General features: G+C 33.8%; 7 protein-coding genes across 23 annotated transcripts in view; 4 read left to right on the top strand and 3 right to left on the bottom strand.

Annotated features, from left to right (window-relative positions):
- Positions 1-11,944: 11,944 nt before the first annotated feature.
- Positions 11,945-16,441, top strand: LOC112294753 (uncharacterized). Of its 3 annotated transcripts, none has more exons than XM_024545545.3 (7): positions 11,945-12,523; positions 12,756-13,138; positions 14,164-14,352; positions 14,537-14,644; positions 14,783-14,892; positions 15,061-15,366; positions 15,505-16,441. In XM_024545545.3, the coding sequence occupies exons 2-7, from the start codon at positions 13,025-13,027 to the stop codon at positions 15,656-15,658; spliced, it is 981 nt and encodes a 326-aa protein (XP_024401313.1). In that variant the 5' UTR covers positions 11,945-12,523; positions 12,756-13,024; the 3' UTR covers positions 15,659-16,441. The 3 variants fall into 3 exon arrangements, with proteins under 3 accessions (XP_024401313.1, XP_024401315.1, XP_073396591.1); XM_024545547.3 differs by having other exon boundaries at positions 12,029-12,523; positions 14,792-14,892; XM_073540490.2 differs by having other exon boundaries at positions 12,045-12,523; positions 15,494-16,441.
- Positions 16,442-18,259: 1,818 nt separating this feature from the next.
- On the top strand, positions 18,260-23,549 carry LOC112294382 (uncharacterized). Of its 2 annotated transcripts, XM_024544712.3 has the most exons (10): positions 18,276-19,706; positions 19,931-20,020; positions 20,933-20,968; positions 21,282-21,378; positions 21,508-21,578; positions 21,816-21,977; positions 22,139-22,240; positions 22,463-22,606; positions 22,730-22,942; positions 23,257-23,549. In XM_024544712.3, exons 1-10 carry the CDS (start codon positions 19,431-19,433, stop codon positions 23,413-23,415), a joined length of 1,350 nt encoding a protein of 449 aa, XP_024400480.1. In that variant the 5' UTR covers positions 18,276-19,430; the 3' UTR covers positions 23,416-23,549. The 2 variants fall into 2 exon arrangements, with proteins under 2 accessions (XP_073396071.1, XP_024400480.1); XM_073539970.2 differs by lacking the exons at positions 22,730-22,942; positions 23,257-23,549 and having other exon boundaries at positions 18,260-19,706; positions 22,458-22,597.
- Positions 23,550-24,763: 1,214 nt separating this feature from the next.
- On the bottom strand, positions 24,764-27,309 carry LOC112294234 (uncharacterized). 4 transcript variants are annotated; one of them, XM_090243963.1, is made up of 5 exons: positions 27,172-27,309; positions 26,494-26,900; positions 25,793-25,840; positions 25,468-25,607; positions 24,764-25,260 (listed from the first exon to the last, which is right to left on the bottom strand). In XM_090243963.1, the coding sequence occupies exons 2-5, from the start codon at positions 26,654-26,656 to the stop codon at positions 25,087-25,089; spliced, it is 525 nt and encodes a 174-aa protein (XP_090100089.1). In that variant the 5' UTR covers positions 26,657-26,900; positions 27,172-27,309; the 3' UTR covers positions 24,764-25,086. The 4 variants fall into 4 exon arrangements, with proteins under 4 accessions (XP_090100089.1, XP_090100087.1, XP_090100088.1 ...); XM_090243961.1 differs by having other exon boundaries at positions 27,042-27,269; XM_090243962.1 differs by having other exon boundaries at positions 27,067-27,269.
- Positions 27,310-27,463: 154 nt separating this feature from the next.
- Positions 27,464-33,693, top strand: LOC112294233 (uncharacterized). The gene is made up of 11 exons (XM_073539969.2): positions 27,464-28,438; positions 28,613-29,037; positions 29,161-29,420; positions 29,679-30,104; positions 30,235-30,654; positions 30,794-31,042; positions 31,277-31,542; positions 31,886-32,250; positions 32,434-32,831; positions 33,069-33,417; positions 33,613-33,693. The coding sequence occupies exons 1-10, from the start codon at positions 27,607-27,609 to the stop codon at positions 33,349-33,351; spliced, it is 3,924 nt and encodes a 1,307-aa protein (XP_073396070.1). The 5' UTR covers positions 27,464-27,606; the 3' UTR covers positions 33,352-33,417; positions 33,613-33,693.
- A 1,749-nt stretch (positions 33,694-35,442) lies between these two features.
- On the bottom strand, positions 35,443-39,248 carry LOC112294341 (uncharacterized). 3 transcript variants are annotated; one of them, XR_016498069.1, is made up of 7 exons: positions 38,583-39,248; positions 38,280-38,399; positions 37,631-37,975; positions 37,354-37,478; positions 37,087-37,213; positions 36,036-36,298; positions 35,443-35,825 (listed from the first exon to the last, which is right to left on the bottom strand). XR_016498069.1 is itself a non-coding variant. In XM_024544653.3 (7 exons), exons 1-7 carry the CDS (start codon positions 38,646-38,648, stop codon positions 35,554-35,556), a joined length of 1,272 nt encoding a protein of 423 aa, XP_024400421.1. In that variant the 5' UTR covers positions 38,649-39,243; the 3' UTR covers positions 35,443-35,553. The 3 variants fall into 3 exon arrangements, 1 of the variants encoding a protein (XP_024400421.1); XM_024544653.3 differs by having other exon boundaries at positions 36,036-36,252; positions 38,583-39,243; XR_002973306.3 differs by lacking the exon at positions 37,087-37,213 and having other exon boundaries at positions 38,583-39,245.
- Positions 39,249-45,236: 5,988 nt separating this feature from the next.
- LOC112294443 (uncharacterized) lies at positions 45,237-52,106 on the bottom strand. 9 transcript variants are annotated; one of them, XM_090243959.1, is made up of 8 exons: positions 51,726-51,925; positions 50,401-50,551; positions 49,086-49,907; positions 47,744-48,631; positions 47,370-47,582; positions 47,123-47,203; positions 45,990-46,772; positions 45,237-45,615 (listed from the first exon to the last, which is right to left on the bottom strand). In XM_090243959.1, the coding sequence occupies exons 3-8, from the start codon at positions 49,593-49,595 to the stop codon at positions 45,559-45,561; spliced, it is 2,532 nt and encodes an 843-aa protein (XP_090100085.1). In that variant the 5' UTR covers positions 49,596-49,907; positions 50,401-50,551; positions 51,726-51,925; the 3' UTR covers positions 45,237-45,558. The 9 variants fall into 9 exon arrangements, with proteins under 9 accessions (XP_090100085.1, XP_090100084.1, XP_024400625.1 ...); XM_090243958.1 differs by lacking the exon at positions 50,401-50,551 and adding an exon at positions 51,081-51,216 and having other exon boundaries at positions 51,585-51,863; XM_024544857.3 differs by lacking the exon at positions 50,401-50,551 and having other exon boundaries at positions 51,726-52,106.
- Positions 52,107-70,734: 18,628 nt separating this feature from the next.
- The window catches only part of LOC149987501 (uncharacterized), a 2,792-nt gene continuing 2,718 nt past the window's right edge, over positions 70,735-70,808 (top strand). The window contains exon 1 of the mRNA XM_090243942.1: positions 70,735-70,808. This exon is cut by the window's right edge and continues 951 nt beyond it. The gene's annotated coding sequence lies outside the window, so the exon portion shown is untranslated.

The raw sequence follows: 70,808 nt of genomic DNA, 5'->3' as shown, positions 1-70,808 counted from the left end.
ATGTACTTAGGTTCTCTACAATGTAAATACAATCCTTCTTAACGGCAATAAGTTTTTTCTTGCTAGTAAGATGTTTAAAATGTATTGCATCAATTTACATATCCTTTACTTCTGAATGTATGTGTTGAAAAGGCATAGTAATATTGATGCTTACTTATCCAACTCTTAGATTAAAATTCAAAAAGTCAATTGTGACTCTTCATAGCAAAGTCAATTGCATGACTCAATGTTTGAGGATCAAGTAAGTTAAGCATCAATTTGTTTACCTTATATTATAATCTATAGAAAAATTGGCTAATAAATGCAACATCATTTCACTTGATATCAGTTGCAAGTTGTCAAAATTTTGAAGTACATAATATTATGGATCAATTGTCTTATCACAAAATATAGATCTTATTGGTTGTCACATGAGTTGCATCATGTTTTTTATACATGGATGAAAATTCTACCAAAAAAGCCTACAAATTATCAAATATTAGATCTTATTGTTCAAGAAAAGATGAAAACCACGATAATGTTGAATCCGAAAGAAGTGTATCAATGAATCTAACTTGTGATATTGGAATTAGATAACTTTGGAGTTAAAGTTTAATTATAAGTTATACTTAATTAATAAATCTTTAAAACTTGGATTTTATACCATCAAATTTCTCAAGCAAGGCAGCTCTTGGCTCTCTAGTAATGGAAAGATATTCCACCATAGGAAAAAGGACATGATGTAGTGCAGATGTTGAAGCAGCTCCCATCATATCTATATCTTCACTTTCTACCATTTTTGTTGCTTTTTGTAGTCTTAAACTGAATTAATCTATCGCAAGCATTAACTCCCTCAATTGCTCTTGCATTTATGCCATTGCACCTTTCATTTCAACAAGCTTTGCCATGATAATATTTAGAAGAAAGAAAATTAATATTACTTAAGACAAGCAGAAGAGAGGACTTGAGAACAAAAAAGATAGTAACAACAATATTAGTTTAGAAGAGGGTAATCTGCAACTTCTAATGTGCTTATGTCTTATCAAAAGAAATAGATAATCTATTCTTAATCAAGAAAAGACAGAGCTCTAATATTGTAAGTATATTCTTGTCAATCTATCAAGAACATGAATTAGAAATGATTCATAAACTTAGGAAATCTATGTAAAAAAAAAAAAAAAAAAAAAAAAAAATAGAAATAAAGTAGTATGTGTATTAAAAGAAAATTAGAATAGCTATTTCCAAAAGATAAGAAAACAAAAGACTCTTAAATCTAGAATTTAAGTAAGAAAAGAATTGATAAGACTGAAGATGGCTACACTCTTGCTCTTATATATTATGTAACTAGGAGCTACCTAGTGATATTTGGTATAACCTCTAATATATATATTGATTTTGTAAGACACATGCTTTAGCTTATAAAACAAGTTTTCTATGTATGTGTCTCATAATTGGCTTTTTCTTCAAGCTACCAACATGTGTGGTATATGGCTAATTTGTACGGATTTTTTAGGTTAGAAACGTAGCTAATTTCTAGGGAGTTTCATTAGAAGATATTATGGAACTAACCTATTTTTACATACTTTTATCTTTTATATAGGTAATTATTGGTTTATATGTATATATTCGTGACATGGGCATCAAATAGTAGTAAGATTGTAGTTTATAGTTGCTAAATCAAAAACTGACTATTCTTAAAGAATTATTGATAAAAATAATATATATATAGATATATACCTAAAAATAGATCTATTTATATTTATTTATTTTTATTTATAAATAGAATATATATTTACTTTAATAATTTTAATAATTTAATTAATTATTTTTTTGACAAAAAATCACTTTTTACATGCTTCTTTTGACTGCTACATATGATTATGATTTTTATAATTATTATTATTATCAATATTTTTATTATTATATGAGAAAATTTATTTTGTAAAACCAATCTTGTTTCTACAAAAAATTAATTGTATTAAATTTCAATACATGATTACATATAATTTTTAGTTTTTTTTAAACACACACATACAAATATATATATATATATATATATATATATATATATGTTCATTTTTCTATATATATGATAAATTCTTTTGTAAAACTTATCAATATTTAAAAGTGGTTTTAGATATGTTTTTGGGAATCCTTGATTTTATTGTTGAAGTAAAAAGCCATACAATTAAACGAATTTAAAAGTATATTTTTAATTTTATATTTATCAAAATAACTTTTCTTAAAAGAAATCACAATAAAAAAAATATTTTTTATGATTAAATAAAATTACATAATATTAAGAGCATTTCCATAATTTTTTAAGGTAAATAATATGCCCATATTTTTTTATTAATAAAATATTAAAATGTAATGTACTTATTTATTTTTTGTAATTATAATTTTCAAAAATATTATAGTAAAGAAAGCAAGCTTGAAGTGTATTAAAAATTACATATTACATTTTTAACATTAAAATTTTAAATTACTTTTATTTAAAAACTAACATTATTTTAATAAGATACATGCAAGTTTGTTTTATTTTTCAAAATTAATCCATGTGCTTATAGATACAAATAAAAATCAAAATAAAAATCATTTTGGTAAAGTTTGAAAGATGATTTAAAGTAGGAATTGTAACTTTTTAAAGAAAGTCAATATAATTTATATAAGTAATTTAATAAATTACTATATATATTCAAATCCATTATTAGAAAATTTTATTAATTTTATTCATAAGATTATAAAGATGCTTTTAATTTAACTAAGTTTCTTATAGAAAAAATAAATAAACAATCCAAATTAAAAATCCATTTTTTGATAGAATGATTTTAAATTATAACAAAAAGAGTTTATAACAACAATAATGTGTATATATAGATATATATATATATATATATATATATAGTATCAAGAATTTTTTTATATATGTGAAATTATGTGATTTTATAATATTCATCAACTTCTTGTATAAAATTTTATAAATTTATTGCTTTGAAATTAGTTACTAGGAGAAGTGGAAAGAAAACAATAAAAAACTTGATATAAATTGATTACTATTCAAAAATAAATATATTCATTGAACAAAATCAACAACTGCCAATTATTGTAAAGAATCAGCATGATCTTTGCCAATCCTCATGTTATTTAGAAACAACATGTTGCAAAAAATATATAAATTTAATATTTTTTAAAAATTATTACTATTATTACTAGATAGAAACTTGTACCATTGAGCAAAAAGAACAATAATATTTTTACCTTTTTGACTCAATAAACAACAACTATTAAAGAAGCATCAACTAAAAAATAAAATAAATTAATTTATAAATAAACTCAAATAATACTAAAACCTTTTACATTGTCATACTATGCATTTTCTTGTTTGAGAATGCACCGTGCACATGGTTGTGGAAGTTAAGTTGTATTTGTAATAAACAAGAATCTAACAATCTTAGTAAACTATTAAAAAAAATTTAATTAAATCTTAACAATTATAGTCAAATATTAATCAAATTCTAAAAAATCTAAAAGAAATCCTAAATGAATCATTTGATAATTCATAAAAAATATCAAAGAAATCATAAAAGAACTCTAAAAAGAATATTAAAGAAATTATAAAGAAATCCTAAAAAAATCCTAAATATATCTTTATAATATCCTAATCTAAGTAAATCTTAACCAAATCCAAAATAAAGCTAAATAATCCTAAAAGAACAATTAATAAATCCTAAATAAATTCTAACTAAATTCTAATGAAATCCTAAATAAACCTAAAATAATTCTTAATGAAATCCTAACCAACCATAATCAGTTCTAAGGCATTTTGAAAATTTTAATTATTATTGATTTAATAGTTGATCCTATTAATTTTTATATAAATATTACAATTTGATGGTTAACAATAAAGCACAAAAAATTAAAAAAGGATCTAATTTATCAATTAAGAAAAAAGACTTCTAATTTTCTGTATGGTGTTCTTTTTTCTCAACCTTAGTATTGATCGTCCAACAACAACAACATCCTATTGAACCTTTTACTTGCTCTTTAAATTAACAAAATTGTTGGAATTTGTTCCTTAGAATTTGTTCTTAAGAATTTGCTCCAATCCAATGAGCAGATATCCTCAAGCTCATGGAAACTCTCATTGCCTCTTAAAATCCAATTTTGTAGATCCTTATCCACAATATTTATTTTGTAGGATTTGATACAATTGAATTTTGTAGGAATTTATTGAATATTATATTTAATTTATATTTAGAATGTACCTTTTTAGATTAAATTATATTTTTTTAAATAAGAAAAAATTAAGAGATGTTTCTATAATTTCTTTATTAGGGATAACAAAATAAAATATTATATTATAATCTTTCAATTATACTTATAGATCATTCAATCATATCTTAAAATTATAATCAAGTATAAAGTGAATTTATTATTGATTATTTTAAAATTTTAATTAAATTTAAATCATAATAAAAAATAGTTGAGATTCTTCTTATTTGTATTGAGGTTTAAAAATTATATACATAATTTATTACATGTATAGTCATACATTTGCATTTGTATATTTGACTTTTTATGAATACCATTAATTATTTATTTCTAATAATAGAAACAAATATCTTTTAATGTATGTTTCCTTAGTGCAACGGCAATTTTTCAAGAGGTGATTCTGTTAGGTTAACTTATAATAAGAATCTAAAGCAATTGTGGCTGCCATAACAAAGGGTTGAATAATTCTAATGCTACGTTTATACTGTTTGATTGTAGAGATCAATGTTTTATTTTTTAACAAAGCAATTTAGGTCCTATAATATAGTTTGATTCGGCTTATGTAATATTTTTAAATGAACAGATTATTCCAACATCAAGTTCTAAAAATTTTCTGTGATTTGATTGGTACAGAACTTTTGAAGCTAATTTTTTAAAAACTTCTACGAAGTAAATAATTATTTTTAACTTAATTTTCTTTTTTTAATCTTGATTCATTATATCAAGAAGAATTTTATTCACAAATTGGGTAAAGTTGATCTGCGATCTTCTATCTTAAGTACAAACACATCCTCTTCCATTTGTTTCTCTTTTTGTGGCAAATGAAGTCAATGAGAGTCAATTTTCGTACACCAATTTTACTGATTGTAACGATTTTGTAGATCTCGCTCATTGTACTTCAACCAAACTTGAATTAAATGGCCTCAATCCACCAAACATCTCACTTCATATATCAGTTTAATAATACGAAACAAATTTAAAATTTTTTTAAAAAATCAAAAGTTGAAGTTATGAAAACTTTATACCAGAAATCTCACACATCTCAATTTGCGAACTTCAATGGAGACCCGAATCACGTATCACCAATGGATTCCGTAACGTGAATTAGCAACTGGAATATGAGACTTGGATCACGTCCTTAATTTTGGTTACGTCGTAGAGGACCCGGTCAGAGGATCTCACCCCAAGGTCCAGACCTCTCTGATGGAGAGAGGCCTCTCATCGCAATGTCGACAGGAATGGAATGGAATGGAATGTAAAAAGGGTCCATCTCACTCAATCCTGCCGGTGTAATCGGAATGTTGAGTTTGAGTACGTAAAAACCGATGATTCTCGCCTCCATTATTCTGCACCATTATTTGTTACTGCGAAGTTCGTATTATTAAACTGACAGGCTTCACCTTCGCTATGATGGCACACACAGCACACTCGTACCTGAATCGCCTTTCGAATCAATCTAGACTTGACTACAATGAACCCCACCTTGATGCAATCCTTTTGTACATCCACGGAGTGAACAGGTATACTCATCAGTTGAGTCAGTGGATAGAAAAAAGCCACAGCATGGCAAAAGCCTCCTCCTTTTTAAAAATTTCTGTCTCTTCCGTCTGCACACAGTCTGGCCTCACGCTCACACTGGATCCTCTTCTCGTTGACGTCAGGTTCTATCCAATGGTCCACTAGAGGGCCATGACGTTATTCACATCGGTTGGTTGGCGCTTTGGAACTTGACGCTGGTGCAACCCTCACAGCACCCCATCATGGACACGAACTGTGGACGCCACTCGATGGTCTAGTAACCATGCGAATCTCGTTTTGAACACACGAAACAGTAAAATTCTACTGAGCGGCGGCAATAAATCCTAGCCTACTGGTTGTTCAAGTAAATTTAGATCCAGGCACAACCCGAGCTGCAATGCCAGCCAGGTTACTCCAAATCAGATAAGCTACGTGATTGCACCCGGAACTTCACTCACTTCCAGTCACTCGAAATGATGGCACTGTTTACAACAACAACAACCGCAATTAGCGAGTGGAGAGGAATTCCGTGATGAGGAGGAGGACATGTTGCATCTGCAGAACTGAGCAACATGTTTATGAGATGACGGTGGTGGGATCCAGACGCTTCCACTACTACACGGCACCCTCGGCCAGATCCCACCCGATGATGCCGCACTGGACGTGTGCCTCCACGCAATAACTGCTCTGACAAGTAGCGGCGACCTCTTTCTGTAGACGCTGCAGGGCTTCGATCGCGGCGTAGAACTGGAGCAGCAAAACAGCTGGAAGCAGCAGCATCGATGAACGCGGTTAAGCACATCACTATCAACACGGCCTCCGCTGCTCTGATTCTAAGCTAAGCAGGGGGTCATGGAGAGAATATTAAGAGAATAATAAAACTTAAACAGTTGATCCGTATTTCATCACAATGACCAATATAATGTCATTTTTTATATTTTTTATATTTATTTGTATCCATAGCTAGATACCATGGGTGCAGGATGTTAATGAACTTTTGTGATCTTTCATAAAGTGTTGTGAATTATTTTGAACCTGTATTTTACTTGTGAGTATCTTGGATTTAGGGCTGGGTGTATTCTCAAAGTACTGAATTAAAATGTGCATGTGCATGTGTTTGATTTGTAACCTTGGATGAGGAATTGGGGCTAGTGGATACAAATTGCCAAAAGCATGCTGGTAAGAAGAACGGTGATAAAGTGAGGACATTTACCAATATATATATATATATATATATATATATACATATTATTTTACACATCATATTATAATGTGTAAAATATGATGTTTACACAAGAGCATAAGAGAACAAAATTTCTAATTACAGTACTGTGTCAAAAGTTTACGGTCTGATGTATATCTATGGTATTTTGAAGATGATCGAAGATTTGAATTATAGACATTATCCATCAAAACTGAATTTTATAGTATTACGCTTTTTAAAATGTTTATCATGGATTTGTTACTTTGATAATAAAGAAAAATAGCCATGTTATTGATAAAGTTTTAATTGAATCACCATAATATATTGCAGCTACTATGTTAATTTATGTAAGATATTTTAAAACTGTAAAATACAAATTTAAAAACTGTGTATTTGTAATTGTTACAGTTGTCTAAGTTCTACTGACTGTTTTTTTTTTCAACAATGAGACACTAAATTTATCTTCTCTTATAATAGATTGTATTTTGATGTTATATATATATGTGTGTGTGTGTATATACATGTGTATATACATATATCTATATATATATATATATATATATACACATATAACTATTCTGAAATTTATCATTAATTCTCTGAAGATGTAATTATTTCACATAAAATTATGATCTTTACAAATATTTAATAATAAATAAATAAATAAATAATAAAAGTTATATACAAGGCATAGTTATAAATTTGCAAAAACGAGACTACAACATTGTATTTATGTAATGTGAAGCTTTTCATCTATGTTTTGGAACATCAAAATATATTTTAAATAAACTAAATGTGCATTGAACATGAAAATCATGTACATGAGAGAGAAAACTTGTTTTTGAAAAATCTTTGAAACTGTCCATGTTAAAATAGGGGTTCCTTTCAATTGGAATTTAATTTGTTTCCTTTGTATTTCTTTAATCTTACAAAATTTAAAATTACACATATACACATATAATTGACCATGAAAGTTTTTTACTTTACATCTACTGGGTCTGTTTTCAGAAGGAAAAATAATAATAATAATAATAATTTAATTTAAAAAATCAAAATTACACTATTTTTGTGAATTTGTGAAATTCATTTTTACTGTGATTTTCTGATTTGTGTTCACTAAATTTTTTTTCTGCAGAATAATTTTTGTTAGAAGCATGTTGATGGATTTGATCCATTATTTTTCAAGAAACTTAAACTGTTCAATAATTTACACAATATTGAATTTTTACATTAGATTTGAGTAGATCAAGGAGAGATTTGAATGATATGATAGTGTTAGTCCTTGGTTGTGCAGACCAGAAACACAACACCACACACCAAGAACTGTTTCAGAGGCTTATTAATGCATCTAGGGAGGTATACACCACCTTTGAAGTAGTGCGGGACACTTCAAAAAAACAAAATGGCACCAAGTTTATACAAATCTCCTATGTGATCAACAACTCTTTTATTCCTTTAATAGCCACTGTCTACAATCATGTATATAATTTGAGTTCTTCTAAGGCTCTGTAAAACTAATGGTACTATGATACCATTGCACAAACTTCCTATCAGTGGCAAAAGACACAGCATCAAGATCTTTTTGATTATGTTTAAGTACCTAAAAAATTTCCTAAGCACCGCTCAATGTCTTTTTTTTTTTGTTACAAAGCCACTACTTGTTACTACACTAACTTCTACTAGCACAACTTTAGTTGGTAAAGCCACTAATGTCACCAATGGCATTGACAGTTAGGCTTTAAATGTAAATTATTTTTACTCTTTTTTTAAGGTTTATATGATTATTATTTGACAACTATCATTTTTAATGAAGAAAATAACAATAAAATATAGTACAATCATGTGTGTGTGTGTGTATATATATATATATATATATATGTATATTATTGGAAAAAAAAAAAACCATTATCAATCTATTGTTGTTTTTTGATTCATGAGATATGTCATTAAGTCTTCTAATTTAGTTACCATGGTACAGTTTATTTGATTTCTTCTTGTATTTCTTGTACCGTTTGACACCTTTCCAATTTAACATTTTAGCAAAGAAAATTACTTGACTTAGTACTAAATCTATTCTTAATTTAAAACTCATCTTAAACATTAGTATTATAAACTATTCACAATATACTATTGGCATAATCATATTGATGAAAAAAACATGATAAATGATATTTTAGAAAATAAAATGAGAATTTGAAAAAATAACAATTAAATAGTAAATTCAATTATCAATAATAAAAATATTTATGCAACTTGGATTGCCATTATATATATATATATATATATATATATATATTTGTAAGATAAAAAGGTTTTAATTTATAAACAACAAGATTGGAGATTCCTTTGATTTTGCTTAAACTTATTCTTATTTTTACAAGATTGTAATGTTACTTCCTATCAGTTGCATATTTTTTGATAGAATGGTAGTTTAATATTCCGGATAATTATTTTTGCATAACCTTCTAATAATTTATGTTTATTCTTATGTTTATGTTTAATTTTAGTTTATGTTTAGAAGTTTAACTTTTTTAATCAATTAAAAAATATCTTAAGATCTTTTTTTGATCTTTCAATATTTTAATAGTTTTTGTGGTTTTATTATGAATATATATATATATATATATATCAATGTATATGTCAAATTCTAAAAACATGTATTGTATCAATTTAAGAATCACAAATTTGAGTATATTAATAATATTTTCTATTAAAAAATGATATCAAAATTTTTGTTTTATGAATAAAAAATTAAGTACGAAAAATTCTTCTAATTTAATTTTAGATTATCAAAATTATAATATTATTTAAATAAAATATCTATAATTACTAACTTTTCAGAAATAATTACTTGAAAAAAGTGTAAAATTTAATTTATATATAATTCAAAAATAAACATAATTAATTATTAAACAAATTATGTTTCTTTTTTCTTTTTTCAGGAACATGAATGTGAATTTGTGAATTCACATATCATCTACAATCATTAAATGGAATAAAAAATCAAAGACAAAAAAATGTAATAAAGGTACATTACATTTAAATACCTGAAATGGAATAAGAATGAGAAATTAAAGATTAAAAATGGCTCGTAGATGATATATAAAAATATAATGTTAATTTTTTTTGTTTAAAAAATAATAATAATATAATAGAAAATCAGTATATTCAATTGAGTGGTTGAATGTGGAATTATTTTTGTTTTTATTAATTTGGTTATGTATGTATGTATGTATGAATATATAAATAAATAAATATATATATATATATAATATTATGGTAAAAATCATTGCCATTTTCCACAAAAAAATTATAAAAATTAATTATTCAAATATATTAATTAAATATTAAATAAATAAAATTTAAATTATAATAATATTTTATAATAAATATTATTTTATTTAAATTTAGTAATATTATTCAATAATATTATTTTAAAATAATAAATTTAATTAATAAATATTTAAAATAATATTATTAAATTATCAGATATATATAATTTAATAAAAAATTAAAATTTAAAATTTTAATTATTCTTAATAGTTAGATAAACAATCTAATGCTCATGTCTGAGATATTTCCCACACTCTTCACTCTAGGCTCCTCTTTTGTATGTACTGCCATCCTAAACTATCTTGATAGATAACAACTTTGAACATAATAGTATTGCACAAAGACTCACAACATTCTAAAGCGTCCCATGTTTCCTATTTAAACCTCAATTGACACTATTTTCCTCAACAAAAAATGAAATAATATCTATGTTTAAATCTCAATTGGAAAATTGAGGTTGGATAAGCAGCGTCTATGAAGCTTTTAAGAATCTTTTCTAAAAAATATTATGAAATAAATCTACTTTTACCTACTTCTACTTAATCATATAGATGAATATTATTGTAAGTATATATGTTTGTGACAATATTTAAATAAAAAAAATATGATTTGATATTAGTAATTTAAGCTTTTGATTAAATTGGTCATATGTAGAAGAGTTCCAACTTTAGACTTAGATTGAATTATATCAAGAATTTCCATCAATTGAGCCTTGCCATAATACAATATGAATCCACTTTATAAACATGCCACCTAATACATAGCAAATTTACCAAGCAAAAATAAATATATAAAAACATTTAAACAACAAAACGATGCTAATCACACAAATATTTCACATTGTTTATAATAATAGCCAAGTTTAAACAGATCAAGTTACATTGAAAGAATTAAAACATCAATGCTAACTTGAAGAAAGTTAAGAGTTGATGGAGGGAGTTGCTTGATGATTGTTGACTAACTCAAAGGGAATTGCCCAATGGCTGTTAACTAATTCAAAGAGAGTAAAGAGTGAAATCCAATTTTGAATTACTTTTGATGATTTTTTTTTGATAAAAACTATGAGGCATGCAATGAATAAGAAAGCTGATTTGTCCCATGTATTTGTCCCCTTGAGCTGTTTTTATATAAGAGAGATGTGTGTGTCTGTGTGTGTTCTAGGGTGGATAACATGTGGGGGAGTAAGAATAGAAGGTGGGGGGAGAGAGAGAGAGGGGAGGAGCAGAGAAGAGAGACAATTTATGGGGGCATGGCTCTCATTCTGAAGTACACTGCACTGCACTCGCTTTTAGGGAAAGAGAGATTGAGAGAGCTAGAGTTATACATGTGTGCATTGTTCCCTCCCTCTCTCCCCCTCCGTCCGTATCTGGTGGTGTGATGCTTTGCAGAATGGAGGATGTTTGAATGAAACTCGTTGATGTGGATCAAAATCTTAACCCTTATAGACAGACAGATAGATGAATAAATGAATGAATGAATGAATGAGAAGTTGGATTCCTGGGGAATTTCCGTGGAGGGAGGGAGGGACATTTTTGCGGGCTGCCCGGGCGGGACAGGACACGACAGGACAGGACGGGGGCGGGGCGAGCGGGTATGACACGGGGACCAGGGGGGTAGGGAAGGAGGGGAGGTTTTTGACCGGCCATGGCCAGAGAGGCAGCAGCAGCAGCGATGACACAAAGGGAGAGGAGGAGAAGAGAGGAGAGCGAAGAGAAGGGAAGAGAGTGGGGAGTGAAGGCGAAGACAAAGGAGAAAGAGAAAGAGAGACAGAGGAGGAAGTCGAGCTCGAGGGAGGGAGAGAGGGTGTCGTCGCCCTTTCGTCGCTTGCCTTGCACTCTCTGCTCAACTGCCACCGCGACTAAGCGTCTGGTTTCGGCTTTGTTTCAGTTTCGACTCTATTTCCCTCAATAATGCAGCGCGCTCATGAAGTTTCTCCCCTCCCCCGCTGCAAAATTTCTCCGGTCCTTTTGTTCACCAGATTGTGAGGAAGAAGTTCTTGTGACTCCCTAACTGTAGCCGAGTCGTAGTTGCGTTTAGTGCAGGATTCCATTACCCGAGGGTTACTTTTTCCTCGGAGATAGCTGGCGAGAGAGAGAGAGCGAGCGTGAGAGCGAGAGGTGTAGCGGTAGGTGGATAGAGACTGTGTCGCGCAGATGAGTCGGGAATTTGGGGAACGTCAACTGGTGGTTCGGTTTTTGTGACTTAACCGCGGGGGTGAGTGACGACGTAGAACTCTGACTTTCAGTCAGCGTGTGACGCTTCCTGTCTTGCAGAGGTCGAGCTATTTTGGTGCTTTTGTACTGTGGCCTTGTGAGATGTCACTAGCACTTGAAAGGATTTGGACAAGTTGGTCTCCTTCTCCCAAATTATCTGAGACCACTTTAGAGAGAGTTCCTTTGGGAGAGTTCTGTTGACGCTTTTGTGGCGTTGTGATTACTTATTGCAGCGTTCGATGAACTGCGCTGTTTGATATACGAGGGCTTTTAATGTTAGCTGCGGTCGACAGCATTTAGTGATTACCGCTGCCAAGGAATGCTGCGAGTGACTGCACGCAAAGCCATGTTGACCTCAGCAACCTGTCCTGACGCTCTCCTTCAGTGGGAGAATGCGATTGTTGGGTTGTCTTTGCTTCCGCCGTCGCATTAATATGCAGAATACAACTCGTAGGGTTTTTTTGTGTTACATACGACGTCGTATAGCATCTAAAAGCCGGACATGATGAATGTCACTCAAAATGAGATGGACACAGGAGCCATTGCAATTAAAGAATATCTCGAAGATGGCAGAATTGAGAAGGTTATTCAGGAGCAACGAGTCGTCGCTATTCAGGTTAGTTTCCAGTGTACTCAAACTACCATGGCAGACTTGAAGTCCTGGCTAGGAAATTGGTTGAACCTTTTGGGGTTCGTACGCATACTTAAATGGTGTCAGAGGCAAACATGTGAAGGCTTGAAGTGAAATGAGCAATTGCACCCGTCAAGAGTTTTCGACCCTTCACCAATCCGAGGGCAAGATAAATAGATTTCATAGACGACTTGTGTCGCTGTTCGGTTGGTCCATGCGTGTCTGACATTCTATGATCTAGTTTGACTTATGGCGACAATTATAGCTTCTGTGTCTCGCCTGGTTTCCCATTTTTACGCTTAGTGACAAACTGAAGTCCTTTGAAGTGTCTCTTTATTTTGGACATTATTGTATATTTCTGAGCAGGTAAATGTTTCATTGATTTTCGCTTACGAGCGAATCGTACTTGAAAGGATACTAGAAATAGATCTGAAAGCAATACCAAGATAGCTGCTCTGTTCTTCATCTGTTTAACACCAACGATAAACATAATTCTCATCGTGTTCCGGTGACGCATCCGATTCATTGTGCGAGGTTATTACTGCACCGTGGCAGACTCTAAGCCTCATAGTTTGCAAACTTACTACTGGAGGGGGAGGGGGGGTATATCTATTCTTCCGGAAAGCAGTGTAATCGTTTAATCAAAACTCTGACGACATTCTTGTGAAAGGTAGTCTAGTTGTAATGCTTTTTTCCACAACCAGCTTGTTCCAATCATGCAATACCACCGCGTTTCGCGACATTGATTCTCAGTCCAGTTACGTATGTCCATACTTAGATATCTATTGACCCAATACAGTTCTGCTCGTTAGCATTTCACCGGACTTCGTATCTCTTCTTGTCTTTTCTTTACTTCACCCCCTATTGGTTTTCAAGTTTTGTTACAATTTCTCTAGTTCATGCTGGACACCAGCCTGGGAGTCTTTTTTTTTAATTCCGGAGTGAACTACTCCCAGTATGAAAGTCAAAATGTGTAAGAATGCCTCGTGGTTCTGGAAAATCATGCGCAGGAAAAGAGACTAGATGCGGCTATTGAAGAACTGTTGAAGTTGGAAACCGAACTGCGAAGTACCTCTGATGCTCGAAGGATCCAAAGAGTGGTGGTTTCTATTCTTCAACTGTGTTACGAGGCACAGGCTTGGAAGACGCTTATTAAACAGATTCGGTTTTTTTCTCAGTGTCCGGACCAATTAAAGCAGGTGAGGATGATGATTTCACGTCCCTGCAATGGGCAACTAATGTATTTGCATTTTTAAGTGTTTTGGATTCAATCGTTCTTTGCATGGACCGCATTCCTACGACTAAATCTCAGCGATGTTACACGTAATGGTACGGGGATGACGAGTTGTTTGACGAGTTGTTTAACTGTCTGGATTTTATCAGGCTGTTATCGCCATGGTCAATCAAGCAGTGTCATACTTAAACGATATACATGATCCCGAAATCAGGATCGAGCTCGAAGAGACTCTCAACCATGTCTCGTCTAGCAAAGTACATGTTTCCACAATCTTCATTCCTTTTTGGTTTAGTTTGAAATTGCAAGATTGCGCATGTTAGCCCTACATATTCTATTTTGTTGATCAATTTACTTTTTAGATAACAACTCTTCTCATCGTGGGTATCATGCAGGGTCTGCAGAATTTGTGTCGGTATTCGCTATCGACTCCGCTCGAGGGTTTGGCTGGTGATCGTAAGTCTCGACTGGCAGACTTGAATATGTCGGCGCTTAAGTTGTCTTGGTACGAGCTGCCCTTCCCTCCTCGGTTACCCGATTGTCTTCAGTGGGCCAGAATGATGTGTGTGTTGGCCATTTTCTGTACTGAAAAGCATTGTTTCAAAGGGTAGCAAGATTTCACGATCTATTCCGCAGATTTCCATACTGATTTTTCACCTATCCTAAAATACAGTGAGAGCCGTGAGGAGCGGGGCCAAGCCAAGGTTGAGGAGCGGGGCCAAGCCAAGGTTGAGGAACGAGGTCAGGAGCTTACAACTCCTGATCATGAAAGTCTACCAACCACCCCACCTCACAAGCATATCAAAGAAAAGGACTCCGCCCCGTCATTATGCAGAGCTCCCCGTAAGAAAAAAACCTACCTTGTAAGGAAGCCCGTAGGTGCAGTGCGTCGACGCTTGTTTGGTCAAGTACCCCCCGCTGATGTAGAGGATTTCCTATCTGAGTTGGAGCAAAGCACCCAACAGCGATTTATAGACAGGTTAGAAATCATCGCTTCTCCACTGTGTATTGGCAAAAATTACCGACATAGCTTGTGAGAACTAATAAATAGTCTGTATACATGTGAACAGTCATGTAAATGGGCAGACTTCAACTCATAAACGAAGGTTGCATGCAGGTACAACTTCGACCCTGTGAAAGAGAAACCTCTTCCTGGTCGGTTTGAGTGGTCCCCTTTACGGCTACGGGAGCCACATTATACGAGACCCACAAGCAAGGATTCCAGTACTGACATACAGAGGTCAGAGTTGGCCCCTTTATTGTCAGCATAATTAGTAGATGGGGCTATCTACCGGGTACCGTTATAGCTGTACTACCTAACCTTTCCATTCCTGTACTGGCTTTTCGTCGATACAAGCATAACAGGTTGTCATGCAAGTACAATATGCAAATCACCACCCGGTAGTATTCCCTGCAACGGTTTACTGCAGCAAAGAGTGCATGACCTTTGTGCAGTGGACAGGGAAACGTTTACTGCTTGTGCGTAGATAAAGTGGTTGGATGCTGCTATCGATAGTTTCTCCGATTAACTTGCTGTACCTAAAGCATAGTAAGTGTACAAATCTATAGGAGGATCTGGGAGTAGGAACTGATGTGGCTGCGAATTGCCGTCCCTCTAGCTCTCTCCGTCTCATTCCTTGTAACAATAGCAGACATTGCGAATTACTTAAATTTGTGGCAACAGTAATAAGTTGAAGTAGCGCACGACACTTCAGTGGGTGCGCATTCAGCGGAGGTAATGGAGATCGCGGGGACTCGCGTGTTACACTACCGAGCTCTCGTAAAGCAAGGACCACATTCTTTTACACAGATACTATAATCTTTGTAAATCTTTGTAAGTAGTTTTAGAGTTTAGGCTCAGATTAGATTTGTACAGCACTAAGACTAGTTACCATTCTCTTCATTTGGATATCAATCAAACCATTTACACTCTCGGTGAACATGGTAGTACTCAGCAACCTGATAGTTTATTCAAATAATGTGCTCATTACTGCACGAACTCTTTAGCAGGGGTTGTTCTTCTGAGGTAATCAACGACGCTAGCTTCAATATCATATCATTGTGTCTTTTCTTTGTTCTTCTGTGCTGAGTATACTGCTCGTCGTCTGGTCCCTCGTCTACCGTTCTGTGTTCTGTTTCTGTGCAGCTAGCGCGTACTTCCACGTTTTTACTATTTCCTTCAATTTTGTTGTTGCCTCCATTGTGCTGTAGTCAGCCTATTCTGCCGAAATCCCCACTCAGATTTTGCGTTTTCCACACTTCATACCGTGCTGCGCCACTCATGTTTTAGTGTCTAGCTTTGGGACGCTCACGGAGTAGTTAAGTAAATTGACGAATTTAGGAACGCTCCAAGAAAGAACACGAGGAAAGAAGGGACGGCTAATCAATAGCGACGCGCATGGGGGGTTACAACCGGCAACAAGATGGATGTGCCCAACCACCTATGGTGTGCCGTTTCCTATGGGGGGGGGGGGGGTGGGTGTCGCCTCGATTTTCGCTGCATACAGGAGGCAATGGGAGCGAAGAGCACAAGGGGGTGGGTGGGTGAGTGAAGAGAGTACAGACACAGCTGGCGAGGAAACAAACAGGGGAATATGTGGGAAGGGGGGGGGGGAGGAGGAGAAAATCAGCGCAGAGGAGGAGGAGGAGGACGAGGAGGGAAGCAAGCAAGCAAGGAAGGAAGTCAACTGCAGACAGCTGCAAGACACACAGAGAGAGAAAGCGAAAGCGTCTGAGGAAACGAGGTCCTGGTTCAGCCTGGATGACATGGCATGGCATGGGTGGTTTGTGGAGTCCTCCCTCCCCCCCGCCCCCGTTAGGCACCACAACGCAGGGCAAGCCCGTGATGTACGCGCGGGGGGGGGGGTGTGGGATCATGGCAAGAACGGGGATTGCGTTCCACCAAGAACGGAGCCGGCGCGGACAACGGGCGGGGCGGGGAGGGGGGGAATGAACCCCTCCTGCCCCCACGTTCCCTTTCACACTCCCCTACCCCCAAACGCGTGCTGGTTCCGAGGGGAATATGCTCCCTCGACGACGATGACGACAAACGCAAACTTCTTCCATTTATCATAATTAATTCATCCATTTATTATAATGCATGCATCCATCATCATCATCGTCATCATCCATCACATGGGCTGGGTGGGGGCTGGGTCGCAGGTGAGGGGGGGTGGAGATGGGGGGATTGTGGGGCCTGGTTGATCTTTGGCGAAGTTTCTTTCTTGCTCTGCAGGATTTGGAATTGGATGGATGTAATATGAGGATGAAATGAATGGATGGATGTGTTTGGTTGATTGATTGGCTGGTTGGTTGGTGGGGTTAGAATGTCTTACAACTTACTAGTAAGTAGTACAGAGTTCTTCATTGCAATAAGTAATCCCCCCCCCTCCACACATAAACCTGATTCCAGTTCCTTTGAGTACGTACGTACGTACGTACGTATTTTCTCTGTCTTGTGTGTGTGTGTGTGTGTGTGGTGGGGCCATCTTCAAATCTTGATGTGTGTACTTGTGTAACTGGGAAATTACATGTTCACACTGAATTTTTTTGAGATTGTTCAAACTAAGAATCTTTGTGTTGTAAAGATTTTATCAACAGTTATTTTGAAGCATGGTACAGTGAATGCAAATCTATCCATGCGAGAAAAGAAATAATGCCAAGACAACACACCAAACCTTTGATATTACGATATGCATAAATAACTTTTTAAATCTCACAATCTCTGATTAGTGTTACTGAAATCCTTATGACTTTTGAATTTTAATGTAAAATGAATTAGAATTTCAAAATTCTCAATAAAGTTCTTACATTATCTTCGTATTTAAATTTTTCAATACAACTTTTTGTAAAATGAGATTAAAACGTAAAATGTATATACATACATACATACACCCAGACAAACACATACATGCACAGATTTATTATTTATTCCTTGAGTAATTAATTATCTACTGTATAAGTGGGTTTTATGATTTCCTGTTGCACAAACATGCCCATTGTAAATTAATCTTGTGTATCAGTTCTCAAAAAAATAATTAATGAATTGATATTTAAACTACATGAATGCCCATTTTGTGTTGAAAAACTTAATGAAACAGTTTGGTGTTAAGATAAAATTCTTGAGTTGATTTGCTACAATTTGTACAAGCATATCAACATAAAATATTATGCTAAATAAAAGGAAAATCTTGGATCTATTAGAAGAAGAAGAAGAAGATATTTAGAATTCTTACATGAAATTTCTATCAGAATATGTCTTAAAATAAGATTTTTAAATGGTTGAATTGTTTGGTATTTTTTTCAATGTTTTAATAAATTCGGAATATGTTTTAAGAATTGATCGCATTCTTGTGAGATGATTGAATTCATCATGAAATCGATTAGAATTTTTTCTAAAAAATAATTTGATTTACGATTTGTGATTTTGAAATAAAAATAGAAACAGAGTAGGTTCACAGAAGAAAAAAAAAAAGTAAAATTCCAAGTTTTAACATTTGAATGGATATGTCATTAAATTACTTATATACTTCATTTATGCACTACGAAGTGGATACCTTAATAGTTCAATCATTACTTCTCAAGGCATGTTTTTTGTCATTGTAAAAGTGAAAATAAAATATCTTGTACTGGCAATGAATCATTTATAGTCACAACACACATGTGGTCGCATTAAGTTATATCTTCAGATTTGAACAGCACTTTTCAAACCACTAACAAACACACAGACTTTGGATGTATGTGGCACATGACCCATGCAAAGGAATGTGCTGTTAGAATGCCATCCCAGAGAGAGAGAGTTGTTGATTTTCCACAGGAGGCAGAGAGGCAGCACCTGTTGGATGAGTTGCCAAAGGATCCATTGAATGGTGTGGTAGCAATGCAGCAGCAGCAGAGAGAGTGAAGAGGCAGGAAGGCAGTACTTCCCAACATATACATATTCGTACAGCACACAGACAGTGCAAATTGGTGGAAGCAAAGTGGTGCAGAATTGGGGCTGGGTTGGGTTGAAGAAGAGATTAAAAAGGGCATGAAATTGAGATAATGGCAAAGAAAAAGAATCTGAAGAAGGGTAGTGGTGGTGATGGTGGTAGTGGTGGTGATGGTGATGGTGGTAGTGGTGGTGATGGTGATGGTGGTAGTGGTAGTGGTGGTGGTAGTGGTAATAGGGGTAGTTTTGCAGATGCAGAATTGGGCACTGAGATGGGGAGCTCCTGCTACTTTAAGGAGCCCAGTGCACGCCTCACTGTGGTGGAGGCCCAGGGAATGCAGCTCCACCAGGAAGGCAACCTTCAGCAAGCCCTGCTCCTGGCCATGCAGGCAAGGCACAACCCTAAATTCTAACCTGTTTCTGATTTGCTTTACCACCCATGCTTGAAAATAATACAATAACAACAAGAAGAAGAAGCTGTGGAATTAGAACTGGAGTTTGTTTTATAGGGAGTGGCAGGCTAAGTGGAAGCGAACAGACAGTGTGTGTATATCTAAGTGAGTGGTTCAGAGAGCTGACAATTTCCTCCTGACCTGGAATAAATAATCAGCAGCAATTGGCACTTGCCAAGCTGTGCTGTGAAGACCGGGAGCTTGCGCTGGCCAAGGCCCGTCTCCACCTCAGCAATGTCTATTATGACATGGTACCCTGCTCCCACAAAACCCCCCACTAATCAAAAAGACTTGGTTAATGAAAACATAAGTTAGTCAAAAAAAAGTCATTTCAATTTTATCTTTGACTTGACATGAAAAATATCTAGATTTGGTCCCAAACATAGTGTTCTTATAAACTACTTTGAATTGTTCTGAACCTGTTCTGTATTTGTGTTAGTTTTTCTAGTTTTTTTGATTTTGTTATTTTTATTATTTCAATGGAGGCCACCTTCTCAACATAATAATACTTTTAGCTGAGTAAATTGAAGAATGATGTAAATTATCATCTTCATAGTTTACATGAGGTAAATCAATACATGTGTAAGCCAAAAAGTGTAGACCCTCTTCTTGGAAGGGATGGGGGGAGGGGAAGGGGAGGCAGATTTGTCTTTTTTGTTTTTTTATGTTATATGTGTGTGTGTGTGTGTGTATATATTGATTTATTGTTTCAAGATATTGATTTATTGTTTCACGATATTGATTTATTGTTTCAAGATATTGATTTATTGTTTCAAGATATTGATTTATCTTAAAGTAATAAAAAAATATAATAATCACAAATATAAAAACGCTTTTTTTAGTCTTTGACTTTGTACCTTTATGGAAACACAATGTTCACTTTTAAAAAAAGTGAAATTGTTTTCTTGCAAAAGGCTCTTTGAACATTTCTGACTTACACAGTTCAAATTAAGGTTCATATGTTGAAATGCATTTTTATTTGAATGTAAAATTACACTTTTTGAGAATTTTTGTAAAGGTCTTACATGTCATGAGTATTACAATCCATTAGTGTAAAAACATAATAATAATAAAAAAAAACAAACAAACAAAAAACAAACAAACAAAATAAACTATAAGAAATATGAATTCCTATGCTTAATTTCATGGTGATGACTTTGTAGGGTCTTGGAGATCAAGCACATTTCCATGCACACAAGGTAATTTGTCTTCAGTTAAGACACGTTCCACTTCAATCTGATAATTTTACTTGTTTATTAATTCATTATTTTATTTGTTGTGAAATTCTACTGGGCTTTATTTTTTTTAATATCCAATGTTCACTATATTCTGTATCTGCAACAGTAATGAAAGTATATACCAGTGTTTAATCCATATTGAGTAATTTGGTTTAATCTATTATGTTTTGATGAAGTAAAAGGGAAGTAGTTAAAGTTGTTGTGCATGGCTTAACAGTGTGTGTGTGTGTTGGGTTCTTTTACAAAAAGCTAAGTTATTGCAATGCTGGTGAAGGCAATAGAAAACATGGACCTTATTAAAATAGGTGAAGATATGAACAATGAGATGACAATCTCCATCCTTGTAGCAGATGCCAAGGCCATGATCCTCCGTAGAATACTCAACCCCTTTTACCCATACACATTCACATTTTCCATGCAAGTATTTAATATTCCATTTTAAGATTATATCCATGCAGAAGGAAATACAATTAAAATTTAAAAAATATTACACTGTACAGGTGGTGATCCTAATTGTGTGAATTATCTACAAAGAGCTTTGGTGATGAACCATAAACTTCATGGGGTTAATGTATACACTCCTACCATGTTTTGAATCGTGGGTTTTTTTTGAAGCTGCAAAATCATGCTTTGTTAAACCACATGACATTTTCAAAATCCTTTTTGGAACTTAAGTTATATAGCAGTAACAACTATGGTGAAATATGTGTTTTTCTTTTTTTTTTCTTTTAAAAAAGAAGTTAAATATCAAAAAAAAAAATTTTGGTCAGTGATTCAACTTTTAACCTTTTTCAATTTAATGTGGTAGCATGATTCAAACTTTCAAATTCATGAGGGATTTGGTGACTTCTATGTGAATCTTGGAGATAGTAGGATGTTATATGAAGAAACCCAACTAAAAAACAAGAAAGACAAAGACAAGATCAATAAGACTGATGATTATAGCAAAGCTCTAGATGAGTATGCTACGGTTAGTCAAACTTTCATTGAATCAAATATGTACTGTGAAATTATTCTAAATATATATATATATATATATATATATATATATATAAATGTATTTTAACCTTTTGATTTATAAATCAAACCATTTATAAAATCAAACAAGTTCCATCATATTCTGTGATGTAGGCTTATGAAAAAATAGCAGGTAATGGTAAAAAATCAATTGCATTTCAAGAAGGTGGATCTAAGGATGCAAGGCTGGGAAACATGTTTGGAAAAGTAGCTGAGGTTTGTTAATGGGAAACTTCTGCTGACATGTTTAATTTAGTTCAAATTGCAAATGAGCATTAAGGAAATGCTTTCATAAGGCATTGTGTGTTACAATATGGCTGTAATTTAAAAAAGAACCCTTGGTGCTAATTCTTCCTGCAAATGTTGAAAACTTGAATACTATGTAAACAAATTTGATTTAAAATTTTCTTTTTTACTCATTTTATCATTTTAGTGAAGCTTCTTAGCAAGCAAGGTAAAGAAGAGGACGCAGCTGTTGTATATGAAAAAGCAATAGCTTGCTTGAAGAATGCATCTCCAACAAACAACTACAAACTAGCACAAATGTACTACAAATTAGGAGTTACTTATCACAAACATAAGGTATAATTTTGTACTGTTTGTCTACAACTCAATCAATCATGACATGTAAGAACCTATAAATATATATAAATATATAATTATAATTATTTGGATTTTAAAGTGTGTTTGAATGTTGAATGGTAGAAATATGTCCGTTCAATGGCATCCTTACAAGCATCCATTGAATGGTGTAAAGAAGGCAACAAAGACCATGAGCTTCTTTTGTTATTGGTAAAAAAACAACAAGCAATTTCTTTGTATGACAACAATGAGGTTAACAGTGCCAAAGCTAAATTTGAAGAACTCTTGGAACTCGAAAGGAAAGAATATGGAGGAAGTAGTGTTATTATTGCTGAGGTAAGCATTTCTTTGCAACCTTTTTTGAACCATGTATTTCATTTACATGGAGCATTTCAATATCATGTTTCTCTACTATTGACACTAGTACAACAATAATTTAAATTTTATTGTCACAAATTTACTCTTCCAGTGCTATATTTTGCCTTAATTTTTCTTTTAGACAAAAAATGGTTTTTCCATTATTAAGTATTTTATATAGGTTTTTTAAAAAAAAACAAAAACAAAAAAAAACATTTGTTTCTAACAACATACTTAACATTGAATTTTATTTTGAGCCATAAAGGTTTGATTCCACTATTAAATTATTGCAGACTTTGAAATACTTGGGTGATGTACATGTGGCATTGAAAGATAAGACACAAGCAGCAAAGCATTACAGTCGTGCATTGCATATCTTGAGGAAACAACTGGGACCAATTGACAAAACTGTAAAACAGTTTGAACAATACATCAAACAACTCAATCTATAACATGAAAAGCATTAAAAAGAATGCAAAACCTTGAATGAGTTTTGAAAAGATTTAAGTTCTTTCTATTTAATCCTTTTCTTCAAAATATTGATTTATTTCCATTAATAATTAGTTGTATTTATTCATTATAAAAATCAAGTGTTTACGTATCATCATCATCATTATTATTATTATTATTATTATTTGTTAATTGTATTCAATTAAAAGCAATCAAATATCTCTACAAAATACAATGCTTTGAGCACATTATAACAGTTGTTTTTTTTTTTTTTTTTTTTTTTTTTGCTAATATTAATGAATTTCGATCATTTATTGTGCTTTTACAAATGGAGGTGTGTTTATGAATGAATGAGTATAATTTTACACATATGGTTTCTACAAAATTGGATGTTGCATATGAGCTGGTGTTTTGTTGACGTGTTCAAAATTTGATGCCTGAAGTAAATATCTTTATTAAAAAGAAAAAGAAAAAGATAAACCTGGTTTTTATATGAATGTGTATATGTAATTAAATTTTTAGTTGGAGGAAATGCTGCATTTGTAACTTAAGATTGTGTGTAATTTTATGTTTTTCATCCATTACCCTGTTCATGTTAAGTTAGAAACCATTTTACATTTACAAAATACAATAACAAACGACTCAGAAGAAAGTCACCTGATTCATAAATTAGAAAATGAAATCTAGAGTTTTCGAATAAATTTGAAATTTTGATTTATTAAAGTATTTAATAAATATAAACAAAATAAATATAAACAAAATATATAATTAGAAAGTAAGATAGATAAATTGATTATCTTTTTTTTAAAAGTATGAAAGAAATCTTTTTCATCAACAATACTCTGTTGAGTAAATTATTTGGATTTTGATTTTTGACAAGTTGAAGCCTCAAGTATACATATTTTCATCATTGGTTCATTGAGAATTGTGATCTTCACTTGCATGACTTTGTGATACTATACTGCACTTGAGGGTTTGTATTGACCCATGTGTAAGTGAACTTAGTGCTAATCTTTGTAGATTTGCATGGCTTAAGACAATAAGTTCCTACATTTATTCTGGAACTTTTTTTTGACGCGGGTGTTTATAATATTTACAAATCTAAATTTATAACTTTTAACCATGTATTTGAAATAAAAAAATATTGGCATTAAATTTTATTTTAAGTGGTATTTTTTTATACATCTTTCATGGGCACATAATGAATCTTTACATTTTTCCAAAACTTTCAATGTTTTCTTGGTCTTTTTACCTTTTTCAAAATTTTCACCTTCTTTAATTTGGTTTGTTAACTTTTAAGTGTAATGTAATGTAACTATCTTCAAAAAAAACATTGATTAACATCTACTGTTCTTTTAGAAAATTAACATTTGAAATATCGTAAATTTATACAGGTGTGGCAGAGCACATGTTGCCCTTGTAACAGAATAAACAATGAATCATGTTCATTTTTTATCTGTAATACGCACAATTTTGACATCAAACCAATTACCGGATGCTCTTCGAAGAAAAATAACAGCCTTGAAATTCTTCAGAATGGATACATACATATGTTTGAGTCACAACATTGAAGGATTGAAATTCTTCGACACCTATTGATCAACATTCAACACAGCAAAAGTGTCCACAACTCAAGGAAACACACTGGAACAGTAAAACTGGCATTGTGGAGTCTACTTTAAGGGAGATTTAGGGTTAGCACTGGTTGGTCCCTTGCCCATGTGGTCTTTCACAGTGAAATCCCTCTTTTGGAAAGGATTCCTGCCTTGACTTTTATAATACGTATCTGCGTACTCAGTAATCTCACACATGCCCTTGGGGAACTGGAACAATGGGTGCTTCTTGATCTGGAAAAATATCACATGAAAAATACCAACTCATTACGTTTGCACCACATGAATGTCTAGTAGCAAATTTATATCCGGCAGAATGCATTCAATCCAAAACACCCATAAACTCAAAAATACAACGTAGTATTCCGGAGGTGGATATAAATGCATGGAAGCAGACCATTTCATTTGATTTGAGATGACATGGAAGTAAATTCTTTTTACCAAAGGCTTGCTGTACCAGCCATAATCCTGAGCGACTGTGGCTGGCAAGTTGTATTTCTCAGGTGGAATTTTCTCTCGTTTCTTAATTGGATCCACCTTCTCCAACAACTTTATAGCCTCTTCGTATTCTTTCATCGTTACTGTTCCCTTTGCACAACCGCAAGGTTAAATTAAAATTGTTCAGGATGACGAACCCACTAAGATACTTAAATGGACTGATCAAATATATTACCACTACAAGTCACAGGAATGAAGCGTCACATGCTGGGCATGTCCATTGACTTCTCACGAACACAGGGCGAAACAATGAGTAAAACAAACTTGCCTTTCACATCGGGAGTTGTGTAATTAGGTTTGTCAGGAATAATAATCACTGCACAGATCAATAACCAAAGCCGGTTTAGTCAGTTTCCACTACATGAACACAGATGGGTCTGTCTAAGCTTGAATCGAATGAAATTTAGTAAGCATCTTTCCCTCCTAAGAACAAGTGATTGTTGCAGGAATTGTACACATCCTTGAGCCAGGTAAAGATTTGAAAGGCATGCATTCCTTGCAGCAAAGATTCTTTTTATCATCAGTTCATAACCTGCATCGCTCTCTAGCAAATCCCCATTTTCTAAGAATCTCCAGCTCCTACAAACTTGAAAAAACTCTCCACAGATCATGGAAACAGAAACTATCTGTTAAACCATTATCCAAACCACACTTCCTGCATTGACGAACTTGATCAGGATTGGGCTTTGATTTCTTTTAAGGGTTTCTGAACGTCGCAAAGAGGGTGGCTACATTCGATGATTGGGTTTGTCTATCACGTTCCAGAACTGGCTATGGGTGATCAATCCCAATTGGTCCCATGCTATAAAACTCTTCACAGAAAGAAATTAGCTGAAAGTGATAGGAACAAGACGCAAGAGATGAAACCAAAAACAAGCATTAAATTTCAATCTCCGCTTCAAGAGAATTGGCAGAAAAAGGGAGGACGAGGATCAAGTATCACAGTACAGGAATACATAGGGTACTTACACTTCCTAACATCGAATTGGAAGGGGCCCGTCTTTCTTTCCATCCTCTCAGTCTGGTTGCATATATCCGCCCAAATTTTGTTCGCAGATATTGGGTCCAACGGAGTTTTCTTTCGGTACTGCTTCTCAGATGTTTTTAGAGGTGAAGGGGTTTTCGGAGGCATCTTGAATGCTATGGCTTTCCTTTTTTCTCTTTCCTCACCAATCACAGCATCTCAAGCATCATTACAAATTCCTGATTACACATACATTTTTTTGATTCCGCATTCGATGTTCTCACATGCTTTTGCAGGTCAATTGTTTCTCCTTTTCATCAATCTCTTGCCCCAGCATTGCCTTTATGGCACCGTAATAGGGAAGTTTGATTAATAACAGAGGAGGTCGCACAACCCACTACCAGGCGTCTTCCTGAACACGACAAACAACATGGCCAATCTTGATAAACCTAAGAATATCGAAGATTGAACTTCTGCTGAATGACCCTCGCTTTGCAATTAAATCTGTAAGTGGAATACATTTATAATACGACGAATTGTTGCCGGACCAGACCTGCAAGATGGTATGCTTCCCCTACCCCCCGGGCAATACAACCGTGGAGGGAATGAAGTCGTCCACTTCTAGAAAATTCACAACAGATGATATATCAGAAGGTTGCAATTAGCAACTGTCGGAGTCGGACCGTGGAAGTTGGAAAGGAACCAAGAGGGTTGTCTGACCACAAGATTCTCATGATTCTGCAACCACGAAAACAACTGGCTCCAAGTTTCACAACAGTAGGGGCAGGAAAACCTAGGTCTGGGGTTGAAAGGAAGGGATCACCTGGCTATCTGTCGGAGACGAAAGATAAACCTCCGCCATTCCCTCCACCGAACTAACGCAACTGTTCATTGATATCCGATCCCTTCTTCTTCTTGATGCTGAAACCTTGTAAGAGGCGCATTTACATGCAATGAACAATGCACCTCCGACGACCTACACAACGAGTGATTAACAATAACAATGTATGTAGTTAGGAACACATTCTTGCACCAGGATTGGACTTGAAATCCTTGAGGGGCATACTAACCGGAGTGTAAGTGCTCCGTCAGACTGATGATACTTTGAAGTAGCAATCATGGCACCACCCCTGGATAAATACCTTCCGCCTGGCTGCAAATTTGTGCCTTCCCACGGCCCCCGCAAGGATCCCATTGTCCGAAGTCCACGACATCGGCAGCAGCATTGTCGATCAGACTCCCCAGTACTGCACAGCCTACCCTGGAGTGGGGCGTCCTCTCCATTCTCCCCAGCGACGAGTCCATTATGCTCTCCACCAAGGAGAAGAATTTCCCCACCGAGGAGAGGAATTTCTCCACCGAAGAGAGGAATTTCTTCGCCCAGGAGAGGGAATTCCCCGTCAACGAGTCAAGGATGGTCCCCACCGAAGAGCCGAGCAAGCTCTCCCGTAAAAAGCTGTCCTAGCTCCCCAGCAGTATCCTATTCATGCTGCCGGAGTAGACCCGACGGGCCGTGCTCCCCGCGACGGATCAGTCGTGTCTGCTCGCCCACAGCGGGCTACTCGTGCCCGAAGCCTGAGAAACCCCGATCCCCCACACATGCAGGTCCTACTCCTCACACCCTCTGCGCCTCCCCTCTGCATCGCATTCGAACACCCAGTTTGTCCCCAACGGCCAATCGATCGAGTCCTCGCACACCATCCAGAGTTCGTCATGAGAAGAAGTGGGACATGGGCGAGAGCCATGAGGGACACCCCGGGAGGACCTTCGACGAGATTGCATTCAAATTTCAGCTCAAACCTCGCAGACCGACGTCGGGCTCACTGGAGGAGAAAGCTGTGACATCATATTGCCAACTGAAGGAGGGCCACCAGGTGCACCCTTATGGCGATCAAGGGAATCTGCACGCACTCAGCGCGACGCAAAGCTGGAAGTCCACTCGCCCGTCAGGTAGGCACTCCGCTCTGCACTTGCCACTGTCGCATCTTTGCCTTTGTGATGTCCCTGGCAAGGCAAGTGAAACTTTTGAAGAGTCGTCGATATGGTACCGACAGGGAAGTGGTGAGAGTAGTGTGGATGATTGAGAAGGGGGGAAGTGATGAAAAGACGATAGGGAAATGCCAGGGTGGAGGGGAGGCCATGCATCACGCGGGGGTTGGGATCCATGCATCCAGCGGAGGGGGCGCCATGTGGTCGTAGCCGAAGTCTACTTGCCCCCGCCCAATGCCAGGCCCTGGCCGCACCCGTGCGTGAGAAACAGGCCCTCCACCGTCGTCGCCCCGCGCCTGTTTCCACCCCAGGCCAACGAGGAACCTGCTCAGGCCATTGCTGTCACCAAGCTCCGTCCACTGGATCCCCTTGATCGGGATACCGATCCCCTCCGCCAGGCGAGCGTTGCTGCCATTGATGTCGCGTCACGAGAGAGTGCAGGCTGGTGCCCAAGTTCTCCCTCGCCGCCTGCTCCCACTCCCTCCGCATCGGAGAGTGCTGCCGGTGATGCCCTTCTGTTGCCGATGGCCAGACCCAGAGAGAAGGCACACTCCGGAAGGGTAAAGGAGCTCTTCCTCTCCCCCACCCGACTCTGACATCTACTTGTTTCCTGTCTCCATTCTCTGTCCACACTGCATCCAGAATTCTCTTCGAGCTCACATCTTCGCTGCTGTATTGCCCAGGCTGAGATCATTGTGGTCAACCACTTCAAAGTCAAGGATACCTTTAAGTTTGGGAACATCCATGCCAAAAGGATGACGGTGGTTCCCCCTGCTTCAGTGGACTTGCACAGAAAGATTCTCGAGGTTTTGAAGGTTCGAATGAAGGAAACATTCGGGAGCATACCCCTGCTGGTTTACGATGGCAGAGATTCTCTGTACAGCAATATGGCCTTCCCATTTGGGACGCTCTGCGAGCGATATACTCCTTTGCCCTCATTAAAGTACGCTCATCCTGTTTTGCTTCTGTCGCCTACTTTTATTAAATGTAAATCGAAGTATCTACTTACATCATTCACATTATTTTCCTTGGTCTTGAAGCATCATCAAGGATGCGTTTTTTTTTTTTTTTTTTTTTTTTTATGTCTTTTTTTTTCTCTTTTCAACCAAATCAACAAATATTTGAGCAAGTTTAATTTCTTAATTTTTAAGTAATGGCCGTCATCCAAACTGCTGAAGAGTGGAAATTCGTAATTACACAGACAGCAACCGCCACACTACGATGTGAAACTGGAACCCAGAGGGCCGTTTCTAGGCAATCTATTGCAGAAGTACATCGAGGGGGACGATATGCTTAGTCTGCACGAGGAGTACATCAATGCCCTGAGAGTCATAATGCAAGAGCACCAGCGCAACAGCAGCCGAGTGGTGCAGTCCGGGCCGTATGCGTACTACCCAGACGCGTCCTACACAACCCCAGTCAACAAGTTCCTCAATTCGTGCACGGGCTTCTTTAAAAGCTTGAGGCCAACGAAGCAAGGGCTGGTGTTGAATGTGGATGTGGCCCAGTGCTGGTTCTTTACGAAGGATCTCATATCGAAAACCATCCTGGACTATGTGCTGGAAATGATGGCCAGGGACCGGCAGCTGGTGCCCAACAAACAGGCGGAGCTTAGCCCCCAACAGCGGTGAGCATCCACTTTCTCTCACTCACCGACTCACTTCTTCTTCAGGAAAATGTGTTCATTGATGGTGGTGTGAGAGGGGGTTTGCTACTCATGTGGTGGGGTTGTGTTTCCTGATGATTCCGGCTTTCAGGGACTTCTGTCTCAATCTTTTGGTGGGCACGAAGGTGATACTGGATTATTACCCTGGAGAAGTGGTCAGGAAATCCAAGGTCGAAGGGCTGTCACATTCTGCAACCAGCAAGCTCACGTTCATGAAACAGCCTGAGAACGTGGACAATGTGCGTGTGACGGATTACTTCAAGGAAAAGTACGCGAAGGAAGTGCAGTGGAAAAACTTGCCCTGCCTGATCCTGAAATCCACCAATGGGAAAGTGTATGTCCCTATGGAGCTGGCCAAGCTCTCACCGATGTCGAGGTTTGTGGGACAAGGAATCGAGCGCGGTAAAAAATTCGATTTTCATAATTACTTGAGGAATCCGGGTGCGAGGTGCAAACGAATCGGTGATATGATGGAAGAGAGATACTCGGTCGACATCAATCGTCACATCAGGTGCATTAGTCACATTGTTATACTACCATTTGTGCTTCTGTTGTGCGAAACTATAATGAGAAAAAAACGCAAGTGACCAGTAGTGAATACGATCTCAGCCGACGCTCCCATTGTGTGTGTGTGGTGTTGTGCTGCGTAGTGATCCGTTTTGTGCTGCCTTTGAACTTGGCTTCCAAACGTCGATGACGGAGGTGCAGAGCAGGGTGTTGAGAGCTCCGATAATTCAGTTCAAGGATGGGCAGGAGCCCGTGGACCCTGGAAGGGTTGGGTTCTGGGCGTGGAACCACAAACAGGCCCTTCAAGGTTCCAGAATCTGTTGGTGGGGGGTGTGTGACTTAACTGGAGGGAAGTTCACGAAGCGGACCGAGTGGATCCATTTCATCACCAGGTCTTCTTCTTTTTCTTCTTCTTCCTCACTTCCTCTTTATCTTCCTCCCTCCCTCCTTCCTATTGCCCAGTCCTTTCTCTGCTCCTCGGTAGTAGTGTGTAAGATTGTAGCGTGGTTCCGAAGGACTAACTCTTGTAACATCATGACTTAAATTAACCAAAACTATATCCTTAAATACCGTTTTACCATGATATATATTTTGGGGGGAGTGTGGTGGTTTCTTATTGAGTGCAGCCGTGCAACTGAGATGGGTATAAAACTGCTGAAGCCCATGACCACAGGCAGGGCCCATGTCTGCCACCTAGAATCTCTGAACACCACGTTTGCGTTAATCCAAAACGCCATCCCCCAGGGTGAAAAGGACAGAGGGGCTTTCTGCCAGTTGATCCTAGTGATCGTGGACGGGCACCGAAGCCCACTGTACAACGAGATCAAGTACTTCGGTGACATTGAGAAGGGTGTTCCTGTTCAAGTGGTCAACTACTACCCCTTGCAACAGAGTGCGTTCCTCCACTCACTATGGCTCCCATGTCTTCTCCTAATCCCCCACCTCGCTACATCTTTCATCTCTTCACAAAGAGTAATTACAAGTGCAGTAAGCAATCCTGTGAAGGATGACTCAGATCACAGGTCTATTGAAGAAAAACACTGAAAGAACCCATCATCATCATCCTCCATTAGAAATGTTCCTTGAACCAAGAATCATAACCAAGTTGCAAATGTCTATATACTAAATTGCAACAGCATTGAATAATAACAAACAAGAGTGGCAATAAGAACAATAGGTTGGGTTGGGTTGGGTTGGGCTAAGATAGTGAGTGAGTGAGTGCGTGGGTGGTGCAGGCTACCTGGATGACAAGTGCTTCAACAAGACGGCAGCCACCAATCTGTTGCTGAAGGTGAATGTCAAGTGTGGGGGTCGCAACTTCCGCCTCCACCAAACTCTCGACCATGTCAGCAACCTCTCCAGCATCCGGAACCGCACCTGCATCTTCCTCGGGGCCGATGTCTCCCACCCTGGTGTCGGTGACCACGAGGCGCCGTCCATCGCGGCCGTTGTGGGAAGCATCGACTGGCCTGACTCTGTACGTTTCATTGCTCGCCACAGCGCCCAAAAACGATACACGGAAATAATCCTCAACTTGCAGGAGCTCGTGTTAGACCTTCTTCGCGAGTGGCACCAAGCTAATCGACATTGCCTTCCCCAAGTCAGTGTATCCTCTCTCTCGCTATATCTATATCTACATATTCACATATATCTACCATCACCTTTCTTCTGTTATCTTTGAATTTTTCAATGAAAAAAAAGAATGGTTTCCATGATTTTACTTTTCCTGGTCGTTGAATGTATGCATATTTTTATTCAGTTGTACCCTTTTACCCTCGTTAAGGTGATTATATTATTTCGAGACGGAGTGGGACAAAGCCAATTTCAAGAGGTTCTGGAGAAGGAGGTCAATGCAGTCAAAGACGCTGCCCGTCAAGCCGCAGTGGAGCTCAGCTCCATGTCGTCGTATGAGCCGTGCATTACGTTTGCGATGGTGCAGAAAAGGCATCATACGCGGCTGTTCAGGAGAATCTGCGACAGGAAGTACACCAAGGGCTTGTCCAACACTCCGTCGACGGCTCTCTCGGGGTGCCGGGATCTGAACGTGCCTCCTGGCACGGTGGTGGATGATAAGATCGTCCATCCTCGCAACTTCGATTTCTACTTGTGCAGCCATTCGGGAGAGAAAGGCACCAGCAGACCAGCTCACTACCACATTCTCTACGATGGAACCGGATTCAGGTATAACAAGTTGCAGAACCACCTTCATTGCCTTCAATATTCTGTTTCTTACACGATACAATGAAGCGATCATCTATGTTATCAAGGGTGGGAGGCGAAGAAATGCTGAGGACAGAGCTTCTTTAGACACTAAAGATGGACACAACAAGAGAGAGAGAGAGAGAGAGAGAGGACACTAGGTGCTGATGGACTGCATGCAATCTGGTGACTGAGGGAGGGAATTGGGTGGGGTGGCAGTGCAGATGACTTCCAGAACCTCACGAACAAGCTGTGCTACATGTTCGGGCGGAGCACGAGAGCCGTGTCTATAGTGACGCCGGCGTACTACGCTCATCTGGCGGCGTGGAGGGCCAGAGTGTGGTACCAGGCCATGAGGCAGAAGCGAAGCAGCAGCATCAGCGTGGGAGGAGGAGGAGGAGGAGAGGGAGGGGTAGGGGGGATTCGATCCCATGACTCCTACTATTCGGTGGTGCCCCCTAGCGTGCACCCCCGGCTTCGTCTTCACATGTATTACCTATAGCCCTCCTCCTTCCCTTCCAACTCCTAACTCCCCTCAATTGGCTTCACCCCACCTTCTATTCACAAGGTAATCCACCTCCTTCACTCTTGCTTGCAGTTCTCTACTTTTGCTTAATTCTTCATATTATTATTATTATTTCTCTTATATATATGTATATACATAAGTTTTATTTAGAGCTAAAATGCATGTTTTTTTCATTAATTTTTTTTTGTGAATTTATAGTAATTGTAGCTTCTTTCTATTTTCTTTATGCATATATAGGTGGTTTTTAATGACACAATTTGATACATCGAATCTAAATGGATAATTTCATGTAAAAAGAAATAAAAGAAATTATTAAAATATTGATGAGTTGGAATATAACAAAATATTCAAATAATAAATCTAAAATATAAAAAGAGTTTTTTATATTAAAAAATAAAATAAAGAATTAATTAAAGAATTGATAAGGTTGAAGATGAACTTAATCTTGATTCTAGTGTATTATCTTCAAAAATAGAATCTTGTTCTCAAAACTTTATCAATTTGTTACATACTCTGATAATTATCTCAAAAAATGAGAAATTATGTAAAATTTATATTATTAATTATTCAATGTTAATATTAACTATTTTTTAAAATTTTATTTTTAAAATAGTAACTATATCGAAATTCAGGATTTATGATATCATATGAAATCAATTTAAAGTGATATTTTAAAATTGGTTCCTTTTTTTTAAAAAATCTTACAATTAATATCTTCATTGGCTAAAACATATCCAACAAATGCAATTTCTTCACAATTTTGGCATCCATTCTATTTCTTGAAAAATACTAGATACTTAAACCTGGTAATATATTTAAAATAAAATATAAGATCAATATTTTGAATCGTCTTATTTTTTGGACATCCATAAGGGAACATTATGTATTCTCACTTCTCATTTCTTTTGTATACCTACTTATTATGATCTAAAATAATGATTTTTCTCACATTTGGCTTGAGAATCATCTCCACATCCATTAGCACCAAAGATCTTATTACCATGACAATCAAATCACAAAATATGAACAATATGTTCCTCTACTACATACCAAAATTATATTATTTTTAATATAAAAAATGTTAAAATGACTCATCTTTTTACTAAATTGACCCACCCTATTGTGGGAAACAAGAAAGAATAAGGGAGATTGGAATGAGAGCTAGAAATGGGGAAGGAAAACAAGGTTGGTATAAAGGCTACAAAAAAGAGGAAGTAGGATTAGGAACAAGGGGGATTGGAATGAAGGCTATGATTGTAATAATAGTTTTTGGAGATGATCCATTTCTCTAATGATGGTTACAATACGATGGACTGATTTAGTAAATAAGTGGATTATTTTGATATTTTTCTTTTAATATATATTATGATTTATAATAATATATTATTGTATAATTTTTAAAAATGTAAAGTTCATCCAAGAAGTGTACAATAAAATTTAAATACTCATTCAAACTAAAATAAAACAGATACATCCATTTATTATTATGATTAAGTTACAAACAAATTGAGTTATTTTAACATTAAAAAATAATTGAAAATATTCAAATTTTTATCAGTAAAATTCAAAATATTGGTATGTATGTATGTATGTATGTATGTATGTATGTATATATGTATATAAAATGATGAGTAATATGCTAGATTTAAAAACATTCAATTTTTATAATTGCTTTTTTGGATATCTCAGCATCATTCCATTTATCATGTATCTTTCAATGTTAATCCTTATTTTTTTACATTTTGTTTATTAATATATTGAAAATTAAAATTGATATAAAATATAATACTTTTTTAATAATATGCTTATAATTGTCAATGCAGGTTTTAAAAACTATCTGTTTTTAAAATTTTAAAATTGGTTTTTCCATTACCTTCAAATTCTTAAATTATATATATATATATATATATAGAGAGAGAGAGAGAGAGAGAGAGAGAGAGAAAGAGAACATGTTTTAACATATTCTATTACTGAATGATATTCAAGAGCTTAATTTAATCAATCTATCTGTCATTCTAGTTTGTTTATTTATTTATTCACTTACAAACTACATTTACGAAGTAATCCTTGATACAAATAGTGAATTTTTCTTCATTATATATTTGATTCAGTGGCTTAAACATTTTATTAATGATATTCATTTTCGTATATTCATTTGAAAACTTAAGATTTTGTCATTTATTTATTAAGCAATGACTCTAAAACCAATGTGTAGGAGAAAACAAGTACTCCTGAGAAACCTAGAACACTGGGTATTATCACACATGTGAGTGCCCATGGATTGCCACATGTAATGCTACCTAATCTCACTTGAACAAAATAAATTAATGAAATTATCATGAAAATTGAACCAATAATTGTACCTATTAAACATGTCCAAATCCCAAATTGCAAGAACTTCAAATTCACCAGAGCAGTCTTTGTATTTTCAATGCTTTGTTGTGCATTGCCTTTGAAATTGAATTACATGAAAAGACAGAAGAAAAATCAAAGTTAGTACATTTCCTACAAAAATCCCATTTTATCAATGCTTGCCATTTTTTTAACAGACTTATAAAGTACAACTTGCACATACAACTACTGTTTTACAGGTACAACTTCAGATGATTCTTTCATATCTATTTTACAATTTTAATAAAATTGTTAGAGTGGAAGAATACCAAGTACAAGTAATAGTTTGAAACCATGTGCAACCATGGTAGAGAAAAGAAAGAACCCAAAAGAAATAATCTCCCAAAATACAACATTCCGGTAAACGTCAATGGTAACATAGCAATCCGGCCTCGGAGGAGCAAGGGAAGTAGAGACTTGCATTGCAGGAAGAGGAGGACTGAATGCATAGCCGAGAAATATGGCAATTGCAAACCATGTGTTCACCTACATATTATTTGCATATTCTTATGTTACTTCATCTTTCTTCTTTCTGTCAAAGCATATTATTATTAGTATATTTATTACCACATCCATGATGGATGATACAAGTTTTGTAGGTTCTAATACAAAGTAAATTATTACTCGATTACACCTTACATACATGCAAAGCTGCATTATAAAGCCACAAAATAAAGACACATATTTTGACCACCAGATAAACAGTTAGTGGTTTTTTTAATGAGAAAAATAAAAGAATACAAATGATGAATGTAAATAATAAACATTTATATAAAAAAATATGATAATTTTTCTCTTTTCCTTTTACCACCTAATATAGCCATTTTTAGATTTGTATTAAATGTTTGCAGGTGTTTATTCTCTGAGTTTACTTAGTTCTCTCCTTTTTTAATTTTTTAATTTTCTTTTTCTTTTTAATTTTTTTTTTGCAATTACATCATAAAAATTTGAAGAAATGAAACATTACATCATTTAGTGAATTGTGATCTATTCTATCATAATCATAATAAGAAATTTACTAATTAAGAGTTATTCCAAAATGCCACATGAATGTGAATAAGTTATAAAAAAATTAAAATATGGTACATAATAGGATTCGGAAAAATAAATAAATAAGTTTCAACCATGAATTTAATAATTTACTTGAAGATCATGCAAAAACATATCAACACTCACAAAGATTATACTCAGACAAAATTTTGAACCACTTTTATTATTTATATATATATATTTTAAAGAAACAAAAGGAAAAATAGAAAAAGAAAAAAGATATGAGAATTAAAGAAACTGAATAAGAAACTTCATTAGATTGTTACTCACTTGTACCAATTCATCTAAAGTAGTTACATGAATAATGGTTTTATCAGGATGAAGATGATTGTCATCATTATTTTCAACCTCATTCTTAACCTCATCATTTTTATTGCTTTGTGAGCTAATATCAAGCCTGTAATGTTGTAAAGCTATGGATTCAATCATTAATTGATGAGATTTTTATTTGTATTCTTCAAACCTCACAACAATTTTCACTGTACAGAGTATAATGAATGTGTGATTATGAAATGATTTTATATCAAAGAACATCACCTTTTTGCAAAATCTTTCTTTCTGGGTAACACTTGTGGAACATGATGTTTTGGTATTAAGGTGTTGTGTGGAGCTATATTCACATGTAAAACTGTAGCGGGGACATCACCATATTTTGTGCCAATCTATTAATCACATTATATCACCAAGTCAAAAATACAATACTACTAATAATAATTCGCTATGTACTTTGGTTCATGAATTTATGACGTTTTATTTATTTTATTATATTTTATTTTTACATTTATATTCTTTTTCTTTTTTAGAGAGTACTTACAAGTGAAAAATGAAACATATAAGTTCCCATCTGAGTCAATAAGTGCTCCAATTGATTGCCTTTTGTATTGAAACAATATAAACCTTGCATTCGTTGCTTGTCACATGACATAGCAATTTTGTTGTATATAACTCTTGCTTCTTCATCCATTTTTGTCACACTTGTTTCATCCAACACAAAGTCCAAAACTTTCACCTCTAAATGCATTGCCAATGATTTATCAACTACATTTGTTACACAAGACTCTTTTGTTTCATATGGGTTTGATAGTCTTGCCCTCACTACAGCTACAATTTCTTTTGGAAGTTGAGATCCCACATTTGTGATCTTTCTAGTTGCAAGAGTCTTCATTAACAACATTTGAGGCAATCACATAATTTTTGTCTAATTAATTCAAACCCATACATCCAATAATTTACCCAATATAGAAACACACACTTATATGTATGTATGTATGTATATATATATATATATATATATATTCATGGATTTGAAAAACAAAACAAAAAAATCAACATATTAAACACACATGCCAACCACAGTATGATTTTATTTTTAAGAATTCAGAAACTTGTTTTTGAATACATTCACTCTGCAAAATTACTACTGCTAATATATAGTTTTGCACCAAAAGATCAAAGAAACGTACTCCTTTTCTGTCAATTGAGGATATTCTGTTTGCATTCAAAACTTCAACCATGTAGGGAGAATCGTTTTTATCAATATGGTTGTTACTTGCAGAACATATCTTCCCGTTTTTAATTTGAAACTGAACATTCCCACATATTACACATGCAAATATTGTTAGGTAAAAAGTAGAACAAATAAGAGAAATCCATTAAAAACATAAATAAAACACAAACAATCAATTTGATTTTATTTCAGTATTTATTGATGAAATCGATTACTCTGCAAATTATTGTTATTGTAAAAATTGAATGATACATTTTACCTTTTCTGTGTAAAATATAGTTAAAGGAAGCTTTGTATTTTTGTGTATAGTTGGTTTTGGAGACATTTTTGTTGAAATATTCAACAATCTCTTTAACTTTTAATGAAAGAAACTCTAGTGTGAGTGACATTCAATCCATGAACTTGTTACATTGTGCTGTTGTCCGTGAGTGTAATCCTTGTGTTATCGAGCAATTTTTTTATTTGTTTTTTCATTCTAAGAAATTATACAAGTGTTTGATGGTCCCCAATCATTTTCATATTCTGATGGATAAATAAAGAGTTTTTTGATTCAATCAAGTTCACATATATTTCTCTGATGATTTGGTTTCTAAATAGTTGAGTATTGTTAAAGTATGATGACGAAATCATACAACACCCGAACAGATGTAATTGAATATCGTTACAACAAAAAACACGAAAAAACTTAATAGATGATCTTATTAAAAAAAGAAAAGAAAAAAAGAAGGCAAATCCCTGTATTATTAATGAGTACATCATCAAGTTTACAACATGATTTCATAAAATTGTTTTAAAATCCTCTTGTTTTCGAGATGTGATTTTGATATTAGTAACATGTACTATACTGATTTCACAATTATCAAAAGAAAATTTCCTTATTAAAAATTATTAATATTCTTTAGAATATAATTTTAGAATATATATATATATATAATATATTTATATATTTATATATATACATTCTAGAACCGAAATATTTCATAATATAAATGCATTCTTTATTGTATAAGAAAAATTTATTATTGTTGATTTTTAGTTAATGTTTTTTGGTATTATAATGTACGGATACATTTATTTCATGCAAGTGGTGTTAATTTTTGAACGCAATAAGTATCCACTATATTTGCAATTCAATATCTGTCTGTTTATATGGCATATAAAACTAGCGCGTAGTTTTATTTTTTAAAAATCATATGTAGCATCAGGTTAGACATTAAAAAAGCATTCACGAGACAATTTTGAAAACCTGTACTGCACTAATTAACTGAAAGCTATAAAAACAAAATTGGACATTTAGTCTATGTTGAATATTGTAACTCTATTATCAATAAAATCTGAAAAAAATGAAAATTTTCAAGACTTCAATAGCTATGGCTTTCAAAGATCAATTGAAGCAATTATTATGTAAACATGGTAGTGTTTGATTCAAATTGACAATATATGTATAGCATAATATCTAAACCATAGAAAATAAAATTTAGCTTGTCCAATCACTATAAGTAAAAACTAGAAAAAAAAAGTCTTAGCTCTGTACATGGATTGAAACAATTTTTTTGAAAATTTTGACAGGGCTGATAATCAACCCTGCTGAAAACATGTTTCAGAATCAAATTTTTGCTTAGGATATTATTTAAAATATTCAGGTGATGGAATGAGGAATTCCACTTTTTCAAGTCAAATTACTTGTGAATATCAATTTTATTCATATAATAACAAGTGTTCTTCATATGTGTAAATAAATATATATGTTTGAACCATTTTCGGAATTTTTTTATAGATCATATATGTCATCAAAAAAACAAATCAATATTTAATTTTAAAATTTAAATTAAATCTGGAAAGAAAGAAATAATTATGGAAGAACATCTAGATTCCATATATGAAAAAAAAAACAAAAAAAAAAAAAAAAAAAAAAAAACAAACAAATATATCAACTCAAACTATGTATGTGTGTGTGTGTATATATATATACATATATATTAACTAAATGAACTCAAAATTTTATACCCTAAATTTTTTAAATTATTATAAGCAAAATATCATTTACTGAAAAATCAATAGTAATTACAGTTAATTTAACTAAATAGGTATGTATATTTCTTATGCAACCTGGTATCAATAATTTAATATTTTAAAATTATTTTTATGATATATATATATATATATATATATATATATACATATTCATTGAGTAAGTGAGTACTTTTCTAAAAACTTAATTTATTTTTTATTAAATTAAATGATGTATATTATAAGTAAAATTGGATTAAATGAATAGTAGATTGAACTATTGAATTGATATTTTTAGACAATGAGAATAGTTGTCTTCTTGGACTTTTTGTTCATATATTGATTGGAGGATATCCTCCTACTCAAAAATTATATATTTAATCCAAAGATAAAAATAAACCTAATATATATATTTTTAATTATTTGAATAATTAAAAACCTCTAATATCTAATACTTTTTTAATAATAAATGTCATCAATTAGTAGAAGAACAATAGTAATTGCTAAATTACAGATTTTAATTAAACTCATATATAGATATTTAAAAAATTCAAATTTTTATATAATTATATAAAAATAATATATTATTTATGATACGATTTTTGATTTTACACATTAATCACTTTAAATAATATTTGATTTGGTGTTTAAATTTTTTTATATAAATTATAAATTGTAATGTCTGTGATATAATTTTTTAAATAAAATAAAATAAAATAAAATATTATTTATTCTTGGAATTTTAATTTTTTATTTATAAGATATTATATAAGGTACTATTGCTTCTGTTTATTGAACTTAAAAACAAGAAATTCAAGCACTAAATTATAATTTGATAAACACATGAGTGCAATATTATATAAATATACTAAAACATGTTACTTGCAAAAGTTTGTGAAGACAATTATACATTAAGTTTTATACTCCAAGAACTTTGCATAAGGAATTAAAGACACTCTTTTATCCATCTTAAACAACCTAAGAAAACTCCAAAATATCCCAATAACATCTTATAAATCCAAAATAAATCATAGATACAGCTTGTTAATTCCAAAAAAATCCTTAAAAAATCTTTATCAAAACCTAAAATAAACTTTTTAATTCTAAAAAAAAATCCTTAAAAAATCCTAACAAAATTCTTATATATCTTAATAAAATTTTAATATAATTCTAACTAAATCTTAAGTTGATTGTAATTGAATTTCAATAAATTCTAATAAAATCCTAAAAAAACTAATTGAATCCTACCAAATCCTAATCAAATTCTAAAATAGTACTAATTAGACATTAACCAACCTCAACCAAATTTAAAGAAATCTTATGAAAATTCTATCTAAATCCTAAACAAATCCAAATTAAATCCTAATAAATCTTAATTAAGTTTTAAAAAATCTTTAAAATATCCTAAAAACTCCTATCAAATCTTAAAGTAATTCTGTTAGATTCTTATGGAAACCTTAATCAATACTAATTAATTTTTAACAAATATTTATTAATCCTAAATAAATTCAATATTATATTAAAATCCTTATAACTTCTTATTTAATAGTTGCTTATGCTTGAAACTTTGTACAATCTTCAATCTTATAGTTGAAAACATTTAAAAGAAATTTGAAAAGAACCATATATACCAATTAAGAAAAATGTCAAAAAAAATACTTGGGATCAAATAGCCTTCTTTCTCCAATCTTGATTTTGAGTGCTGAATTTCAATATCTCCATGAACCATCAATTTGCTCCAAAATTTTATGCAATTTTGGTTTCTATGTCAATTACTAGTTTTTTAACTTTCAATTTAATTTAACAAGAAAATTATTCCAAATCTTAGAAATCCTTATTAATCCTCAAATCTCCAATTCTAAGTATCTTAATCTACTTTAATTCCAATTTCTCTTGATTTGATTATTTATATGAATCTAAATTCATAATACGCACCTTAAATAACTATTTTTATAAATCCACAAAATTTTATTCATAGATTTTCTATAAATTTTACTTAAAATTTTAAAATATAAATTTACATTATTTTTTAAAAACTCAAGTTGCTCAAATCCAACCTTGACTTTGCATAGCTCTTATAAAGTTGTTAAAAACTCAAAATCCTTTATACCAATGGTCATATAAAACCTCTCAAGTCTCCCCATTAACTTTGTTAAACAACACTGCATCTTCTATATACACTCTTATTCCTTGTTTGTGCTCTTGAACTTGCATCAAAGTCTTGTTATTGCCATAATCCAATACTCAAGCTTCAATAAGTCTTTAGGCATCTATCAAACCATTTTCTAAGTAATTTCACTAATTTTGAAGCACCTTACAATCCAATATATTAGAAATCCTTTCTAAATGCTACAAATTAAACCACAAATAAGCAAAGAAGCATTGCTATTATTTCTATGCTTGGTTTTTTGGCAAACATATTATATATTTGTATATACTTATAAATTAAATTCAATCACTTATAATATTTATCTTTTGGTAGATTTTCTTAAATAAATCTTCACCTTTTTAAAAAAACCGTTGAATTTGATATTATTAAAATTAATATAACTTATATTATATCAAAGAATTATAAGTATTTTTATATTAAGATGATTAAAGAATTAGTATTAAAATTTTAAATACATCCTAATAAAATAATAATTAAATTTTACCATTTTCTTTCTTGTTTAAGAGGTTGCACTATTTTAATTAAGAATTATTTTAATATTCTTTTTACAACTCAATTAAAATTTATAATCTTTTGTTAATTAAAACAAAGTTTTGTTTGCATTTTATAGGTAAAAAATAATTCTTAAAAAAATATATAGGATTTTTTAATATCTCTAAATTAATTTTTAAATATGAAAAAGTATTACTAATGATTTCTCTATTTTAATTTTTATATATTACCTATAAAATAAATTGATTCTATGTATATAAAGGGCATGCATGTAACAAGTGATATGTTTTATAGCCTTAAGTTGCTCTTTTTACATGACTTTTAATATACTTATTATAAGTATAGGAAGTTGTAAAAACCACACCTCCATTTTGTTAACACCACACACATCCCCCTCCTTTGCTATATTGGGTGCTCTCCAATCCTAGAGACAAGTTACTTGTATCTTAAATTCCAATGCCCATTCACATTACTCCACATATGTGAATTAATAAATCTAATAAATCTTTTGTACCACTAATAATCTTCAAATTTTATAACCTTTTATTACTATTTGCACCAAATACCTTAAAATGAGAAAGATAGATAGGAACCAATAAAAAATAAACTAAGATTATATTGTATATCTAGAAGTATATAATATTGATTTAATAAATACTTCAATAGATTGTAGAAAAGCTGATTAGAAAAAAAAGAGAAAATAAAAGTATTCAATATTTATCTATCATTATTTTTATTAAAAAATACAAATAAATGAATACTTTTGTGAAAAAAAAACACATTTAATATATAAATAAATATATCATTTTCTTAAAATTATTCTTTTTCTCCCTACTTCATGTGAATACTAATATAGGTTAACACTATTCTAAAGTGTTAAACAAAAGGTTCTTTGAGCTTTTGTAACTTGTGACATAAATTATTTTTATTCTATTTCCATATGTAATATGTCTAATTGTTATAATTTTGATAGTATTCAAATTTCATATCAATGTATTAGTGTGTCATTCAACCAACAAAAACTAGTTTGTATTCTCATTTCAAACATTATAGTAAAATAAAATAAAATTTTAATGAAATTCAAAAAGTTGTTGCTAATAAAAGTAGTTTCTCGTGAAGATTGAGAATAGGGGTTTGGAAATGGGAATTAGGATACAGTGAGTGAATCATGAGATGGCAAGAGGGGGGGGGTGTATGGCATTAACAACTCTCTAAATATACATATATATATATATATATATATTAATGTTTATAAATATACTTATAAATATGGATTCATAAATTTTTGTACTAAGTATAATCCATATTTATCTTTTTTGATGTTTATCAATTTAATTTTAATTTTTTATAATAATTTTAGTCTCAAAATAATTTCAAATCATTTAACATAACTTCAACAAAAATCATTATCTTTCATATCAATAATAATAATAATAATAATAATACATTAAACATGAATGTTGGAAATTAAATTAATAGAATAATATGATATAAACCTCACAATTACATATATATATATATATATATATATATATATACACATTATTTTTTATTTTTTTTATTTGTGCAGTTTTAAGCTCTAATGTCTATCTAAATATTAACACTAAAATCAACTATAAGTTACTCAGTTTTGTTTGTATGCTAGTACATGTAATTCAATGAATTATTAATCCAAAAACATAAATGCACCTTTCTTGGAAACTTCAAAAAATCCCCCAACAAATGTGCAACTAAAGACATCAAACCAGTTATCAAATGGAATGCATGCACCAGATTTTTTGAACAATGTTACTGGAAGAATATCCATTACAAACAACTTAGAGAGCTTTAAAAATAACTTCTCATGAAAATTTAAAGAACTGACATTGTGATGTTTTGAAGTGGTGCACATAATATCTTGAAAGTTAGATATTGGAAAATGTCCTGCAAACCTTAGCAGGAGAGTCAAAACGTAACTTTTAGTGTTTACACCAGGAATAAACAGTTACGGAATTGGTTATAATCGTTGTATGCATCGAGGCCCCTTTCCTGAATTTACTTTACAGTTTAAGCATTAGATACCTTTTTCCTAAAATCCTGGCTGTTTCTATGTTAAAGAAGACTTCAGACTCGGCACCAGTGGAATTAACACACCGACATGATTCTTAACAGCCAACAGCTATTCACGTGTACCATCGCAGAGTAATACCTGACTCAAAACGGAGCTGGAAAACATTTCAGCAGAAAGATACTACAGCTAAATAAGTCGAAAAAAAGAAATGAAATTACAACGAGACAGCAGCGACAAAATTATTACAGGAAACTTAAACTACTAAAGGGACCTTCCGTTGCAAGAAGATAGTGATAAGTGGTGAACTCTAAACCCTAAACCCTAAACCAATAGCAAAACACTATTTACAAATAGTGTAAAAGGAAGTTGATCGCATGCTCCTTCAATGACAGGCGCTACGCATGATAACAATCCCCGAAAGAATCACAGGTTTCTGGCCAACAAGAATAACTTCAGAAACCTTCAATAGAAGGAAGTTGACTGTAAGAAAGGTAGCCATCTGGAAAACTAGAGCTAGCTGCTGAAGTCGAAGTATTTAGGATTTGCCGGTGAATCATACTCAACTTGTAGCTGCAAAACCACCTCTCACTCAGAAAAAAAGAAAAGAAAAGAAAAAGAAAAACAGCCAAATTCCGACTTAAGTCTAAAAGCCAGAAAAGTACACAAAAATCATCCTGCTAAGATGCAATCCCAGTTATTAATCAAAACCTTCATGTCTGGCCCCTAAAGGAGGAGAATCAATTATCATTGCCGTTTAATGCTGGCCGGTAACGAAGATTTACCAAGTGCATCCACAGAATTCGGCATCTTGGAATCCAAAACGATACAAGTAAACAACCACAAAGCATCTTAGCTGATACACGCCAAACATAATGAAAAAAAATAAACAATAATACTACCTTAAATTTAATAGGTTCCACAACGAAAATGAAAGAATGCCTTACCTTGCCCTCATCCGCATCGGAATGCCGTTGCGGGAAGATAACACGCAAATCTCCATAAATGTAGAAACGCTTATCTTCTAACACCTTCGTAGCCTTCACACCCTTTGGAGGCGTTGTTCTAACCTGTGTTCTTTGTATTTTGTCCTTCTCATTATTTCTAATACGTGGGCACATAAACCTCAAATGAAGTGCATATTTTAAAGCACCGCCCGTGCCTTCGCCAGCTTTGGAACTTCCTTTTGTACCACCGAGCCCATCAAGGTTTGGCAAACTTTTCCTTCTCGAATCAGGAATTCGTCCATCTTGATTACCTCCTTCAGCAAAATCTTGTTCGAAGATTGAATTACCTGCTTTGTTTTCTAGACTCTGTAACATAAGAAAACTATTTTCCGCAAGAGGACCGACTTGGTCTGGACATTTCATAACTACAGAAGATCCAGACTTTTCAAATGTGTTCGAGTGCATGTGATTGCAACCCAAAGCATTAACGCCAGCACCAACCCTGTGTTCTAGCGGTTCGGTTTCGTCTATGACCACATTATTAACTCCAGGGCAAGGTTGTGCCCCACATTCACGACCTTGCCAATAATTGTTGCCGAATAAATCTGCAGAAACTCCTCTGGAGCACATTGAACTACTGAACTTGGAAAAGCTGCAACGACCATCTCCGGAGGGTTCAGAAAGCCTACTCAAGCGAGAATCTGGAACTGTTCTGCGACATTCTTTTCCAGGAGTTGTGGGGCACGCGTCCGATGCTAATGAGACCTTATGCCGCAGAAATGTCTACAAAACAAATATCATCATCTCAGAGACTACGTCTTAGTGTTTGTTCGTGAAAACTATATTTATTAGTAGTGAAAGTGCAAGATGACCACATATTACTAGCTTCAAACTCGCTGAATGATCTGGTCGATCATGCTTCCAGAAGCAGCGTTGAATGAAGGAGAAAACAATGGCACGATCAAAGAAAAATGTCCAGCCCGTCCAAATAAATACATAATACTTAGTCATACTAAGATTGAAATGACACACTTGCATACAACCACAGCCATCCATTAACGTGCTGTTATCAAGCAAATATAACGCGTTGAGCAATCCCAAACAAATTCTCTTTAATATCAATAAAAACGTACCTTTGTACCAGGTGGCATATCCGTCAGGTCGTAGCTACATATGAAGGTATGCACAGGAGTCTTCTCTGGATTGCTTAAGACCTATTCAGACATACTTTCACTTAATTAGTTTCCTGGAAAAACAAACCGGAAATTAAGAGAATGACCGGAGAACGCAATTAATTGTGCGCTTTAAAAAGCAATCAGAAAATAAATTTCATTCATGGACCTACACAAAACATGTTAGACGTCGTGAGAGATTCCGTACCAATTGAACACGCCCTTTCACAGGTATCTTGAAGCGGGCTTTGGTGGGACTCTTAATTGATTTCGCCTCAGGAGTGCCGGCCAAATCTATAGAGGCAAAATAGGGTAGCGAACTATCTCCATTTACGCACATGACCGAAAAGGGTAGCTTCTTAACAGGTGGCGGCCAGCTACCACCCGTGACACTCAGCAATGCCAGGAATCCATCCAGCTTCTGCCCAGCGTTAACCATTTCAAACAACATCAAGGTCACTAATCAATTATTCACCTCAATTAACTACGACTATTCTCGACACAGAGCAGATGGTTTTCTGCAATACTACACTAGAAAATCACTTCAAAGTGAAAATAAAGGGAGATGAGTTAGAATTTTACCTGGCTCACTTTACCAGCCAAAAACCGTCCAGAAAGAAGTGACTCTTCGAAAGAGCCAACCAATGAGCGCCTACTAGGAACGCCAAGCGACCCAATGACGCTCTTTTGAGGGGCAGATAAAGATTCAAATCCCCAGATACCCGCACGTTGATGCTTCAGAAAATTCCCAGACGATGGAGATTGATTATCATGACAAGAATTGTCAAATGAACCTTCTATTACACTTCCGACAGCTTCCTCTTCAGTCACGGGCTCACCACGATAAAAGTCTGAGATCCACTTCGATTGACGCTGGGCAGGAATTTGCAGGCCGCTCACAATACTCCTGGCACAGGAAGGATTGTTTTGTACACTGCCCACATCCAAGGATGCTGCTGATGCTGAAGAGGACAAGCGTGGTCCTAAGGGTGATAAAGGAGTAGGGAGTATTCCTGGACGTGCAGATCGAATACTCTGAATAAAACAATTCGAATTTACGGACAACAAATTGCCCCCGACACCATTTACATCTAGCTTTCCTAAAAGCTCTTCAGACACCGTCTCCTTGTGAGTCAAGCCTAATTCGCCCGTTTCAATGGTAGTTCGTACAGGCCCATCAGTTTGCACTGATAGCTGTTGGCCACTACTTCGGATTTGGTAATTTCTATCTAGCTGTAGAGAGACAGGAACTTGGTCCACTGCGAGGCTACCAGTCTGTTCATCCTCATCCACACCCTTAAAGTCTTGATCATTTGAGCTCCCATAATCTAATACTTCACTAGTCTGACCAGATGCCAGCAAGTCGGTAAGAGAAGACGAGGTCTTCTTGCGAGTACTGTGTAGCCCAATGTCACTACCCCCTGTTTGTCGGCTGCTGCTGCTGCTTTGAGAGAAGCCAAACATTTCATACTGCACAACAAACGAAACCAAATTCGATTCATTTAGAACAATTTTAGGTGATTGTGCAATTAGATTAGTGTCCCTAGGAACTAACATTGCGTAAGGTACAAGACGGAAGCACCTTTTCACACCGGCTTGGACCATCAATAACGAAACTAGATTAGCTAACTTCAGGACAGCAACACAAACTTTGTCCCAACATATTATTGTTCAAACAAAATGGTCAGAAGCAACGACTTTCAAGACCTTCAAATAACCTGTCGAAAAGATGTGCTAACAAACATCTCTTTCTCTCACTTAGCCTATAAACGATATCGTATCATTCGACATAGAAGGCCACCAGAATACAATCTGAGCGACATTTAATGAAGTCTTTTACTCAACATTGAGGCCTTGAGGAGCACATCCATTTCTCACAAGCAATAAACAAAAGTCAGCAAATGCAGCATATTTACATACTGACCTGCGAAGTGCCAGCATTGTCACCCACACTTTTCGAGGTTGCGACATGCGACGCAGTTGATGATTGTGCCTCAAATCCTACGATAATTGACGTTGGAGTTCGGGCCACTGAAGCACCTTTCTGTCGACGATACAAGTTGTTCTCCAACACACCAGTCCAGATAGCTGGTTGGTCACTTGCATTTGCCTTGGAGTTACACAGAGGATACTCCCAGAGGGAATTACTTTGAACATCACTAGTGCCATCTAAGTGAGAATTCGAACCCCCTTCAAGCCTACTAGTGCACTCATAGTAATCTGATACTCCACTTTTGCTTGTTCTTTGGTCGCCAATCACACCTCTGCTGTGGGTTGCAGCAACATTATGATTAACCACTTCTTGAGACTCCCGATGGGTGTTGGATGCTTTTTTGCCATTGTAGCAAGAAGTCGCAGTACCAACACTGAGAAGAAATATCTCTCCTGGCTGAATATCATCTGCTGCATTACTGGATGGTCCAGGCAGCCCCATGATTTGAGAAATCTTCAATATCAAATTAGTAAATTTCTAAAAACGCCGGCTCCCTTCAGCTCATCTTGTACAGTGAAAGCATGAAGATTGTCACCAAAATGCCTGGACGAGCATCTCTTCGAAGCTACGCTCAGAACCTCTAAGTACGTTTAATGAGGACGCCTTAAGAGAGAGATGAGCAAAGAACTTGTATGCGCACTCCAGCCCATCAACTTGCCTGCGCTAACAATTCTTCGTCTTATTCCGGAGATCTTCACACCACTCTCGAATGCACTTGTTTAACATCACAATGGACAAGATATTTGACTCTTCCTGTCACATTGCAATTATATTGTGAAGGACAATTACAAAATATAAATTCCCTAACACTGATCAGTACGCATAGAAAAACGTACGTAACACAGTCTAACGCTACTTCTAGTGCGGATTATCAACAGCATACATCTAAGACATCCAGCCACAATGCTATCCACCTGCAATTAGTAAATAATGTAGGGATAGCAACAGTAGCAGAGCCCATTATACTACATGGCCTAAAAAATATTAATTATTATGTTCCATACCATCATATGAATGAAGTCAGAATGACAGTAAATTGTTTCGTAATTCAGAAGTTAAACAGAAAAAATCAGAAAATTTGTGCTACACTGAAATTGCTATCAAAGAGTTCTGTCCTGGAGAATTGCCTTGACAAGAAAAACGTCTGAAAACCGGCTAAAAGGAATTGGAACTTGATCATATTAAAAAGATTCCCGACAAGCCACGATCCAAGGAGTCATCCCTTATTGCAACGGTGAACACCTACCACAAAGGTGCGCCAAATGACGGTCCAAGGAAGATTCCATGAAGCATTAGTGTCCCAGACCTCAGGCATTCACATGCTCAGTAAGCTATCGTGTAAATCCACTGAGCATACACCTTGCTGCTGCAAATCGCACTACTCTTACGTGACAAGTCTGAGACATGCACTTTGAGGTTAAGAGAATGAGGTACCTCCATCTTCTAAAAGCATTGGACATCCTCATATTTGGTTCTCTCTGCTATATTGTCTGTAAGAACAATACCCAGGGCGAAAACAACGGAACTCCATAACTCTTATCACTGTCATATCACCAACCTTTCATTTGCTGTGGTTTCGAGACATACGAATAGGTGAAAGGAAGTGAGTCCAGCAATATTTAGCAGAATCCAAGCTTCAGGACTAAATTTTCTTTTGAGAAAACATCGATAAACCTGATTGGAGTCTAATGGGAAACACACAACCCATTCGTGCCCAACGATACCAAATCCAACGTTTCAGCAGCCCTGAATTGTTCGAGTAAAACCGAGCCTGCTGGCACGCATGGAACAACATGCTCTTGCGTCACCTAGATAGAAATCCATTATCTAACTCCAGAATCACAAACCATGACTCTGCAGGTGGTCCTGGAGCTCTGATGTACCACACACAGTCCAAATTGGCAATACCAGAATATGGGGACTTACGCGTAATAGAAAAGATAGACCCTCACTTGTGCCAAGAAACTAAACTCTTGGCAAAATTCTTTCCTCCTCAAAAGCTATCGCACTCAAGGATTATGTTTTGGCTCGACCTTCAGCTAAACGTAGCAAGTAGAAACTCCTGAATAGACACAACAATAAAATTATAGCAGCCTCCTTTCATATCACATGGAGGAACTCTAGAGAATAACACTTCGATATACCTCCAGCAAAGAGATAGAGGATAAGAAAATTCTATCAGGAAATGAAAAAATGGGTGGCAAGTCTCTCAGGTTCTCATCGTTAACCTCGTTCAAAGAGCCCCCCGCAATTCTATCGACCCATGTTAATCGCAGGAGAGACTCATACTAGGATGCTGGGCTCAACTCAAATGGAGAAGAAAGAGTCGATGAATGCACAAAATCGACGTTAACCATCACGAGAATGAAACCTAACCTAAACGTACGAGACAATTTTCCACGATGGAATCCGGGGTTCAGTTCTCGCGACCTCTTCAACAATTCAGGATGTGGAACCAATTCCACATTCGATTCCTCAAAACAGATTCAGAATGGGGACGGCTTCTTCTCCGGCAGAGTGACTTAGACAATAAGGAAGCGTTCAACATCCCGAGGAGGAGAAGACAAGCACCTCGACAACGCTCTGCCACAAATCCCCTTAAAGAAGGTCCAACAGCAATTCACTCCAGGTCGGGAAAACGGGAACCAGCGGGAACTCCAGTCCGTCATTGCAAGGAGCATAAATCACTCCCACGGAGACAGACAGAGCGAGAGAGAATGAGCGAGAGAATGAGAGAGACAGAGAGAGAGAGCATGAAACGAAGAAGGAAAGAACGAAAGAAAGAAAGTTCGCCCACACGCCACCTCACACGACAACAACAACAGCAACAACAACACCACCCCCTCAACCTGGACGGACGGACAGACGGTATCCCCCCCTCCCCTCCGGGAATGAATGGAAATGAATGGCGTCCTGCGACAATCATTATAAAAAAATTATAATCTCTCTCTCTCGCTCTGCAAATAATAATTATAAAACCAATACCAAAAGTAATAAATAAAACACATAAGAAGCCGAGGACACCACCATCCAGATCCAACGAGTGAAAGTTAGTTATCCACACTCCTCCTCCGTAAGAAAAACCAGAAAGCAACCAAGTCCGCCCCCTTCAGAAACAGATCTGGCCTCACTCTGCCCAGTCTCCCTTCCCTTCCCCTTCCTTGGGTACTCCCTGGCTCACTCCAGCGCCATCTCCACTCCATTTGCATTCTGCCCTTCTGCCTTGCAATTAACATCCCCTCACTATCAACACCTGTAACTAACTAACTACACTACAATTTCTTATTCTACTGCATTCTCTCTACGTATGGCAGGGTAACACTCTCTTAAAAACAAAGAAAGAAAGAAAGAAGCACATGACCGCCGAATCCAACTCTCACTAGTCCATGCTCAAGGTGTACTAAAACATGTATACACACACAACAGATATATATATATATATATATATATATATGTATAAAATCTTGAAAAATGAACATAATAACCAAATTTAACATCAGCCAACAACAAACTATTTAGTCATTTATATTACTAACGATTATAAAAGTATATGCATATATTTTAAATAAATTTTATTTGTAATTATTAAAATAATTTTAAAAGTAAATATGAGAATAAATAAATAAAAACACCATGTATCAACTAAAGTAATCCTAGTTTTGTCAATTCAAAAGTAAATAATACAAAAAATTATTTATTTACATCCACCATCTATGTAAGAAGACAAATTTTGTTTTATTTCAAAGATCCTTCTATCTTATCAATATAATGAAATATCTTAGGTATAATAAAAAGACATAAAGAAGCCTTTTCATTGGCGAAAGTCATAGAAATTGTTGCTATGAGGTTGCTATGAATTGTTCTCAACTTCCAATCATTTTATCTTCAAACTAAAACCACCAGCAAAAAACACTACATACATGTCTTTATAATCATATTGTATTTCATCTACAATTAATTAGATTATCCAATTTTAAAAAATATAAGTTTTTTGTATTTAACAACATTATAAGTAAGAGACATGAAAAAATAAAATAATATGTTTAGATCAAAATTGATAGAAAAGAATTTGAAGAGGAAGATGTAGCACAAAGCAATCGATTAATTTGTGGCAATTATATAAACCTTCTCAAAACCAATCTAAGCTTGTCAATTGACAATTTATTAGACAACACAGACAAATAGCACATTAATATGTTTTTTTCAATCTATCAAGGGCAAGAACTTGATGAAAGCAAATAAACAAGTGAAACTCTCTCAAAGAAATATGAAAAAATAGAAATAGAGAAGTATGTATATTAAAAAAGAAACTAAAAAAGCTATTGCCAGAATACAAGAAAATTAAAAACTCTTGAAACTAGACTAAAAGCAAGAAAAGAATTGACAAGAGTGAAGAAAGCTTCACTCTTACCTCTATATATACTATCTACTTAGGATCTATGTGACAATGTTCTATAGGACCTCTATAAATGTGTTCACTTAGCATGACACATATCTTAACTTACAAGGCAAGTTTTTTATATAGACATCACATAATTAGCTTGTTCAGAAGCTACTAATATGTGTGGCACATGATTAGTTTATTGACCAAGTTTCTAACCTATCAATCAACTACAAATACATGTAAAGTCAAAATAGCCTCTACGATGCTTCTAAAAAGCTTTTCTAGAAGATATTATCAAATTAATTTACTTTTACTTATTTTTATCTATTCAAATTTTCTAAGTAAAAATTATAGTAGATATATATCCATGTCATTATCTCCTTTTCTAGAAACAAGTTCTACAAAGAGCAGTAATCACATATTGAGGAAGTCTAAGATGTAACAAATTATATTTGCCACGTACTTTGATCTTTCTTTTCTTCAAAGATAATTGATAGGTCTTCTTAGCTATTGGTTAAGTTCCATTCCAAAGTAAGAAGATCACCTTATTATTTGATTATTTTTGAAACCTTTATAACTTCCTTCAAACAAAACATTTGTAACACTATGATGAATAATTTCTACCTCTAATAAAATCACCAAACATTGAGAGTCTCTTCCTAGGTTGTGATACTAAAGGCATCATATCTCACCATCTATTTGAAGAAGAGTATGTTGTTCTTAAAGGACTTCATCTCTATTATATCATCTTGAATGCTATAATAATTGCAATATCTTGTCCAATGTCATATTACATGAAGTCTTGCTTAAGAATGTACCAAGCACCTAGTTGTGGAAGGTACAAGAGAAATTGTAACAATAAGATCTTAACAACTTCAATAGAATCTTAAATAAATTTCAATTAAACCTTAATAATGTTAATCAAGCTTCAATCAAATTTAAAAGAAATCTTAAAGAAATTACAAAAGAAACATGAAAAAATCCTAAAAAAATATTAAAAATATCTTCAAAAAATATTAAATAAATTCTAATCAAATCATATTTTAATCATAATTGAAACTCAAATAGATCTTAATTAAATCTTGGATCAAATCCTAATCAAATCTTAAATCCTAAATCAAACCTTAGATAAACTTTGAGTCCTAAACAAATCTTAAATCCTAAATCAAATCCTACATAAATCCTAAATCTTAAATCAAATCCTATAAAAAACTTAAACCTTAAATCAAATCTTAAATAAATCCTAATTCTTAAAAAATTCTAAATCTTAAATCAAACCTTAATCAAAACCTAACCAATTCAAATGAATCTTAGGATAGATTAGAATCTCAATATCTATTGATTAAACTATTGATCTTGCTTCAAATTTTACCTAACTTTCAACCTCTTAGTTAAAAATAAGTACAACAAATATGAAGATAATTGCACATACCAAATAGAAGAAAAATCCTAAAATCTATTTGAATATTGATCGGTCTCCTACTCCAATCTAAATATTAAACTTTCAGTACCAATATCTCTTTTTTGAATTATTGAATTTCTTCCAAAATTCACTTAAACTATTGAAAAGCAAGTCTAGGCTCTATACAAAAAAAAAATTAATACAATTGAAAAATTGCTAAAGATCTTAAATATACTCATTGAATCTCAAACTCCCATTTCTAAGACTTCAATGCCAAAAACCTTCACACACTTTGATCTAATTATTTGATTGATTTTAAAATTTGCACATATACTTAAAACTAACACACCAATATTCTATCTAAAATTTAATTTTATACATACCATAGAACTCAAGAAACCATCAAATATTTAAACATAGATTTATTTCTCAAAATCTAAACCAACTAAGAACATTATTAATTTTAAAATTCTCTTAAAAATTGAATATTAACTCAATTGATATAAAACCAATGTTCAAAAATCTCTTTACAAGTTTTTTCTCAAATCTTACTCTCTAATCTATTAAATAACTCTAAAGTCACTATAGATATGTAGTCTTGTGCTTTAAGGCTTGATTTTGATCCAAGTTGACAATTGATCTTCTTTAAGTATTAATTCTTGACTTCTTGAAATAAATTTGCTAAAATCTACTTTTAATTTCTTCTTATAAATACCTATATTATTTTATTTTCTAATCTACTTTATTTTTCTTTATTTATGATCCTACAAAATAAAAAGAAACCTATTTCATAGAAAAAGGTAGTAATGGTACCTTTAGTTTTACTATCTTTTTAACTATTACCTATTTTTTAAGATAATTTGATATAATATTTTAAAATAAGATTTTCTAAAATATAATAATTTTTTTCAATCATTACTGTGTTATATCATGACATCAAAAAGTCATCAAATGATGGCTTTTGAATTGAATCCGCTAGCTATTAATTCTCCATCTCCTTAATGCCATAATTATACAAAAACTACAAATAATGATAAAAGGTAGAATGCAATCATTTCTAAATTGTGTTTCTTGTATAGCAAAGATTTGCTATTCTTTATCTTGATTTTCATGGATGTAGTTGATGAAAAGCTTTGACTTTCTTTGCTATAATTGTAAGATTTTTTGCTAGCTCTCATGTATATTTATTAATATCATATCCATGCCAATGAATAAGATATTTTAACATATGTAGCACCTCATTGAGTCGAAGACTTCTTCTATCTCAATTTCTTTATTATTATCCACTTCTATAAGAGACGGTGGTATTTCTCTTCTTTTTGAGATATTCACTATCTTATATGGCTCTAAAAGAGATACGTGAAATATGGAATGGATTTTCATAGATTCTACTAAATATAATCAATAAGCAACTTAATTGATTTATTTACAAATAGAAAATAGTCTAAGTCTACAATAATCTAATTTGTGACAAGAAAAAATAGTTTTAATATTACGACAAAGTAATTATATCTTATCACCAATGTAGAAATTAAAGAATATATCAGGTATGTATTAAGGAAGGAGATGAATGGAAGACAATATTTTGCACTAGGTATATACATTTTAAATACAATGTCATACCTTTTGGACTTATCAATGCACCAGTCATATTCCAACATTTAATGAATAACATATTTTTTGAGCATCTCAATGACTTTATTGTAAACTATTTGGATGATATTCTAATCTTTTTCAAGAATCTAGAAGACCATAAAAAATATGTCTTCTTTTTTTTTGGAAAAGCTACAAAGGGCTAGGCTGTATATAAAATTAAAAAAGTATATATTTCATGTACCTCAAGTCAAATTTGTTGGATATATTATTTCCAACAAAGATCTTTTTATGGATCCAAAGAAGGTACAAGCAATCATTGATAAGGCAAAGCCAAAAACTATACGTGATGTTTAATGCTTTCTTCAATTTAATAATTTTTATAAGATTTTTCTTAGGAATTACTCCAAGATTGCTTCTCCACTTATTGTCATGGACATACACATGTAAGCCAATAATTATCTATATAAATAGGTAGAAGTAAATAGATATAGGTAAAAGTAAGTTAATTCTATAATATCTTTTATAGAAGCTTTCTAAAAGCTTCATAGACGCTGCTTTAACTTTACAGGTATCTATAATTGACTTTTTGGATTAGAAAAGTAGTCAATAAGTTGTCCATGCACCACACATGTTGTTAGCTTGAAGACCAAGGTAATTATAAGGTCCACATATAGAAAAAATTGCCTTATAAGTCAAAGTATATATCCTACAAAGTCAACACATATTCGAGGTCCTTTAAAACATCGTCACATAGCCCCCAGTTAGATAATATATATAGAGGGAAGAGTGAAGCCCTCTTCACTCTTGTCAACTCCTTTGTTACTTCTGGTCTAGTTTTAAGAGTCTCAAGTTTCTTTATCTTTTGGCAATAAGCTATTCTAATTTTTTTTAATATACGTATTTCTTTATTTTTATTTTATTACTCTTTCTTTGACATAGATTTCATTAGTTTATGTATCATCTTTTAGTTCATATCCTTGACACTTACGCAATTAATATATAAGAATAAGTTGGACGAGGGTCCCAAAGCAAAGAAGGTTTTTTAAAGCTTAAAAGATGTTTTCACAATTGCTCCAATTTTTATACCTCTAGATTTCAATAAGTCCTATTTTATGGAGATCAATGCTTCAAACTTTGCATTAGGAGCAGTCTTATCACAATATAGAGAAGATGACAAACTTCATCCAATTGCAGTCCATTCTAAAAGAATTCAATGGCAAAAATTAACTACAAAATCTACAATAAAGAGTTACTTGCCATTGCAGATTCTTTTTAAGAATGCCACTACTTTCTTGAAAGAACCTTTCATCAGGTGACTGTATATACAGATCACAAGAATCTTGAATACTTCATGTCAACCTGAGTCTTGAACCGTTGCCAAGTGCGTTAAAATATATCTTTATCACAATTTGACTTTTGCATCACATATTGATTCAAGAGATAATAAAGATTATCAGATGCATTATCAAGACGTTCCTACCTTAAACCAAAATTAGATGAGATAACATATGATCAATAACTAGCAACCTTGTTAAAGCTTGAATAATTTCATCCTTGAGCAATCAATGTATTAATGCTTGTGGATTTATCATTTTTTTATTAGGTTCGTAAAGCCTCAAACACAGACCCTCTTGTTCTTAATATCAAGTATCTTACTAATAATCTTCTTAAAGAGTCTTCTAAATTCAAATTTAAAGACAACATCTTATTTTTTTAAGAACATTTGTTTATTCTTGAAGGGCCAATTCACCTATGTGTTCTTCAAATATGCCATGACTTTCCTGTAGCCAAACATTTTGGATTCAACAAGACCTTAGAATTTTTGTTTGAAGACTTTTAGTGGCCTAAAATATAGAAAGACGTTAAGAAATTTGTACTATCATGTGATACTTGTTTAAGGTCAAAAAAATCCTCAACATTAGTCATATAGACTTCTTCAACCTCTTCCTATTCTAAAACAACCATAGTCATCTATCTCCATAGATTTCATTACAAATCTTCTACTATCAAATTTATTTGTATTATCTTTACAGTTGTTGATTGATTGACTAAGATAGCACATTTTATACCTTACAAGAAGTCAATTATTAGTGAAGAGATGACAAGACTCTTTATTGACAATGTCTATCATTACCAAGGGTTGCTAGACTGTATTGTGTTAGATCGTGGGCCACAATTTATATCAAGGTTTTAGAAGGTACTCTTTAAGATTCTTAAATTGACATCAACCTTTCTTCTATCTTTAATCTTCAAATTGATGGTCAAACGGAGCAAATCAACCAAATTCTTGAGCAATATTTGAAGTGCATTATCAACTATCAGCAAGACTATTGGACTTCATATTTATCATTGGCGAATTTTGCATATAATAATACAATCGATGTATCTATGCAACAAACACAATTCTACTTAAACTAAAATGATCATCCAAAGTTGGATATGCTAGAGCCTTCAAAGTTAGCAAATTCACTAGTAGAGGAATTTTCTATGAAAATGGCTGAATTTTAAGCAACCATGAAGACTCACCTAAAAAAGGCTCAACAATATTATAAGCTACTGATAGATGAATTGAGAAAGGAACATCCTCCATTTTAAATTGATGACAAAGTCTGACTTCTTTGGTGCAATATATAAACCATCAGGCCATGTAATAAGTTAGACTACAAAAAGTTGGGACCATTTGTGATTTAGAAACAAATCAATAACATAACTTATAGCTCGGAGTTACCTTCATCCATGAATATTCATCTAGTTTTTCATGTTTCACTTTTTGAAAGGTAGAAAGAATTGAACATACCAAGTTGAAGACAACCACTCCCTCCTATAGTGTCAAGGACAAGAACTCGATGAAAGCTAAAGAGTAAGTGAGACTTTTCTCAAAAAGAAATAGGACAAAATAGAAATATGTATATTAAGAAAGAAACTGGAATGGCTATTGCCAAAATACAAGAAAACTAGAGACCCTTGAAACTAGACTAGAAGCAAGAAAGGAGTTGACAAGAGTGAAGAGGGCTTCACTCTTGCCTCTATATATACTATCTAACTAGAAGCCACGTGGCGATGTTCTATAAGACCTCCAATATATGTTGACTTTTTAGGCCACATGCCTTTGCTTGCAAGGCAAGTTTTCTATGGATGGACCACGTAGTTAGCTTGTTCTTTAAGCTTCCAACATGTGTGGCACATGGCTAACTTGTTGACCAAGTTTCTAACCTAAAAGTCAACTATAGACTCCTATAAAGTCAAAGCAGCGTCTATGAAGCTTCTAAGAAGCTTCTCTAGAAGATATTACACAATTAACCTACTTTTATCTACTTTTACATACTTTTATCTATTCATATAGGTAATTATATGTATGTCCGTGACATTACCCCCCCTTCTAGGGACGAGTTCCACGAGGAGCGGTGATTATATATTGAAAAAATCTAATATGCGGCGAATTGTATTTGCTACATACTCTGATCTTTGTTCTCTTCGAAGATAGTTGATGGGTCCTCTTAGCCATCGATAGTGTCCCATTCCAGGGCGAGAAGACCACCCTGTTATTTGATCACTGTTGAGGCCTTCATAACTTCCTTCAAATAATATATTTGAAACACCATCAGGAGTCGTTCCTATCTCCAATAATATCACCAAACATCGAGAATCTCTTCCAAGGTCGTGATACCAAACGCGTTGTATCTCACCATCTATTCGAGGAAGAACATGTCGTTCTTGAGGGTCTTCATCTCGGTTGCGTCGTCTTGAAGGTTGTGACGATTGCAATGTCTCATCCGGTAAGTCAGCAAACGAAGGTTCTTGAGTTGAATCCGCTGGTTGTTGGCTCTCCATCTAATTAGCGTCACAAAATGCAAAGAAGTTACAAACAAGGATAGGAAATTGAATGTTATCTTGCCTCAATCTTGTCTCTTTTATAAGAGAGGTTTTCATCTTGGTTTTGATGGATGTCGTTGATGAAAAACTTTGACTTTAGCTGATGCATTTGCTAGATTCCTGGATGGCTCCCATGTGCGCTCACTAATATCATATCCGCACCAATGAACAAGATATTCCAGCTTATTTCGGCGCCGCCTTGAGTCTAATATCTCTTCCACCTCAAATTCTTCATTATTATCTACTTCTATAGGAAGTGGTGGTATTTGTCTTCTTCCTTGTATATCCACTGTCTTATATGGTTCAAGAAGAGACACGTGGAATACAGGATGGATCTTCATTGACTCCGGTAGATATAACCGATATGCAACTGGGTTGATCTGTTCAGAAACAGAAAAGGGGCCAAGCCTACGATAGTCCAATTTGTCACAAGGTCGAGTAGTCTTGATATTGCGACGAAGTAGCCATACCTTATCACCCACGTTGAGTTCTGGTTGCTCTTTACGATATACATCTGCATTTATCTTTTGTCGTTCTTGAGCTTCCTTCAATTGTGTCTTCATTATTGCATGTAACTTTGACAACCGATTTGCCATATCTTCTGCTGCATGATTATCAACTTTTGAAAAATCAAAAGTATCAAGTCGTGGATGATAGCCATAATTGGCAAAGAAAGGTGTTTGTTGCATGGAAGAATGTACCGTATTATTATAAGCAAACTCTGCCAATGGCAGAAGGGTTGTCCAATCATCTTGTTGGTAGTTGATGGTACACCTTAAATATTGCTCCAAGACTTGGTTTACGCGTTCTGTTTGTCCATCAGTTTGAGGATGGAAAGCCGAAGATAGCTTTATGTCCACTTTTAAAATCTTGAAAAGGGTCCTCCAAAATCTTGACACAAATTGAGTTCCCCTATCCGATATGATATCTTTAGGTAATCCATGATAGCGATAGATATTATCAATGAAAAGCTTAGCTGTTTCTTCACCTGTGATAGATTTTGTACATGGCACAAAATGTGCCATCTTGGTGAAACAATCTACTATCACAAATATAGAATCATAAGATCTTGAGCTTGGAAGATCTGTGATGAAATCCATAGAAACAGAAGACCATGGTTGTTCTGGTATAGGTAATGGCTGAAGAAGTCCGTAAGGTCGATGACGAGGAATTTTTGATCTTGAACAAATATCACATGATTGTATAAAGTCTTTGACTGACTTCCACATTTGTGGCCACCAAAAATCTCTTGATATGAGTTCCAAAGTCTTATTATATCCAAAGTGCCTTGCTGCTGGAAAGTCATGACGTGCTTGAAGAACACGTAAACGTGCTTCTCCTTCTGGAACATATAGGCATCCTTCAAAATATAATAGATTATTCTTGAACTCAAACTTCGAAGGATCATGAGACTTGGAAGAATTATTCTCGATATCATAAACAAGAGGGTCTGAGGACATACTGGACTGGATTTGCTTGAGAAAAGTTGAATCAACAGACAATGTTGATTTCATTGCTCGGAGATGAAATTGCTCCGATTTCAAGAGGACCGTTCTTTGTTGCTCAAAAGCTGCATCTCCTTCTTTTGGTGCAAAATAAGAACGTCTAGATAGGGCATCGGATAAACCTTGTTGTTTTCCTGGCCGATAAGTGATAATGAAGTCGAATCTTGACAAAGACATACTCCAACGAGCTTGACGACGATTCAACACGCGTGCTGACATGAAATACTCGAGGTTCTTGTGATCTGTATACACAGTGACTGGACTAGAAGTGCCTTCTAGATAATGACGCCATTCTTGAAAGGAATCCACGATCGCAAGAAGTTCTTTATCGTGGATCTCATAATTGATCTCGGCTGTTGAGAATTTTCTTGAATGAAAAGCTATCGGATGGAGTTTGTCATCTGTTCCCATTTGTGATAAAACTGCACCCAAGGCAAAATCTGATGCATCTGTTTCCATAAAAAATACCTTGGAAAAGTCAACACGATATAAGACTGGTGCAGAGACAAACGATGTCTTCAAGGCTTCAAATGCTGCTTCCGCTTCTTGATTCCATTGAAATTTATCTTTACTAGTCAAGCGTGTAAGTGGAGCTGCAACTCGTGAGAAATCTTTGATGAAGATCCGATAGTAATTGACAAATCCCAAGAAACATTGGACATCTCTTACCGTCCTTGGAATCTTCCAATCCACGATTGTTTGGACTTTCTTAGAATCCATCATGAGACCATCATTTGAAATGATGTATCCTAAAAAGTCAACTTGAATAGTGTGAAATACACACTTTTCCATCTTGGCGTACAATCCTGCGTCTCTAAGTTTTTGTAATACTTGACGAACATGTATTTCATGTTCTTCGACGTTCTTGGAATAGATCAGGATATCGTCTAGATAGCAGACGACAAAATTGTCTAAGAATTCACGAAATACATCATTCATGAGATGTTGAAAAGCAGCTGGTGCATTCGTGAGTCCAAAGGGCATGACATTATATTCGAAATGTCCATACCTGGTTCGAAACGCAGTCTTCCATTCATCTCCTTCTTTGATCCGTACTAGATTATATGCTCCTCTTAGATCTATTTTTGTATAGATCTTAGCTTGATTCAACTGGTCAAGGAGTCCTGATATCAAAGGTAATGGATACCTGTTCTTGATTGTGATCTTGTTGAGTCCTCGATAATCAACACACATTCGTAAAGATCCATCTTTTTTCTTTACGAATAGAATTGGAGCTCCTGCTGGAGATTTTGAATGGCGTATGAAATTCTTCGCTAAATTCTCGTCAATATATGTCTTGAGTTCAGCCATCTCATCTTGCGATAAACTGTAAATTGGTCCAAATGGTGGCTGAGTTCCTTCCTTGAGGTCGATTGAACAATCATATGGACGATGCTCAGGAAGAATATCTGCATTCTTTTTCTCAAAAACGTCTTGATACTCCTGATATTGACTTGGAATGCCACTTGAAGTCTTTACATTTTCAGAAATAGGTGCAGCATAAATAGCAAAAGTTGATCCTTCTTTTGTTGCGTGTATAAATGCTTTTGCACCTATCAGTACGGGTTTTACTATACTAGACTTATAATTTTTTACTTGGTTCATAGAACTATTAATAACGCTTTTGGAAAAGTCAAGTTTACGCGAATTCCAATCTATTTGAGGGTTATATTTTTCTAGCCAGGATAAACCTAAAATAACTGGATTGGACGGGGATTTAATTATGTTAAAAGCTATGTAGCTATCATGACCGTCTATTGTTACTTTTATAGGATGAGTTTCATGAGTGACATCTCCAGAAGACAAGGGACGACCATCTATGACTTCTACATGTACTGGTTTAGGTTTCTGTACAAAGGGTATTTTACGACTTTTAACAAATTGTTCATCTAAAAAACATGCTGAGGCTCCCGAATCTAATAAAGTAGAGGCTTTGTAATTCTTAGGTCCTAATTATAAGTCTATTATAAAACAAGGAGAGGGTTCTGAGGAGAGGATAGGACCTTCATTAGGAGTTGTACAAGGTTCCAGCTGCACGGTCCCTATTGTAGCTGGACGAATCCGTTTTCCGACATGTTGTCTTCTTTGACCGTCGTACCCCTCATTTTATAGTTGCGTCGTTTCTTTGGACAATGTTGAGCAGTGTGCTTAGGTTCTCCGCAATATAAACATAATCCTTCTTGACGACGACGAATCTTTTCTTGCTCAGTTAGAGGTTTAAAACGTACCGCGTCAATTTGCATGTCTTCTACTTCCGAATGTACGTTTGGCAAAGATGTTGATGTTGCCATTGAGTAATAACGTTGAGGTTCCCGTGAATGATTCTCAGATCGAAATTCAAAAAGTCGATTATCACATTTTACCGCAAAATCGATTGCTTGACTCAAAGTTTGAGGATCAGGTAAGTTGAGCATCAATTTCTTTACTTCGTATTGCAATCCATAAAGAAATCGATTGATGAGTGCAGCATCATCCCACTTGATGTCAATTGCAAGTTGTCGAAATTGTGAAGCATATACTGTTACTGAGCGATTTCCTTGTCGCAGAATTCGGATCTTATTTGTTGCAACACGAGTTGCATCGTGTTCACCATACATAGATCGAAACTCCGCCAAAAAAGCTTCCAAATTGTCCAATATTGGATTTCGTTGTTCAAGAAAAGACGAAAACCACGATAATACAGAACCAGAAAGTAGAGTGCCAATAAACCTGACTTGTGATCCTGGAGTTGGATAGCTTTGCGGTTGAAGTTCAATTGCCAATTGTACTTGATTGATGAACCCTCAAAACTTTGATCTCGTACCATCAAATTTCTCAGGTAAGGCAATTCTTGGTTCTCTAGTGCTTATAGGGTGTTTTACAATTGGAGAAGGAACGTGATTTGTTGTAGATGTTGAAGCAGCTCCGATCATCTCTATATCTCCACTTTCTGCTATTCTTGTTCTTTCCTGTGTTGGTGAATTGAGTTGATGCATCGCAAGCATTAACTCCCTCATTTGCTCTTGCATTTGTGCCATTGCACTCTTCATTTCAACAAGCTCTGCCATAATGACACTAAGAAGAAAAATTTGTTTGATATTGCTCAAGACAAAAGAAAAGAAAGACTTGATAACAAAGAAGATACTAAGAACAATATCAGTTTAGAAGTGGATAATCCGCAAACTTCTAATACGCTTATGTCTTGTCAAGAGAAAGGGGTAATCCACTCTTACTCAAGAAAAAACAAAGCTCTGATATTGTAAGTGTACTCTTGTCAATCTGTCAAGGACAAGAACTCGATGAAAGCTAAAGAGTAAGTGAGACTTTTCTCAAAAAGAAATAGGACAAAATAGAAATATGTATATTAAGAAAGAAACTGGAATGGCTATTGCCAAAATACAAGAAAACTAGAGACCCTTGAAACTAGACTAGAAGCAAGAAAGGAGTTGACAAGAGTGAAGAGGGCTTCACTCTTGCCTCTATATATACTATCTAACTAGAAGCCACGTGGCGATGTTCTATAAGACCTCCAATATATGTTGACTTTTTAGGCCACATGCCTTTGCTTGCAAGGCAAGTTTTCTATGGATGGACCACGTAGTTAGCTTGTTCTTTAAGCTTCCAACATGTGTGGCACATGGCTAACTTGTTGACCAAGTTTCTAACCTAAAAGTCAACTATAGACTCCTATAAAGTCAAAGCAGCGTCTATGAAGCTTCTAAGAAGCTTCTCTAGAAGATATTACACAATTAACCTACTTTTATCTACTTTTACATACTTTTATCTATTCATATAGGTAATTATATGTATGTCCGTGACATATAGTTGAAATCAATGATCATGTTGAATTTGAGGTAAAAGAGGTATTAGATTCAACGATAAGATATAGAAGGCTTAAATGTCTAGTCTATTGGTATAGATATAATATCAACAATTGCACATAAAAATCAATTGGTAACCTTGTAAATACACAAATGAAGGTTCAAAAGTTCCATCAATGATATTCATCCAAATCAAAAGCAACAAAATGAAGAACAATAGCTTAGTAAGATGGCTTCACCATGAAGATTTTTACTTCTTGGCCTCATAAAAAAAAATGAAAGAGGCAATATCTGAAAAAGTAATTTTTTTAAATATTTAAAACATTATAAGTCAGTAGTTTGAGTTCACGACCATAGCTTATTTATATTCTTTTGATTTTGTCTACTTTATGAGATATAGATAGTCAAAAAATAGACATCCTGTTGATCATATCATTTCAATTAAATAGCTCACAGAGATAACCTCGAGATGAAGAACTCCTTGAAGTACAAAGATGTCAAAGAATATATAATAATAGGTCGCTATTAATTGTGTTTGAGGTAGAACTTACCTATGAAGGATGTCAAAAAAGAATGTTTGCAGGACAATTCCATAACAAATATATCGAAGATCATGGTTGGTCACAAGTAGAAGACTTAGGATACTATCTATGGCTATATGGGCCTATAAACCATATTCCTTGTAAAAAGAAACTGGAATATATAGCAGGCATCATGCAACAAATCTTCAATTTCTTGAGCATATATTCACTTACAACAAGATTGCTTCTCAAAGACCTCAAAGCTACAAGAAGTGATGTCACAGATATACAACTGAAGAAGGTTCGAAAACATTTTAGAAGGTTCTAAGGAGGTTCTTATAGATCCTAAAAGATTCTAGTAGATTTTTAGAAGGTTCCAAAAGATTCTATTAGATTCTAACAAAGTTCTAGAAGGTCATAAGAGATCTTAGAAGATTCTAGGAGGTTTTAGATGATTTAGGAAGTTGCCAAAGAAGGATCTTAGATTTTCTTTGTTCCTAAGCCTCATTAAAACTTCTCAAGAAGCTTCCTAGGACCTAATATATATAGGAGTTGAGGCTAAGGGGATCTTCAATCTTGACAACTCACTTCTTGTAGTCTAGCCAAGACCTTCTTTCCTTGTATTTAGTTATTATTTTAATGTCAAATTTACTCCATTTCTTGATCTTGAATCCTTATCTTATATATGGTTTCTAATATCAATAAGTGACACATATCCATAATAATTTATTTTTTTTCTTTACAAATAAAATTAGAGCTCTTGCTAGAGATTTTAAATAGCATATGAAGTTCTTGGCTAAATTTTCTTTAGCATACTCCTTGAATTTAGCCAACTCATTTTATAATAAATTGTAAATTGGTCCAAACAACAGTTGAGTTTTTTTTTGAAGGTCAATTGAGCAGTCATAGGTACAATGTTTTAATAAAGTATTTATATTCTTCTTCTTAAATATACCTTTAAAATCTTGAAATTATCTTGAAATGCCACTTGAAATCTTTCCACCATTAAAAAATAATACAACATAAATGACATAAGATATTCTTTCTTTTACAGCATGAAAGAGAGCTCTTTTACCTATAAATATATGTTTAATTGTAGTAGACTTATGAATTTTTATTTAATCAATTATATTCTTAATTATACTTTAGAAAAGTTAAGACTACAAGAAATTTAATTTATTTTTGGATTATATTTTTTTAATCATGATAAATCTAAAATGATTGAATTAAAAGGAGATTTAATGATATTAAATATTACAAAGCTACTATGGTTAATAGTTATTACTTCTATAGGAAGGATTTCATAAGTGACATTTTTTGAAGATAATGGATGACCATCTATGACTTCTATGTGAATAAATTTGATTTTCTTCATCAGAGATATATTATAACTTTTAGCAAATTCTTCATCTAAAAAAAATGATGAAGCTATTAAATCTAATAAGACAGAGGCTTTATGATGTTTAGATCCTAAAAGAATATTTATTATTTAACAAAGAGAAGATTTTGAAGAGAGAATAGTACCTTCACTAGGTATTTATTAATCTTTCTTTACTTAGTAAGAAGTTTGAATTATATCACATCAATTTGTATATCTTCTACTTTCAAATATATGTATTGAGAAGACATTGGCATTGTCATTAAATGATAGTAGCATTGAGGTGCACTTTTGCAACTTTCAAATTAAAATTCAAAAAGTCAATTATCACATCTTAGAACAAAGTCAATTACTTGACTCAATGTTTAAGGATTAAGTAAGTTGAACATCATTTTTTTTACCTTCTATTGTAATCTATGGAGGAATTTGCTAACAAATATAACATCATCTCATTTAATATTAGTTATAAGTTGTTAAAATTGTAAAGCATATAACATTACTAATCAATTGTCGTATCTCAAAATACAAATATTATTGCTTGCAATACAAATTGCTTCATGTTTTCCATACATAGATCAAAATTTTATTAATAAAGCCTTCAAATTATCCAATATTAGATCTCATCATCTAAAAATAAATAAAAACTATAATAATATTGAATCTAAAAGGGATATATCAATGAATCTAACTTGTGATCTTGGAAATTGATAGCTTTAGCATTGAAGTTCAATCACAAATTGTACTTGATTGATAAATCTTCAAAATTTGGAACTTGTGCCATCAATTTTTTTACGAAGTGTAATCCTTGATTTTCTAATAGTGGAAGGATTTTCCACTATTAAAGAAGGAACATGATTTGGTGCAGATGTTAAAGTAGCTCCAATCATTTCTATATCTTTATTCTATGCCATTTTTGTTGCTCCCTGTGGCATTAAATTGTGTTGATGCATTGTAAGCATCAATTCCTTCAATTTCTCTTGTATTTATGCCATTTCATTCTTCATTTTAAAAAGCTTTGCTATAGTGACACTTAAAGAAGGAAAGATGTCTAATGTTTCTTAAGACAAATAGAAGAAAAGATTAAAAAACAATATTAAATGTAATATTAATTTAAAAGATAATAATTGATAATTCCTAATATGCTTAAATTTTATTAAGAAAATGGAGTAAACCACTTTCAATCAAGAAAAGTCGTAGCTCTAATATTGTGAATATACTCTTGACAATCTATTAAAGACAAGAACTCAATGAAAGCAAATAAATAAGTAAGACCTTCTCAAATAAATATGACAAAATAAAAATAGAGAAGTATGTATATTAAAAAGAAAACTAGAATGGCTATTATCAAAAGATAAGGAAACTAGAGACTCTTAAAACTAGACTAGAAATAACAAAGTAATTTATAAGAATGAAGAATGCTTCACTCTTGCCTCTATATATACTATCTACCTCGAATCTATATAGCAACATTCTATAGGACCTCCAAAAATGTATTGACTTTGTATGATATGTATCTTAACTTGCAAGGCAAGTTTTCTATATAGGCGCTACATAATTAGCTTGTTTTATAAGCAATCAACACATATGATATGTGATTAGCTTGTTGATTAAATTTCTAATCTAACAAACAAATAAAAACATATGTGAAGTCAAAATAGCATCTACAAAGCTTCTAAAAAGCTTTTTAAGAAGGTATTATGAAATTAATCTACTTTTATTTATTTTTACATATTCATATTAGTTAAGTAATAATTATATTAGATATATATTCATAATAATAACATGTGTGTGAAAATAAAGAATAGACAAAGAAAAGATGAGTTGATCTAAATATAAAAAAAATTAATTTGAATATTTTGTGCTTAAATGCAATTATCATGCAATTGAACAAAAACTTCAGAGGGCATGTAAATATGCTAAAAACATGGATAATAAAATAAATAAGATATAAAAAGACATAATATTACAATTAACAAAAATTTTGGTACCTGTAAAGATATTATTCAGCTTGTTTTAGGCATTCAATAAGAAGATTTTAAGAATATTTTTAGAATATTCTATTAAATTCTAATAGATTTTAAAAGATTTCTAGAAGATTCTTAAAATATTCTAATAGGTTCTAGAAAGATTAAAGAAGTTGTTTGAGAAGCTTTTTAAGGTTGTTTTATCTTCAAGCAACATAGAAACTTCTTAAGAAGATTCTTAATACTTAGTATATATTAGAGCCAAGGTTGAAGAGATCTTTAATCTTGACAACACATCTCTTAAAGCTTTAGCTCATCTCTCTTAGTATTAAACTTATATTAATCAAGTTTAATCAAATACTTGTTAACTTTCTTATCAAAACTCTTCCGTTCAATTTCTTGTTTGGTCTTTTGTACAATGTATCTATGACAATTTGTCAAGACTATCTTCTTATCAATATTAGAATTTGATTCTCTTTAATAGATAGTATATTACTACTTTTTTCAAAGGCATTTAAACACTTTAGAAGTTACAACATATCCACATTTAAATTGGTATTATTTTTAAAACTTCATTTTTTTTTTTACAAGAAGGCTAGGAGTGAAGATGTTAGTATGGTTGAGTCTCTTTAGTCCAAGTTAGATATTATTATGAACACTTCAAATGCTTTAGCCTATAGAATTACTAAAATTGATAATTTTTTTGTAAGATTTCATGGTAATACAAGACTTGGAACAAGTCAGACTATGATCCAAGCTTCTATATCTAAAAAGGTGATAGTGTCAAGGACAAGAATTAGATGAAAGAAAATTAACAAATAAAAATTTTTCAAAAAAATATGATAAAATATAAATATATAAATATTAAAAAAAAATAGCTATTAACAAAAGATAAAAAAAAACTAAAGACTCTTGAAACTAGATTAAAAGTAAAAAAAGAATTGACAAAAGTAAATAAGACTTTATTCTTACCTCTATATATATTATCAATATAAGAACTACATGGTGACATTCTACAGAACTTCCAAAAACATATTGACATTGCACGATACATATCTTAATTTACAAAGCAAGTTTTTCATATAGGCACCACATAATTAGTTTGTTTCACAAACTATCAACATGTATGGTACATGGTTAGCTGTCACGGACATACATATAATTACCTATATGAATAGATAAAAGTATGTAAAAGTAGATAAAAGTAGGTTAATTGTGTAATATCTTCTAG

This window comes from Physcomitrium patens, chromosome 17 (genome assembly GCF_059467195.1).
Source record: "Physcomitrium patens ecotype Gransden chromosome 17, ASM5946719v1, whole genome shotgun sequence".
Lineage (NCBI taxonomy): Eukaryota > Viridiplantae > Streptophyta > Bryopsida > Funariales > Funariaceae > Physcomitrium > Physcomitrium patens.
Note: the sequence above shows the minus strand (reverse complement) of the source record. Positions and strands in the feature narration are given on the sequence as shown.

Bases quoted from the DNA above. Each gene is read 5' to 3' on its own strand.
- LOC112294753 (XM_024545545.3), top strand. From the start codon at position 13,025: ATGATGAATGTCACTCAAAATGAGATGGACACAGGAGCCATTGCAATT. The intron at 14,645-14,782 runs GTACATGTTTCC...GGTATCATGCAG, and splicing joins ACCATGTCTCGTCTAGCAAA to GGTCTGCAGAATTTGTGTCG. The intron at 15,367-15,504 runs GTTAGAAATCAT...GGTTGCATGCAG, and splicing joins CAACAGCGATTTATAGACAG to GTACAACTTCGACCCTGTGA.
- LOC112294382 (XM_024544712.3), top strand. From the start codon at position 19,431: ATGGCAAAGAAAAAGAATCTGAAGAAGGGTAGTGGTGGTGATGGTGGT. The intron at 21,978-22,138 runs GTTAGTCAAACT...TCTGTGATGTAG, and splicing joins CTCTAGATGAGTATGCTACG to GCTTATGAAAAAATAGCAGG. The intron at 22,607-22,729 runs GTATAATTTTGT...GTTGAATGGTAG, and splicing joins TTACTTATCACAAACATAAG to AAATATGTCCGTTCAATGGC.
- LOC112294234 (XM_090243963.1), bottom strand. From the start codon at position 26,656: ATGCCTCCGAAAACCCCTTCACCTCTAAAAACATCTGAGAAGCAGTAC. The intron at 25,841-26,493 runs GTAAGTACCCTA...TGATCTGTGCAG, and splicing joins CCAATTCGATGTTAGGAAGT to TGATTATTATTCCTGACAAA. The intron at 25,608-25,792 runs GCAAGTTTGTTT...CAAAGGGAACAG, and splicing joins CACAACTCCCGATGTGAAAG to TAACGATGAAAGAATACGAA.
- LOC112294233 (XM_073539969.2), top strand. From the start codon at position 27,607: ATGGCACCACCCCTGGATAAATACCTTCCGCCTGGCTGCAAATTTGTG. The intron at 29,038-29,160 runs GTAAAGGAGCTC...TGTATTGCCCAG, and splicing joins AGAAGGCACACTCCGGAAGG to GCTGAGATCATTGTGGTCAA. The intron at 32,251-32,433 runs GTCAGTGTATCC...ACCCTCGTTAAG, and splicing joins ATCGACATTGCCTTCCCCAA to GTGATTATATTATTTCGAGA.
- LOC112294341 (XM_024544653.3), bottom strand. From the start codon at position 38,648: ATGTCTCCAAAACCAACTATACACAAAAATACAAAGCTTCCTTTAACT. The intron at 38,400-38,582 runs GTAAAATGTATC...GGGAATGTTCAG, and splicing joins CTATATTTTACACAGAAAAG to TTTCAAATTAAAAACGGGAA. The intron at 36,253-37,086 runs GTGAGTAACAAT...AATAATATGTAG, and splicing joins CTTTAGATGAATTGGTACAA to GTGAACACATGGTTTGCAAT.
- LOC112294443 (XM_024544857.3), bottom strand. From the start codon at position 49,595: ATGGGGCTGCCTGGACCATCCAGTAATGCAGCAGATGATATTCAGCCA. The intron at 48,632-49,085 runs GTCAGTATGTAA...TTTGTTGTGCAG, and splicing joins ACAATGCTGGCACTTCGCAG to TATGAAATGTTTGGCTTCTC. The intron at 45,616-45,989 runs GTAAGGCATTCT...GTGGTTTTGCAG, and splicing joins CCGATGCGGATGAGGGCAAG to CTACAAGTTGAGTATGATTC.